The sequence below is a fragment of the Triticum dicoccoides genome, chromosome 6B, assembly GCF_002162155.2.
Source record: "Triticum dicoccoides isolate Atlit2015 ecotype Zavitan chromosome 6B, WEW_v2.0, whole genome shotgun sequence".
Taxonomy (NCBI): Eukaryota; Viridiplantae; Streptophyta; class Magnoliopsida; order Poales; family Poaceae; genus Triticum; species Triticum dicoccoides.
The window spans coordinates 633,506,544-633,571,478 of record NC_041391.1 but is presented as its reverse complement, the minus strand read 5'-3'; the positions used below and the strand labels follow the sequence as shown (position 1 = coordinate 633,571,478).

At 41.6% G+C, this 64,935-nt stretch overlaps 3 protein-coding genes, 1 long non-coding RNA gene and 2 pseudogenes across 4 annotated transcripts in view; 4 read left to right on the top strand and 2 right to left on the bottom strand.

Annotated features, from left to right (window-relative positions):
* LOC119324737 overlaps positions 1-1,170 on the bottom strand; it is a 4,940-nt gene extending 3,770 nt beyond the window's left edge. The window contains exon 1 of the long non-coding RNA XR_005157129.1: positions 868-1,170. This is a non-coding gene — a long non-coding RNA (uncharacterized LOC119324737). The remainder of the gene's footprint in view (positions 1-867) is intronic.
* Positions 1,171-11,498: 10,328 nt separating this feature from the next.
* On the top strand, positions 11,499-12,368 carry LOC119323558. Its single transcript, XM_037597248.1, has one exon. The coding sequence runs from the start codon at positions 11,678-11,680 to the stop codon at positions 11,999-12,001; it is 324 nt and encodes a 107-aa protein (XP_037453145.1). The 5' UTR covers positions 11,499-11,677; the 3' UTR covers positions 12,002-12,368.
* A 1,885-nt stretch (positions 12,369-14,253) lies between these two features.
* LOC119326394 lies at positions 14,254-14,873 on the top strand. The gene has a single exon (XM_037600054.1). The coding sequence runs from the start codon at positions 14,323-14,325 to the stop codon at positions 14,632-14,634; it is 312 nt and encodes a 103-aa protein (XP_037455951.1). The 5' UTR covers positions 14,254-14,322; the 3' UTR covers positions 14,635-14,873.
* A 13,355-nt stretch (positions 14,874-28,228) lies between these two features.
* On the bottom strand, positions 28,229-28,367 carry LOC119327080 (annotated as a pseudogene).
* Positions 28,368-29,320: 953 nt separating this feature from the next.
* LOC119322295 lies at positions 29,321-29,650 on the top strand. Its single transcript, XM_037595784.1, has one exon. It carries the CDS (start codon positions 29,321-29,323, stop codon positions 29,648-29,650), a length of 330 nt encoding a protein of 109 aa, XP_037451681.1.
* A 10,811-nt stretch (positions 29,651-40,461) lies between these two features.
* LOC119324446 lies at positions 40,462-41,204 on the top strand (annotated as a pseudogene).
* Positions 41,205-64,935: the final 23,731 nt, after the last annotated feature.

The window sequence follows — 64,935 nt, the reverse complement described above, 5'->3', positions numbered from 1 at the left end:
CTCCGCTAGCTCCGCCACTGGCAGTAGCTGTAGTGGTGTGCATATTTACTAAAAATCATTTGTTATATACAGACATAAATCATGAGATTTACTAAAATAAACAGAGATAATCAACAAAAATAAGCAGGGATGATCATGGTAAGAATTCAGCATGATATATACATGCATGAAACAGATTAAGCGACCATTATGTTGGAAACTAAATATGTAAACAAGACCAAAAATCCATCAGACCACTACGTTGCTTTGCTGTGCTGATGCTTAGTAGTACTCCCTCCGGTCCTTTTTACTCTGCATATTAGGTTTGTCTGAAGTCAATCTCATCCAACTTTGACCAAGTTTATATAAAAAATTATTGACATTTACATAACAACACCTATATCATTAGATTCATCTCGGAATATATTTTCATATTATATTTATTAGATATTATAGATGCTAATAATTTCTAATATAAACTTGGTCAAACTTAGCTAAGTTTGACTTTCGGCAAATCCAATGTGCAGAGTAAAAAGGACCGGAGGGAGTACCAGAATCTGCTAATTTATCCATCATACCATCACCATCGCTAGTTTACTGAACCAGCACTACAATCTGCTGATTTATCCAGCACTACAATCTGCTGATCCAGTACTACAATCTGCCAATTTATCCTCCTAGATCCATTAGAACATCACCATCACTAATTTATTGCAATCTCGCCAGGTTGGGGTAGGGTCGACGAGGGGCAAGAAGAGACGGTCGGAGGGAGACGGCGTTCTTGGCGAGCTCGCCCGTAGGACAAGGCGAATGGAGGGTGCACGGGAGGTGGCAGCCATGGCGATGACTTACCTCCGTGAAAGGAGGGGAGGGGCGGCGAGGACATACCGTCGGGGCGAAGGCCAGTATGAAGGAGGAGGTACGCCGGCGTCGAGGCGTCGGGCGGCGGCGTCTTGAGGAGGAGTCGGGCGGCAGCACGTTGAGCGGGCGGCGGGCAGGCTCGTCTCCTCCAAATCCCCGAGTCCCCCCTCGAGGGCTCTGAACCACGTGGAAACGAGGGATCTGAGGGGGATTTGAGGGATTGGGCCGTCGAAACCCGGCGTATCAAATGAGCCCTCGTGGTTTCGCGAGGTTTCCGGGCCACGCGAGGAAATTCCGCTCAAATCCCCTCCGATCCACTCCTACCAAATGAGTCCTGATGGTTTATTATAAAACTGAAGAAAAAAAAGCCTAGAAAACAACTTCAATATAATTAAATATATGTAACTACAAAAATCTTGAAATGATTTTTGTAATAGGAACCTCTAGAATCTTTCCTGTCACATGGGACCCACTCATCAATGGGTTGCTTTTTTCCCTCCCATACATCAAATTTTCAACCGGCCACCGGCAGCAATTCTAGAAATTTAAGTGACAACGATCATGTACTTTATAAATGCTATGTTTTATATGTGGAATTGAAAAATCTCATAAAATTATGATCATAGTGATGCAAGGTCTTTGGTAGTTCGTGTTCTTACGTGTCCAAGAGGTCTCCACGTTCATTTTTCATTCGTAGCTGTGAAATCGAAGTTACGATGTCGTCGGCAAGATCATGTGCATACATGATTCAAAGGTACTTGTCCGCCGAATGCTGCGTGTGAAGCTCACCATTCAAATCAAAATTGCCTAGTTGCTGGCGCGCGTTTAATCAACTATTGGCATGGGCCAGAGTGAGACTCATGCCACATTGTGATGATCACTCCGCGAGTGGTCGCTTGCGATGGAGTTGGTGTCAGCCACTAGATCAACAGTGGTATGTGATTCATAGTGACACTTGTCTTATCAGTTACTATGTGTTTGCAAGCGCTCAGTTAAGGTTGTCATGCTTCACGGCAGCCGAATTTGAACAGTTGTAATCTTATGTTTCACTTGGTTTTTCTTCAATTAACCAAGCACTGCTCTCATGCTCAATTTACAGATCGAGGTCATTGGACTTGGGCTTAAAACTAAACTACTTTCATTTACAACCTACAAATGATTTACTTAGGGGCAAAAAAGATCCGGTGCACATCATAAAATGCATACATCAAGAAAACATAACTCTGGACCTTTGTGCGATACATCAGAACCCAAAGCTCAAAACAAGTCCGTCCGTTTTTTATGGGCAAAGGTAAGAATCAAAGAAGGTCGTTTTAGTCCGTCCCTTTCTCTAGTTTGTACCTACAAGCGTAGTTGAGCTGCTTAGTTTCAATTTCCCAGTAAATAAAGCAAATAAAAGTAACTAGCTAGTGCGAAGCTCGTTAACTGACAAACGTCCAGCCGTGGTCTCTGACCTTTTACCCCCCGGCTCGCCTTCCCGTTTTTCCCATGTTTTACGCTTTAATCCGAGTGTCTTCTCTTACCTTTAGTTAACTACTACTAGTAGGAGTATAAGAGATAGGTAATGGCCATTGGCCGGTCCCTATCAAAGTACCAAGGACCACGTAGATGGTGATGTTTTACTCGGAAGAAAACACATCCTTTTTTTTTTGCTCATGAGAGAGTGTAGGTGCCCTCATGTAGTTGCGACGTAGTTTTTTTTATGATGAAAATTCTAGAAATTTAAGTGATAACGCCCATATACTTTGTACATGCTATATTTTATGCGTGGACTTGCAAAATCTCATAAATCGTGATCATGGGGATGGCCACGGTAAGGATCGGAGGTCTTGGTAGTCCGTATTCTAACGTGTTCGGAAGGTCTTTGCATTCATTTTCCATTCATACCTGTGAAGTCGGCGTTGTGATGGTGTCGTCCAAGTGACAGGTGGTCATGTTGCGGGGATAGTGATCGAGCGGATACTGCATTACACTTCCTAGGAAGCTCACCATTCAAATCAGACTAAGAGACGACCTCGCGCGCTTAAAAGCCAAAGCAGACTAAAAGACTCGGCCGCCGGTAAGACGCGACGCCGTCCTTCCCAGGTGCCGGAGCGGCGGCTGAGCTTGCCATCGGAGCCCAGCACAGCAGGCGCTTCACGCCTCTCCTCCTCGTGCTCCTCTGCGGTGGCCTCCTGCTCGCCTTCTTCGAGAGCTGCGAGCTGTGTAGGTTCGTCGCGGCGGTTTGGGCGCCCCGAAGCGACGAGAGCGACCTCGCGCGGCGGATGGGCCTGCTGGGCAGGGGCGCGGCGCCGTCCCGGCGTACCTTCTCCAGCGCGGCGGCGAACGGGTCGAAGTCCCTGTGCCTCGCGCTGCTCGTGAACGGGCTCCACGACGGCACCATGCACAGTTGCGCCTGCAGCGTCGGCGAAGTGGCGGCGGAGGACGCGGCGGACCAGTCAGCTGGATGCTGCAGCCGCGGCGGCAACTTCAGAGGGAGCTGCGCACCACCGCGGAGCAGCTGGCGGGCGCACGCGCGCAGCTCGGCGCCGTTACTGTCAGCCGCGGCAAGCTCGAAGCCGCCGCTGATGTCTTCGTGGAGGCAGTACTCCTCCCAGGCGGGGACGTTGAAGAAGAGGTAGAGCGGGGCGCTGTGCGAGAGCGACATGATCGAAGCGGCGAGGTCCTCCATGAGCTTACTGGCGCCGGATGTGATTGGAGTGGAAATGGTGCCTGAATATATATATATATATAGGCGAACAGGTCCGTAAGGGTGGCCTTCTTTCCTGCGCAAGAAAAGAGTTTTTGACCGGAACTGGCTACGTGGCAGCCCAATGATTGCTCTATCCAGTGAATGCAATCGCACTTGTGAACTACTCAACTTGTTGCCTCGGCAAGCTCTCTTCGTCTAACGTGTGTGTTAGCCCAACGAACTCCCGCGCCAACTCGATCAACACGTAAATAAAAAATCCATACGTGTAAGCTATGGTGACGAACGTGACGGCGAGGACGATGGCAATATACAATATAATTTTATCGACGTACCGCGCGTTGTCAGCAGTCATTGCCGCGATTACCAAACACCCACGCGAGCAGAGGTTGCAGACGAACGAAGCGTAGGGCTGCAGCCCCAGAAATGTGGCGCCAAATTTGGAAAGGATGACGGTATTTTATCCAGGATTTTTGCTTGGCGATGCTTGCTTGCTTATCTCATACACGCACGATGTGGCAATTTGACGGGCGGACACGGACGGTTTTGTTGTTCCGGTTCCATTTAATTTTTGTGTCTGTTTTTTCCAGGGTTGTTTTCTTACTGCTCTATTAGTTCTATGTTCAATTTTACGTTCTTTTCCCTAAATTTTTTTTACGTTCTTTTCTTAAAAAAAACTATATTTCCTTCTTTTCTGTTATTGTTCATTTTTATGTGTTATTCCTTTTTCTCCTTTTTAATATCACTTTTATCATTTCCTTCTATTTTTATCGAAAAAAGTCCATTTTAAACCCTAAACTCGTAGACGTTCGGCGAAACGAACCCCCAAGTCGAAATCCCGGTCGATTGCACCCTGAACTATGCAATCCCGGTCTAAATCAAACCTTGACAAATTTCAACCGGGATTTGTCTAGCTGGTGGGCCAAGGAGCACCGTCCTCCGCACTAGGCCAGCCCATTTATTTTTTTGCTTGCTCAAAAAAAATTCTTTGCGGCAGAACTTCGACGTACGCACAGTAAGAGCGGGACCTCGTACTCAGCGCTTAGGCCCCTGCAAAAAAAAGTACTCAGCGCTTAGGCCGGTTCGAGCTGCTGGCGGCCGCGCGCGACGCGCGACGGGCCGGCCCAGCAAGCTGCTGACAGGAAAAACGCGAAGCAGAAAAAAATACAGTTTCGTTCGGCCGGATTGGGAATCGAACTCCGGCCACCAATTTGCACGCCACGTACGTCAACCAATATGACAAGCTCACATTGCTGTTTATAAAAGGAAACAACACTATTTGACCCTATCTTCAGTACAAACAGTAAACATATAGCTGTATTATAAACCAGCTATAAATTATTTGAATAAAGAAAACATAAATTTAAAAACTGTTCACAAAAACAAAAAATTGAAACAAATCAAAATTTTGAAAAAGAATAGTACCAATTGAATTCGAAAAAATGGAAAAAGTTTGTTAATTTAAAATAATTCATCAAATTTTAAAAAAGTTCATCGAATTTGAAAATTTTCAGCAATTTCGACAAAAAAGTTCATTGATTTTGAAAAAAATCATAGAATTAGAAAAAAGGTTCACGAATTTGAATAAAGTTCATTGTTAAAAATTTTTAAATAAAATTTGAACATTTTCGTGATATACTTTGAACAGTATTTAATACATGTTGAACTTTTTTGTGATATCCACTGAACAATATTTAAATTTCATTGAACTTCTTTGTAATAAAATGGTTTTTTGAAGTAGTTCTATGTTTTAGTTTAGAACAAATATTTGTAAACAGAAAAAAAAAGAATCAACAAGGTAAGAGAAAGCAAAATGAAACAGAAAAACAGAAAATCGAACAAGGAATGTTTTTTGAATCTCCGAAACGAAATTAGAACGCACGAATATTTTTTAAATTGGTGAACAATATTTGAAACAGAGATATTTTTTTAATCCCGAACATTTCTTTAAAAAGTTTTAAGAAATATAGGAAAAAGCATTCTGAACAAATTTTTAACAAAAACTAAAAGTGGGACGGCCCAGCAGGAGCAAGGTGTAGGGCCCTTTGTAAATTTTTATTATTTAACGAAGGAAAACTAAAGCGGGCCGGCCCAGCAGGATGCAGGTGTGTGCCCTCAGCGAAATCCCAGCAATCCCGCCCATCCAAACGACTCGAAAGGTTTGATTTAGACCGGGATTGCATAGTTCAGGGTGCAATCGACCGGGATTTCGATTTGAGGGTTCGTTTCGCCGAACGTCTACGAGTTTAAGGTTTAAAATGGACTTTTTCCATTTTTATCTAATCACAACTCATAAGCTACATAACATTGTTTAAAACTACAACAATTTTCTTTCAAATTTCTAATTCCCATTTATCATACCCTTTCTCTAAACATAAACCTTTTCAAAAAGTACATGAATTTCTCTAAAATGTATGAACATTAATTACAATTTAAATGTAAATTTTCTTATATGCTCCATTCTCTTTTGAAATTGCATATACAATTTTTCTATAATAAAGAAATAATTCACTTAAGTATAGGAAGAATTTTTAAAAGCAATAAAAATACATTTAATTACATAAATATGTGTTTAAACATGTGTGAACCCATTCTTAAAATACAAGAACAATTCAAATATCCATTACTAGTTTTCAAATGTGTTGTCAGTTTCTTTATACACGATGAACATTTTTGAAGACACAGTGAATATTTTCTAGATACATGGTGAACACTTTTTAGTAGACATAGACATTTTTTCTAAACAACGGTAAAAAAAATACATGGCAATAATTTTTAAAATTCTTGATGACCAATTATAATAATTTTACAACATTTTTAAATATCTAATAAACCTTTTTTAAATAGGCGATTTACGTTTTTAATACGTGATGAAACATTTTTTTTGGAGAACTCATTAGCAAAATATAAATGTTTTACCAATTATATTATTTTTAGAATACCTCAATAAATGCACACACGCGCGCGTGCGCACACACACACACACACAAAATAAAAAATAAGAAGGAAAAATAGAACACACGTAAATGAATCCATACAATGGTGGTTGCATTTTGCCCGCTACACTGACGACATCTTGCTGGGTCACCCGGAGAAAAAAAAAGACATCTTGCTGGGTCGGTCCACTGCGAAGGCTCTTTGTAGCTCGCAAGAGCGGCAGACCCTATGTGCTGCTCGTGGCTGGCAAATACAAGTGGCTCTGCACATAGTGCGCTGTGCCTTGTAAAAAAAAATCATTTTTTTGTGTTTTTGTCAGTTTTTTCCTTTCTTTGTTAATTGAAAGATTGTTTTCTTGTGTGGGTTTTGTTTTTGTTTTATATTTTTCATTTTTATTTTTCTCTACTGAGATTTGGTTTTCTTTTGTTTTTTAATGTGTTTTCCTTTTTAAAATATTTTATTGTCTCTAGTTTGTTTTATATTAATATATGGTGAACATATTTCAAACATATGGAATACTTTTTTGTGTATGTTGAAAATTTCAAAGACACATTGATTTTTTATATATATGATGAACATTTTTTAATATATATTGAGGATTTATTAACATGTGATGAACTTTTTAAATTCTACCATGAACATTTTGTAATATGCACTAAACATTTTTTAATATACACAGATTTTTTTTATTTACACTGAAATTTCTTTTAAACACATATTAACAATTTTCTAAATTTTATTTTGTTTTTTAATATATTTAAATATCTAGCTCCGAAAAATAACTTCCCATTCTGTGGGTGAATACCTGACTAAAAAACCACTGTGAAAAAAATATTTAAAAAATGGTGACGGGCAAAGTGGGTCGACCCATTTGCCCTGGCTTTTGGCGGAGTCTCTCCTATTTGACGTCCACAGGCGTCCAATAGGAGCTCTCCCATAAGTACTATTACTATTAGAGGAGATTAATAAACAATAAGGTGTTGAACTATAAGGAGAAAATTAATACCAGTTAAAGTGCAACAAACCCACTGAGAAAGACCAAGGCGACAACCCATCTCAGATTTCTCTCCCATTGGATAACAAGCAGTCGATTATACGTCAGCGCCGAGGCCAAGATAGTGATTAATGTATGGGAGGATCTCTTGTTTATAGAGGTATCACATTCTTCATGTTCTCTCCCTTCCTGGACTCCCCGTTGCGACAATTTTAATCTCTACTTATTAAACCACTAGAAACTGCCTCTTAGCATCGTTTTTTTTAATACGACCTTGACTCCATTTTCTCTTCATTCTCACATGTCGCCATCGAGAGCGCGTTTATGTCTCTCCCAATGCGAGTCCAAAATCAGTCTCACCTACACTCTATTGCTCATGGGTCAAACCCAACTCTGAGTAACCTTGTTGCCAGTTCATTATGACACTATTGATCGCTTGTACTCTTTTTTTCTTTTGCACAAAGATCAAGCAATAGTAGGTGCAATCTTGCGTATCTTTGCTTTTTTTTATTTACCCTATCTATATATATTTCAAAATACTCTAAAAATGATATAACATGCACGGCATACTGGATCTCCGGTTGAGTCAGAGTGAGGTACTGGAGAGCACCAACGATAGACCGATAGAAAGCAGCATCCGAAGCAGGGGAACCATCCATAGCAGAAAGCTTGGCCTTCGTATCAACAGGCGTAGCGGCGGGCTTGCAGTTAAGCATGTCGGCGCGCTCCAGGAGCTCGTGAGTGTACTTCCGCTAATGAAGGAAGAAGCCATCGGGACGGCGCACCACCTCGACACCGAGGAAGTAGTGCAAAGGACCCAAGTCCTTGATTGCAAACTTAGCGCAAAGACGAGCCGTGAGCTGACTGAGGAGACCAGCCATACATGCCGTCAGGATAATGTCGTCGACATAGAGCAGCAAGTAGGCCGTGTCAGAGCCCTGATGGTAGACGAAGAGCGAGGCGTCCGAGCGGGTAGAGCGGAACCCAAGCTGGTGGAGAAACGCCGCGATGCGCTGGTACCAAGTGCGCGGAGCATGCTTGAGTCCGTACAAGGACCACGAAATAAGGCACACATGGTCGGGAAGCGCCGGGTCAACAAACCTAGTGGGCTACTGGCAGAAGACCTGCTCGTCGAGGTGACCATGGAGGAAGGCGTTGGAGACGTGATGCGGAGCATCCCACGTTCATCCCCATGTACACTCCGACTATTCTCCGAGCCCCAAGAGGTCATATGACGAGACCTCGAGCATACGCCATTGGACACAAGGTGAACTCCCTCCTCTCTAAACCTTCTCTTTCCACACGTGAGATATGGATGCTACCTCAAGAGCGGACTTTGGCATACTCAGGTACACCCGAGGAGACCATGGAGAGCCCAAGGACCAAGGCCAAGTGTGCGCGGGAGCGAAGGAAGGAGAAGGGAGAAGAGCCAGGTTCTACAGGCTCCGGACATCTGGCCCCAGCCCGGACATCCGGCCAGGCCCGGACATCCGGCCCATCGACCGGAAATTCGGCCCCCTTCTATCCAGGGAGCTCCAGAATCGGCCAAGCCAGCCCGGACATCCGGCCCCTCGCGAGCCACCGGACATCCGGCCCCTTCTCCTGAAAATCCCGCCCCTCCATCACCGAATGCATCTGGAAGACCCAAGCCAGCCCGAACATCCGGCCTCCCAGCCCGGACATCCGGCCCGTCGCAAAGCCCCGGACATCCGGCCCCAGCCCAAACATCCGGCACCTGCCTGTGCGCAGAGGGCCAAGGGCCCATGTATCCCCCTCTCACTTACCCCTTCATGGGCTAGCATTATATATACTCCCCCACCTCCTAACTACTATCATTGCTATGCTAGTTGCTTCGTTCTATCGCTATGCTGCGTGACCTATCACTTGTTCTTCAAGCCTCCCAATTTGCCATGCCAGCCTCTAACCTTTTTCACCCTTCCTAGCAAACCGTTGCTTGGCTATGTTACCGCTTTTGCTCATCCCCTCTTATAGTGTTGTTAGTTGCAGGTGAAGTTGAAGATTGCTCCATGATGGACATGATTATGTTGGGATATCACAATATCTCTTATTTAATTAATGCATCTATATACTTGGTAAAGGGTGGAAGGCTCGGCCTTATGCCTGGTGTTTTGTTCCACTCTTGCTGCTCTAGTTTCCGTCATACCGGTGTTATGTTTCTTGATTTTGTGTTCCTTACGCGGTTGGGTGATTTATGGGACCCCCTTGACAGTTCGCTTTGAATAAAACTCCTCCAGCAAGGCCCAACCTTGGTTTTACCATTTGCCTACCTAAGCCTTTTTCCTTTGGGTTTCCGAAGCCCGAGGGTCATCTTTATTTACCCCCCCCCCCTCGGGGCCAGTGCTCCTCCGAGTGTTGGTCCAAACTAGAGCACCGTCCAAGAAGTCGGGCCTCCGTCGTAGCATCTCCACGGTTGTCGAAACATGACCATGACGGTTCGAAGCACCCTGGCTGGCGCAACATCCCGGTGGCCATCGAAGCATGTCATCGCAACATCATCGTGGCCGTCGAAGTACCACGAGTGTTCGAAGCATGTCGTTGTGCCAACACTGCGGCTGTAGCACGCCTCATAGCATCGCCACGGCCGTCGGAGCAATGCCGTCGCAACATCCTCTAAGTAGTTGGGATGCTGATGCAGCACCGCCGTTGCCATCATAGCACACCACAAGTGTTGAAGCATGTCAGTCGCACCATCTCGGGGCCGTCACAGCATGCCTCATAGCATATAAGCAGTCGGGTGTCACAAAGACTGTCATTCAGCATCACAACATTGCCACGCAGCCTCACAGTGACGCCCATCAAAGCACACCACGAGTGTTCGAAGCATGTCATTGTGCCAACGTCGCGGCCATTGCACGCCTCATAGCATTGCGGCGGCTGTCGGAGCATGCCGTCGCAACATCCTCGAAGTAGCCGGGATGCCGCCGCAGCACCGCCGCGGCCTCGAAGCACACCACGAGCGTTGAAACATGTCATCGCACCATCGTCGGGGCCGCCGCAACATGCCTCGTAGCATCGTCACAACCATTAAAGCAGTCGAGTGTCGCAAAGACCGCTGTTCAACATCGCAGCAGCGCGGCGTGGCCTCACAGTGACGCCCGTAGCAGGCGTATCATCCTCGCAGCATCGTAGTCTCGGCTTACAATTTGTCACCCTCGTACGCAACCACTCGGCCGCTGGTCGTCTGAAGCAGCTATTGTTGCTACAGCCGCGGCTGTCGTTTCACTTCCTAGTTCAAAGGTTCACGTTGTTGCATGCCACTAAAAGCAGGAGATGCTAGTACGTGAGTACTCCTACTTATTACGTGAGCACGACAAGAATACAAACGCGCGAGCGGCCGTGAGGCGTCAAAAGAAAGGAACGAGCTGGTTTTTCCATCCAAAGGTAAAGGTCATACTAATCGAGTGGCTGGGAAGGCGGCTTATCCCCGTGCGGGATCAGCCGGATGATTCGTAGTACTGGCCACTATAATTAACGCGGGGAGGAACCCAGTCAGCAACGACCCTATATGACAGCGGAAATGATAGCACTTGGAGATTTTAGGATGCGGTGGCGACTTGGCGTTCGTGCTATGGTTTGGCTTTTAGTGAGCCTTTGGTCGACGGTTGAGACATGAGCACATCCAACGCGCTTCCATCCTGTCCGACGTATGTATACCAAATATCTTGCAAGTACGGAGTAATCGCTAACGGAATTCATAAGAATGCAGAGGACAAATCCTGCGCCTAGCTGCCAGTTCGTCCCGTAGCGTGGAAAAGGCAAAGGAGGACGTAAATCCACGTGCAGCAGCCAGCAAGCAGCCAAGCGGCTTGCAGTATGCACACACGAAACCGCAACAGAATCGCCGAAGCATCACCCTCAAAAAAAAAAAATCGCCGAAGCATCGTAGGCCAAGCAGGCAAGCAAAGGTAGCGAGGCGGGCACGCCTCCCCTTCCGCGCCTCCGCTACGCTCCAACCCGCCGAACCAAACGAGCCCCAGCTCCCACCACCCGGAAAAATCCTACTCTATAAATCAATCGACGCACCACGTCCACAGGCATCCATCGAAATCTTTCTCATCGGCTCCTACCAGCACCACGCCAGGCAAGAAGAAAGCCACGACACCTCCTCTACTGTTCCTTATCCGTGTCCCGTAGCTAGCCAGCAATCTGCGCAGCAAGAAAAGAAGGGAGGTACTTGGATCGCTTCTTCTGTGGAGATGGTGGCGCCCATGGTGATCGCGTCCGCGGGGCTCGGGATGCTGGCGGGCGTGGCGATGGCGAACCGGACGACCAGGGACGGGCTGCCGGCGGCGTCCAGATGGGACGCGCGGCCACGTTGCTCCACGTGCAGCGGCACCGGCCGGGAGGAGTGCCTCTGCAGCCGTTGGTCCGACGGCGACGTCGGCTGCAGGACGTGCTCCGGCTCCGGCCGCAAGCGGTGCCGCAGCTGCGGAGGCTCTGGCACCGGCCGGCAGCTCCCGGTTCGACTCATCGCCCAGCAGCAGAAGCTGCCGACCGCGCCCGGGCGACGCGGATACTAGAACTGATATTCGTCGGTTTCCCGGAGTAAATCAGAGGTGCAGTTAGGCAGAACACAACACATGAGCATGAGTGTATAGGCAACAACATGTTCATTCCTGTGGATGTACACGTCTCCTTCAAGACGTAGGAGTACTAGTTATGCATAAAACATTTTTAGAGCTCCTTTGATACAAATGAATTTTATAGAAATTTTAGAGGATTTATATCCTCTGGGATCTTTCCTGCATTGGCAGTTACATGATTGCAATTCTTTGGAATTTTTCCTTTGGATTTGCATTCTATTTTGGAGGCAAATTTCCATCCGCTCAATCCCTTTGTAAGAATTCCATCGTTTTTCCTATGCTATCAAGAACTCCTTCATCCAAATTCATGTAGTTTTCTTAATTCAATATGCATATCTTTTAAGTGTGTCCACATTTATTCAAAAGGGAAATTTTGTTTTTGTCACTCTAGTTTTTGTCAATTTTCCTTATGCCACTCTAAAATTTGACGTTTCACTTTTGCCACTCTTAGATTTTGATAATGTATCACAATTGTCATTCTACGGCGAAAGCAAAATAATTTTATTTCACTTTTGCCACTATTACCTTTTTATAATGTATCATAATTACCATTGTATTTTTTTTTTGCTTTTGCCACAAAATGGCAATTGTGATGTATTGTCAAAAAACTAAGAGTTGCAAAAGTGAAATGTCAAAAGCTTGAGTGGCATAAGGAAAATATGCAAAATTGATTTTTACCCTTTTTAAAATATGAGAACAATTTTTGAAATTTAGAAGTAAAAAAATGAGTGGACATTTCAAAATTATGCAAACTTTAATTAAATAAATAAATACTTTTCTTAGCTATATGATCTTTTTAATTGTGTGAACACCTTTCAAAATCACATGAGCAGTTTAATAAAAACCCGAAGACCTTTTATAATTAAATCAACATTTCAAAATATGTGGACATGCTCTTTTTAACCACAAACCATAAGCATACACAAGAGCAACAAATGTTCTACTTTACAATTCTTCCGCTAATACATGAGTACATTTCACAATATAGATTCCTTACACATTGCGGAACTCATACATCTTTCACATACATTGCACAATTTCGTACAGTCATTTCACATACACCCGTACACTTTCAAGGATCCAAATGATCATATACTATGTGCTATAAACTTTGCTTATTTGAACACCAGATCAGTATGAGTAAGCGAATGACAAAATATGATGCCACCTGAACCATATAACATGTTCTTTTTTGCGGTGAAATCGCATAGCATGTTAAAATCAAGTGCCAGATAGAATACATTCTGAAATATTCAATATGACATAAATCTTTGCTACTTTGGCTTTCTGCATTATACAAGGATGCACAGATCGTCTGCATATATTTGGAAAAATTATGAAAGATTTTTTTACTGTGAAAACAGTAAATGAAAACTTTCATCTTAACATGCAATTCAGTGCAATCAGAAAACGAGTTGTCTAATTCACATCTACTCCTTCCGTTCCTAAATATTTGTCTTTCTAGAGATTTCAACAAGTGACTACACACGGAGCAAAATGAGTGAATCTACACTCTAAAATATGTCTATATACATCCGTATGTGGTAACCATTTGATATCTCTAAAAAGACAAATATTTAGGAACGGAGGGTGTAGATGTTTTTTAAAGGGGTCACATCTAAGTTCCCACAACTATATAATGCAGCAAAAAAAAAACTAGGACAAAAAAAAGGACCACAAACGGAATTCATAATTATGTCACATGTAGATGTGTCCTAAACAGACCCATCAGAAAATATATTTCAAACCTTTTGATTTCATTGCTTCAATGGTACTCCCTCCGTAAAGAAATATAAGAGCGTTAAGGTCACTACTTTAGTTATCTAAATGCTCTTATATTTGTTTACAGAGGAAGTATTATATCTACAAGCTGTAGGAGTAATCGTTAACGGAATTCATAAGAATGCAGAGGACAAACCCTGTGCCTAGCTGCGAATACGTCCCGTAGCGTGGAAACGGCAAAGGAGCACGTAAATCCACGTGCAGCAGCCAGCAAGCAGCCAAGCGCCCAAGCGGCTTGCAGTATGCACACACGAAACCGCAACAGAATCGCCGAAGCATCGTAAGCAGAGTAGGCGACACGCCATCCCTTCCGCGCCTCGGCTACCCTCCAAGCTGCCCACCACCCGAAAAAGTCCTATAAAATCAACCGACGCACACCGTCAACAGGCACCCATCGAAATCTTTTCTTCCACTCCTACGAGCACCAGGCAAGTGCATACGGCAAGAAAGGTTCTTGGATTGGTTCTGCTGCGAAGATGGTGGCGCCCATGGTGATCGCGTCGGCGGGGCTCGGGATGCTGGCGGGCGTGGCGATGGCAAACCGGACGACCGGGGACGGGCTGCCGGCGGCGTCCAGATGGGACGCGCGGCCACGCTGCTCCACGTGCAGCGGCACCGGCCGGGAGGAGTGCCTCTGCAGCCGTTGGTCCGACGGCGACGTCGGCTGCGGGACGTGCTCCGGCTCCGGCCGCAAGCGGTGCCGCAGCTGCGGAGGCTCTGGCACCGGCCGGCAGCTCCCGGCGCGACTCATCGTCCAGCAGCAGAAGCTGCCGACCGCGCACGGGTGACGCGGAGACTACAACGGACGTTCATAGTTCTCCCGGAGGGAATCCGAAGTGCAATTAGGCAGAACATAGCATATGAGTGTCTCCTTCAAGACGTTCATAGTTATGTATAGAACATGTTTAGAGCTCCTTTGATTCAAAAGAATTTTGTAGAAAGTTAGAGGGTTTAAATCCTTAGGAATCTTTTCATGTGTTGCAGTTTGATTCACATGATTGCAATTCTTTGGAGTTTTTCCTTTGAATTCCATTGCATTCTATTTTGGAGGAAAATTTCCATCCACTCAAGCCGTTTCTTAAGAATTTCATCATTTCTCCTATGTTATGAAGCACTCCTTCATCCAAATTTATGTAGGTTTTCAATTCTACATAATTCAAGAGGACATGGCACTAGTCATACATTTTTTTTATTCCGGTGTTGAAAAAATCTTGTGAATCAAAGAGAGCCTTAACTATACCATTGTTCAGTCATAACTCCTGAGGTACACATTTAGTAATTTAAGCGGACGTAGCTACAAACTCAGCCCCCTTCAGGCTTCAACGGTGCACCCATGGATTCGCCTTGCATGACTGCTGCTTTGGCGGCTGTTGGCAGAGGGAATCCCGGTTCCTCAGCTCCCGCTAGTAGTTTGGGTTAGGGATTTTTAGTCCCCGCAAGGGTGACCCTTAGGCAAATGGCAGTGCTTCATCTTCGAGTTGGTCTTTCAGGCTCTAATCGTCCTCGACTTCACCATCAGGATGAAGTCGACAAAGTTCTGACATAGATTTTTGTCGTCTCCTTGGAGCGATGAGGTTAGGGTTTCTCGTCGTACTTGGACAACGTCGAGATCTGATGTCAGATGCTACAGATTGATGGTGAGGACTACGGCTCTGGGGTGCCAGTCCTATGGGGCACATGCACACAGACTCCCAGCTATCGCCTACAAGGTTGCGCCAGCTCTAGTAGGAGAGAGGCAACCGGCTTGCTGACAGCTTGTTCTGTCGAAGGTAGTGGTCATTCGGTGGACTAGGGAGCAGACCTCGATGAAGTTTCTTTTATTTGTTTGGGTGCCTTGAGTTTCTATACTGATTGATTTGTGTCCATTCCGCAAAAAGTTAGAACCATACTAGTCAGCGAGTTTATTTTGTGAGTGGTCGAGGTATTGAAGAACATTATGATATTAAATGTTCTCTACTTGTCCAAATCATCTGCATGTCATGTGCAAGTCTAATTTATACATTAATTTGGCAATTCATGATGATCTCTGATCCACGATACATTTGGTATTGAAGAACATTATGATATTAAATGTTCTCTACTTGTTCAAATCATCTGCATGTCATGTGCAAGTCTAAGTTTTATGTTTCAACTTATTACGTAGCATTCATCGCTCAACTAATGTTTGATGAGATTTTATTCTAAACTACGAATACTATGTAGCTTGGGTAATTGCAGTAATCCTCGGTCAATGTCGGCTTCAACTTTATATGTCATATCTTTCAATCATATCATCAATCCAACTCGGCAATATGCATGCATATCATCAATAATGAATCTCTCTCCTCCCTCCCCAGTTACAACCACGAATGGGGCAAATCTACCACATGCTGCTCCTTCATGTCCATGATTGCAATCATAACAACAACCGCCGTGGAGACACACACCTCATTCTTCAGTGATGTTTCATATGACCAAAGAGCACATGATCCTAAGCTGAAATTTATGGCGTGTGATTAGCTCTATGCAAGATATACGTCCACAGAAGCATCAAAGCATGTGTAAGATGCGTGCTACGCGTGGGAGTGAAGTGATTGATAGTGGATTCTCAAAACACCGAAATAGGAAAAGCACAAGACTAGTGTCATGCCCTATTGCATTCTATTATTGCAAAGCTAAAGGAACTTTGGATTGAAGAGTGTTTGATAGCATAGAGAAAACAATAGAATTCTACTAAAAGATTTGAGTGGATGGAATTATTCATTCAAATGGAGAACAAATGAGTCATGTGGAAAAGTTCCTATGGGTTGTCCTCGTAGGAAAAAGTTCCTACCGGTCCAAATCTTACGAAAATCATATAGAATTCCTTTGAGTCAAAGGAGTGTGTGTGTGTAGTACTTACAACAACCGGCATGTTTTTGCACAAAGGCTATATCTAGCTTATTGTGAAACATATGCCACACTCTCCTCTAGTGTTTCCAAGTTGAGCCTTGACCCAGTAGCGTTCTTTTTTCTTCCATTTTTTCTCTGTAGGTATTAGTTGGTTCTTGTCCTTGCTGACAATCTTATAAAAGAGTACTTTTTCCCTTGAACATGTTCAATTCTTGAGGCTTTCTCACCCATGAGATCCCTCTACTCTACCACTTGTTATAAATTAATAAAATGACCATGTGATCGTAAGAAAAGTAGTCTATATTTTTCTCTAGACAACATTTATTCAATTTTTAAATGTTTCATTTTTTTCTGTGTTTACCTTATTAAGTTTCTTTTTATTATTTCCTTATTGTTTGCTTTGTTTTCTACTTTATTGTAAAAATAGTTTTTTGAAAATTGCATGATTTCTATAAAATGTGTGAAAACTTTGTATTAAAATGTGTGAGCATCTTCAAATATTACACAAACATTATGTAAAAAAATATGTGAATACCTTTTAAATTTACAAGAAGATTTTAAAAAGTTGTGTTTTAAAAGAAAAGTATGAGCACTGTTTAAACATATACACATTTCTTTGAAAATATGCGAATACTTTTCTAAATTATGTGAACATTTTGGAAGAAAATATGTGAACTCTTTATAAAATTATATGCATATCTTTTAAGTGTGTCCATTTAAAAAAAATGTGAGAACATTTTTCGAAATTTACATAAATATATTTTTAATCAGCGAACAGTTTACATATTGTGCAGACTTTATTTAATGCAAGAATACTTTTCTTAGTTATATGATCTTTTTAATTGCATGAACATCTTTCAAAATCACATGAATATTTTAATAAAAATACACGAATGCCTTTTATAATTCAATCAACATTCTAATATATGTGGACATGTTTTTTTAACCCAAAACCATAAGCATATATAAGAGCAGCAAATGTTATATTTTACAATTCTTTCGCTAATACATGATTTACCACAATGAAGAATATAGATACACTATTAAAAGTGATCAGAAGAGCCAATTGAAGTCGGTGTGATATTTGTAGTAGAATGATAGGTAGTCTGTATATAATGAGCTAAGTCGGGGTCCAACTAGATATGATGCCATTCATGCAAGGATAGCGTGCAAAATGCACACCACATATCTTGAGACAAAGATGGACATCACAAACTACATTTCACAATATAGATTTCATGCACATTGCATAATTCGTACATCTTTCACATATATTACAAAATTTCATACACACATATCCCATACATTGTACAATTTCTAGCATCCAACTGAGCATGTAGCATGTGCTATAAACTTTACTTTTTTGAACACGAAATCAATGTGATTAAAAGAAATGACAAAATATGATGCCAACTGAATCGTATAACATGTTCTTTTTTGCGGGAGATCGCACAACATGTTAAAATCAAGTGCCAAACATAATACATTCTGAAATATTCAATACAGCGAAAATGTTTGCTACTATGGCTTTCTGGATTAAACAAGGATGCACAGATTGTCTACATATTGGAGAAAATTATGAAAGATTTTTATGGTGAAAACTTTCATGTTAACATGCAATTGACTGCAATCAGAAAATCCATCTCAAACCTCTTGATTTCATTATATCTCTTGTTGCAATATTATATTGGCTCAATTGTACTATATCTACAAACCTAGGCAAAGCTTCTCCTTCATAAAGCTACAATAACCATAAGATCATGCATCGATAAGTGTACAGATTGTCAACTAAAGCAATGTCCATGTCATCCTCATTTTCTATTAAGTAAAGATATTAGAAAGTATCTTTCTTGGAGATGACTTTCCTCAGAGCCACTTTCAGGTACTAGTTTTTTCTGTGTCACAACATAAATTGTTGCCTTACCTTCTACTATGTAAGTAAAGAAAATATGTATGCATTCTCCTTTAAGATTTGCATGCAGTTGATTTGGAGGTGGTCGTTATGCCAGTTAATGCTAGTGAATGCTCGACATTGGCGTTGGGAGCGCTAGTCAATCAATGTTACACAAAGGCAAATGATCGCAAGCTACTACATGGTTTAGGGACACTCATGGAGTAGCGGGATGTATTAGAATAACATGGAATGTCTAATATACCCCGTAAAAAATGACCAAGTTAACCTTACATAAGGATGGTTGGATTGGCTAGGTACTCATATCTAGGTTTGTGGAGCAATAGAGTGATGTAAAAGAGCTCCAACTCATGAGCGAGGAAAGTATCAGCATCTTTCTTGAGATCATTCACCACCCGCAAGTAAAGTCTTGTGTGATTTTATTCTAAGCTACCAATACTACATAGCATTGCGTAATGGCAGTAATCCTTAGTCAAACTCGGTTCGAGCTTATCTAGCATATCTTTCGATCATATCATCAATCCTAGTTGGCAATACGCTTGCATATAATTCATAATGAATCTCTCCCCCTACCCAGTTACAACCACGAATGGACTAGATCTACCACATGTTGCTCCTCCATGTCCAGGATTGCAACAGTAACGACAACCATCGTGGAGATACAAACCACATTCTTGAGTGTTGTTCCATATGGACATAGAGCGCATGATCTGATGCTGAAATGGGTGTCATGTGATTAGCTCTCTATGCAAGATATATATCTAGAGAAGCATCAAAGCATGTATAAGATGCAAACTGCGCATGGGGTGAAGTGATTGATAGTGGATTCACGAAGCAAGAAAAATGCAGTACTAGAGTGGCTTGTCCTTTTGCATCCTAGTATTACAAAGCTAATGGAATTTGGATTGAAGATTATTTGATAGCATAGAGAAAACAATAGAACTTTACTAAGAGATTTGAGTGCATGGAATTGTTTGTTCAAAATGGAGCACAAATGAGTCATGTGGAAAAGTTCCTAGGGATTGCCATCATAGGAAAGATTCCTAAGGGTCCAAATATTACAAAAATCTTATAGAATTCCTTTGAATCAAAGGAGTGTGTGTGCAGTACTTACTATGAAGGTCACGTTTTCATGCAAAGGCTATATCTAGCTTATTGCGAAACATACGCCACACTCTCCTATAGTATTCCCGACTTAGGTTGTGCCCCAGTAGTGGTATTTTTCTTCCTTTTATCCTCTGGAGGTACTAGTTGTCTTTAGTTCTTGCTCACAATCTCCTAAAAGAGTGCTTTGTCCCTTGAACATGGTCAATTCTTGTGGCTTCTTCAGCCACGAGATCCCTCTATTGTACCCCTTGTTATAGAGCAGTAAAATGACTGTGTGATCCTAAGAAAAACTTGTCTCTAGTTTTCTCTAGACCGCAATTATTTGGTTTTCCATGTTTCATTTTTTCTCTATTTTACCTTATTAAGTTTCTTTTTATCATTCCCTTTTTATTTATTTTTTCATTTTTTTACTTTTTAAAATGTTTCTTTGGAATTTGCATGATTTTTTTTATAAAAAGTGTGATACCTTTGTAACATGTCTTAAAATGTGTGAGCATCTTCAAACATTACGTAAATATTTTGCCAAAAGTAAGTGAATACTTTTTAGATTTACACTAAGTTTTTCAAAATGTATCACTTTTAAGAAGAATGTATGAACACTTTCTAAACATGTGCACATTTCTTCGACAATATGCGACACTTTTCTAAATTATGTGAACATTAAAAATAAGTGAAGTCTTCCATAAAATTATATGCATGTCTTTTATGTGTGTCCGTATTTTATTAAAGTTAGAAGATGCCCCGCATGTTCTTGCGCAAATGAGGTTTTGGTTATATGAAACGTGAATATTTGAAATAATAATTTTTGAATGGATGTAAGAATTAAATGTTAATAGCATATCCATGAATGCATGTTTGCATGTTGAGGTGGATTTTTATTATGAATAGTTGCATGTTGAGGTGGGCCTTTTCCCATGAATGTTGAATGATGAGGTGGGATGCTTGCATGTTGAGAGAAAAATGTTAGTGGGGGCTAATTTTTTCTCTATTTTACCTTATTAAGTTTGTTTTTATCATTCCCTTTTCGTTTTAGTTTTTGCATTTTTTACTTTTTATCTCCTCTAGTGTTCCCGACTTGGCCATGGCCCAGTAGTTGTCTCTGGTTCCTACTCACAATCTTCTAAAGAGTGATGTGTCCCTCCAACATTGTCATTTCTTGTGGCTTCTTCAACCATGGGATCCCTCTACTGTACCCCTTTTCATAGAGCAAAAAAATGACCGTGTGATCCCCAAAAAAGTAGTCTCTGGTTTTTTCTAGATCGCATTTACCCGGTTTTCCATGTTTATTTTTTTCCTGTTTTTACCTTATTAAGTTTTTTCTACTTTATTTCGAAAATATTTTTCTGAAAATTGCACGATTTTTTATAAGATGCGTGAAACCTTTGTAACATGGTTAAAATGGGTGAGCATCTTCGAATATTACACAAATATTATGTGACAAATATGTGAATACTTTTAAAATTTGCATGAAGATTTTAAAAATGCGTGTTAAAAATTGCATGAACACTTTTAAACATGTCGAAATTTCTTCAAAAATACGCAATACTTTTCTAAATTATGTGAACGTTAAGAAATATGTGAAATATTTTATAATATTATATGCATATCTTTTAAGTGTGTCCATATTTATTAAAAAGGGAACCTATTTTTGCCACTCTAGATTTTGTCAATTTTCCTTATGCCACTCTAAAATTTGACGTTTCACTTTTGCCACTCTTAGATTTTGATAATGTATCACAATTGGCATTCTATGGCGAAAGCAAAATAATTTGATTTCACTTTTGCCACTCTTACGTTTTGATAATGTATCATAATTACCACTCTAAAATGTTTTCTTTTGCCACGAAATGGCAAATGTGAATATTTAAATAAAGTTTGCATAATTGTGATGTAGCAAACATGATGCACATATCGTGTGCATATATTGGAGAAAATTATGACAGGATTTTTAATGTGAAAACAATAAATGAAGGCTGTGTTTGATAGTAAAGTATTGAAAAAAACCAAAGTATTGAAAACTACAAAATTTTAGCATGTAGGTGTAAGATACCACAGTTTTGACATACCATAGTATTTTGAAGTATTGAGAATACTTTGAGCTGTTTGGTAGTGTTGTATATTCGATGCACCTAATACCTAACTAGTCATAACGTCCATGCAAAAAGGCCACTCATATGCACAAAGTCCACAACCAAACTGTGAACGACCATGCCCAAAGCTCGTCCTGCAGCTTACAAAGATAAGAAACACCGTGCACTGCGCTAGTCACCAACTCCTTCCTCTTAGTTACGGCGAGATGACTCGGACGTGCCGTCGGCTGGCCGGCACCATAAAGAGAAGTAGGAGCGGCGGTGATGCAATCTTCACCAACTCCTTTGATGCAATCTTCATGCCACAGGCCTCCTTGAGAAGGGAACATATGATTAAGCATACTAGCCGTTTTTTCATGGTCGTCTCTTTGCATGTCCACGACAAACTGAGGAAGAGAAGATCTCCAGCAACGAGAGAGCGGTGGCGGCCTGGGAACGAACGGGGACAAATAAACGTGTTCATTTTTTTGCATGCTCTGTTTAAAAAAAAAGAGGTCCAAGGTTATTTTTATTAGACAGAAAATACTGCATTTTGAGGAATACTGTAGTATTAATACTGCAGTTTTTGTCGAGGCCAAACAGCTCAAAGTAATTAAAACCTAAGAAAAATTATAGTATTCACAAAATACTTTGAAATTGCAGAGCTATCAAACGGGGCCGAAAACTTCCATCTTAACACGCAATTCACTGCAATCAGGAAATATAGTTCGAACCTTTTGATTTCATTGCTTCAATGGTACTATATCTACAATCTTAGGCAAAGCCTCTCCTGTAGAAAACTACAATAGCAAGCAGTGGCGAATCCACCATTGGGGCGAGCTGGGGCGGTCGCCCCGGGTCCCCGCCTGCGGAGCAGTGACCCCCGCCTACCTATCGTCCGATGGCCAGCTTTTTTCATGGCGGCGGCGAGCTGTTTTCATGGAGGTGCCTTGTTGTCCGTGAGGCAAGGGCTGGGTGAGGGAGAGAAAGGCGTTTGGTCTGGGTTGCAGCGTTTGGGCTAGTCTGTAGCATTTGCACAATTGCATTTAAGGCCCAAGTGATCGGGAGCGCATGCTGCCGAAACCAAACGTCGATCCAGCTCAGCAGTACTGAATGGATTGGTCTCCCACTGTCAAAATCAGTGATAAGCAGACTAGACACATTTTTATACTTTCTGGAACGGGCCTGCTAAAAATTAGTCGACTGAGATTTAACGAAGTCTCAGTCCACCATGCAACATTTTTTTGACCGTATGCAACATTTTTCATACTGGTTGTAACATTCGTTTTGTTTGTTGAAGCATGTCATCCCTCCTTTGTTGTAGCTCGTCATCTCACCGGTTGTAACATCCTTCATTGACGGTTGTAGCATTTGTTGTTGTTGCTTGCAATACCATCGCAACATTTTTCCTCGCTGTTTGTAGCATCTAGCCGTGCCGCTTGTAGCAAAAAAACACGCTGACGTCACTAGATTGAGACTTCGTTAAGTCTTAGTCGACTGAGTTCTAGACACACCCTTTCCGGAAATGTAGAGGCCATCTACCTTGACAACCTCATGTTCTTTGTACAACTACATGTTATAGAGGTATACTGCCATCTTATGAAAATATACAATAATTTTTTTTCGGGCAGAAAATATACGATAGTTATCACACTGGAACCAATACATTCATAATTTTGTAGGTCTCGCTTGAGATTGTGGAAATGTATTGTGACATCAAGTGAAGAATCCATATTAATTGTTTCAAAGACCTTTTTATGTTTTTGGTAGTTGAATGACATGAATTTTGATTAAGTAGACTTATATTTTCAATAATGTTCGCCCCGGCTAACTTCAATTCCTGGATCTGCCACTGATAACAAGGGATGATGATCCCTAGCGGTACCCATTAATCAACGCGGGAACGCACCCAGTAGGTAATGACCCCATTATAACTCGATGCATATATGACCCAGTAGGACTAATCGTTAACGGAGTTCATAAGAATGCAGAGGACAAACCCTGTGCTAGCTGCGAATACGTCCCGTAGCGTGGAAACGGCAAAGGAGCACGTAAATCCTCGTGCAGCAGCCATGGCTTGCAGTACGCACGCACGAAACCGAAACAGAATCGCCGAAACATCGTAAGCAGAGTAGGCGACACGCCATCCCTTCCGCGCTTCGGCTACCCTCCAAACTGCCGAAAACGAGCCCAGCACCCACCACCGGAAAAAGTCCTATAAAATCAACCGACGCACCCCGTCCACAGGCATGTAAAATAACTTGAGAAACGTAGAACCCTTTTCTCGGGCCGCAATTTTATTTATACAGATGATGCCGTGGCTTACAAGTAGATCGATCAAGAGTTTGATCGAGAGTTTACAGAGAAGGTCGGTAACGAAGGGAAGAAACAGAAGAAGAGATAGAACAGGTTTCTAGGAGTTTAAACTTCTAGTCCTATCCTATTACAAAGTATTTCAACACTCCCCCTCAATCTGAACCTAAGGAACACCAAGGTTGAGATTGTGCTTGAACTCCTCGAGCCTTCTCATAGTAAGTGGTTTTGTGAAGCCATCAGCCAATTGATCACCAGTAGGAATAAACTTTATGTCAAGTAACTTACGTGTTACTCTTTCTCTGACAAAATGAAAATCAACTTCGATATGCTTTGTGCGTGCATGGAAAACATGATTAGCTGAAAAATAGGTTGCACCAAGATTATCGCACCATAATCTAGCAGCTCGCGGAGTTTTAACTCCAAGTTCATAAAGCAATGTTTGTATCCACATCACTTCGGCTGTAGCGTTTGCTAGAGCTTTATACTCAGCCTCAGTGCTAGACCTTGAGACCGTAGCCTGTTTTCTTGCACTCCATGATATAAGACTTGTTCCCAGGAACACAGCAAATCCACCTGTGGACCTTCTATCATCAGCACACCCTGCCCAATCTGCATCAGAGTAGGCAGACACAAGCATAGAGGGAGACTTGACAATTCTTAGACCAAGTTCTCCTGAAAACCTGAGATACCTCACAATCCTTTTAACTACAGTCCAATAAATAGTAGTAGGTGCATGTAAATACTGGCATACTTTATTCACTGAATAAGAGATGTCAGGACGTGTAAGAGTTAAATATTGCAATGCACCAACAACACTTCTATAGTTTGTTGCATCCTCAGATCCAAGAGCCTCTCCACTATCAATGGTGAGTTTTTCTGAAGTTGAAATAGGTGTACTTACAGGCTTGCAATTTTCCAATCCAACTCTCTTGAGAATGTCATTGACATATTTTTCCTGTGACAAAAGTATACCATCCTTCACCTGTTTAACTTCTATACCAAGAAAGTAATGTAGATCACCCAAATCCTTAAGAGCAAACTCCATCTTTAAATCCTTAAGCAAACAAGTGGTAGCATCTGGACTTGAACTAGCAACAATTATATCATCAACATATACAAGAACAAATATAGTGACATCGCCCTTGTTGTAAAGAAATAATGAGGTATCCGCTTTTGATGGTGTAAACCCAAGTTGTTGTAACTGAGTGCTCAACCTTGAGTACCAGGCTCTTGGGGTCTGTTTTAGACCATATAAAGCTTTATCTAATTTGCAAATATAATGAGGTGTGCTGATATTCTCATAACCTGGTGGTTGCCGCATAAAAACCTCTTCTTCCAGAACACCATGAAGAAACGCGTTCTGAACATCTAGCTGCCTTAAACTCCACCCTCTGGAAACAGCAATAGACAGTACAAGTCGAATAGTAGCTTCCTTAACAACCGAACTGAAGGTATCTTCATAATCAATACCAAACCTTTGTTTAAAACCTTTTGCAACTAACCTGGCTTTGTATCTGTCTATACTTCCATCAGACTTTATTTTAATCTTATACACCCATTTACAATCTATGACATTTCTGCCTTTTCCCGGTGGTACTAAATGCCATGTGTTATTTTTTATGAGTGCCTCATATTCATTATCCATAGCTTCTTTCCAATCTTTACTAGCAAGAGCATCATGCAAATGTCTTGGTTCTCCCATACTAGTAAGAAAAGCACGTTTAATTTTGTCATACCTTATAGTGCCATCTGTATACTCCTTTGTCTTCAGAATACCAGATTTGGATCGAGTATGGCGACGTGGAAGTTCTTGCACAGGAACTGATTCACAAACCTGTGTAGTTGTAGGCGCAGAAGATCCTGATGTAACTGGTTCCGCAGCAGAATCTGTGGCCACAGAAGATCCCGCCATATCTAGCACAACAGCCGGCTCCTGATCCGATGCACCGGAGATCCGCCTCGAACCCGTTGGTCCATCGAGAGAACACCGCGTGGGCGACGTGACACCTACGTTAGGGCCCACACTCACGGCTCGGTCAGCCGCTGATCCATCGCGCGCGGCTGGAGCGCCCGATGATTGGCGCGGGCTCACGCTGATTGGGCTAACGGGCCCCGCACGGCTGGGGCTGTCGGCCACTGCTGCGCCTGATGCATGCAGCGCACTGAGATCCGCCTCGGATCGCGCAACTGCCTCGTCGTCCGCAGCAAAATCGCCATCAGATCCAGCGCCGAGGCTGTCGCTCGGATCAGCCTGGGATCCCGTGCAGGTTTCGTCTGTATTCCCTTGCATAAAATGACGTCCAGAAACTGCACACTTATCATCAAGATTAAAATTTTCTTTGGAACTAGTCAAATGATCAGTACTATTTAACTCGCCCCCGTGATCTGAACTAGGGATATAATCAGGAAGAAGTGCAATTTCTGCACGAAGTAAAGCTCCGGCATTTGGATGAAGTTTTGCAAAAGGGAATATTGTTTCATCAAAAACAACATCTCGAGAAATATATATGCGACCAGTAGAAATCTCAAGACACTTGTACCCTTTATGAAGATTACTATAGCCAAGAAAAAAACATTGAGTGGAACAAAACTCGAGCTTATGACGATTATATGGACGAAGATTGGGGTAACAAGCACAACCAAAGATTCTTAGAGAATTGTAATCGGGCTTATGATGAAACAATTTTTCCAAGGGACTAATATTGCCAATAACTTTGGTAGGGAGACGATTGATAAGATAAGTGGCAGCAATAAAGGCTTCATCTCAATATTTTAGAGGCATTGATGCATGGGCTAGAAGAGATAGGCCTACTTCAACAATATGGCGATGTTTACGCTCAGCAAAACCATTCTGTTGGTGGGCATGAGGACAAGAGACATGATGAGCAATACCAATATTGCGAAAGAAAGAGTTGAGTTTCTCATACTCCCCTCCCCAGTCACTTTGGACTGCAAGGATTTTTCTATCAAATTGACGTTCAACGAGTTTCTGGAATTCTTGGAAGATAGAAAGAACTTCTGATTTAAACTTAAGCAAATATATCCAAGTGAACTTGCTAAAGTCATCAATAAAACTGACATAATATTTTTTTCTACCAAAAGAATCTCTTGCATGACCCCATACATCACTAAAAATAAGTTCCAACGGAGCATGAGACACACTATTTGACTTAGGATAAGGAAGTTGGTGACTCTTTGCACATTGACAAGCATCACACACAGACTCAATGTTTGAACTAGATGACAATGGAAGATTGTCTTTATTTATAACTTGCTTAACTATGACCGAAGAAGGATGTCCTAATCTTTGATGCCATCTCGCCAAGGAGGGCTTGACAACAGAGTAAACTTGATGACGACGTTTTCGACTAAATGCTCCGAATGTGATGGGGTATAAGCCTCCAATGCATCTACCGTGATGAAAGATTTCCCTCGTTGCCCGATCCTTTATGAAAAAATACGTGGGATGAGTTTCAAAGAAGACATTATTATCAGCAGTTAAACGAGACATAGATGCAAGGTTTTTGTCGGCTTGTGGAACATGAAGAACATCCTTTAGAACAAGATCACATTTAAGATTAGGGGAATTAATAGATGCTTCACCAATATGACTAATATCCATACCTCCACCGCTTGCGGTGTGAATCTGATCATTGCCGTAGTACTTCTCCCTCATGGCAAGTATCTCAAGTTCGTTGGTGACGTGATCAGTGGCACCTGAATCAGCATACCAGATGGTACCATCTCCTCCTTGCTCCCGAATCGCAGCTGCAACAAGACGAGCATCGTGAACATAGTCCTCATCATAGCGGTGCCAACAATCCATGACCTCATGGCCTGCCTTTTTGCAGAGTTGACATCGAACACGTCCTTGAGAGGAGGATCCAGAGGGGACGTGGTTGTTGCTGTAGCCGCCCCCTCCAGAACGAGAGGAAGAAGAAGTGTTGTTGTAGCCACCTCCGTTTGGACGCGCTCCTTAGCCATTGCCACGGCCACGCCTGCCGCTGTTGTTCCCGCGGCCGCGCCCACGAGCAGACCCGCGACCTCGCGAGGCGACGTTGGCGGAAGACTGCCGTATGTTGGTTCCGTGAAGAAGATGGAGGCGCGCATCAAAACTTAGCAGCTGTGTGTACAGCTCTTGGACGGTGACAGGCTCCACCCGTGCAGCAAGGGCCGACACGACCGGGTTGTAGTCGAGGTCGAGGCCGGCCAGAACCTGTGAAACAATTTCCCCGTTTTGCATCTCCACGCCAGTGCACGCGATCTCATCTGTCAGCGATTTAATCTTGGCTAGGTAATCTGACATCGTCAAGTTTCCTTTTTTCAGATTGGTGAGCTCAATCCTTGTATTTATGGCTTGAGCTTGATTTTGGGCAGCAAACATGGCATGGATCGCTGCCCATACCTCTGCCGGCGTCTGAAGGGTGACCACCTGCGCAAGGATCTCGCGAGACAAGGAACCCATCAGAAAACCTTGAACTTGCTGCTGTTGTGCATACCAGAGGACGCGGGCGTAGTTCGCAATCTGCTCCTCTTTCCCACCATTGGTGATGGTGAGTGTTTCCGGCGGCGCTTGGCTCTCCGGATCATGGTGGTGGCCCATCTGCGCGCCCTTGATTTGGGGCAACACAATAGCCTTCCACATGAGGTAGTTTTGCCTCGTGAGCTTCTCCTGGGTTGGGGGTCCGATGGACATGGGATAGGACGAGCTGGAGGAGGAAGGGGCGAAGGTGGAGGTTGATGAAACGGATGTGGTAAGGGCACTCATGGTGCTGGATTGGGTGGAGGCGGAGGTCATGGCGATAGTGGCGATGGGGTTCAGAAGTTTACGATGGGGTAGAACTAGATGCGATCCTCTTTCGATCTCTGGGAAGAAGATGCTCTCATTACCATGTAAAATAACTTGGGAAGCATAGAACCCTTTTCTCGGGCCGCAGTTTTATTTATACAGATGATGCTGTGGCTTACAAGTAGATCGATCAAGAGTTTGATCGAGAGTTTACAGAGAAGGTCGGTAACGAGGGGAAGAAACAGAAGAAGAGATAGAACAGGTTTCCAGGAGTCTAAACTTCTAGTCCTATCCTATTACAAAGTATTTCAACAAGGCACCCATCCAAATCTTTTCTTCCACTCCTACCAGCACCATGCCAAGCAAGTGTATACGACAAGAAAGGTTCTTGGATTGGTTCTTCTGTGAAGATGGTGGCGCCCATGGTGATCGCGGCGGCGGGGCTCAGGATGCTGGCGGGAGTGGCGACGGCGAACCGAACGACGGGCGACGGGCTGCCGGTGGCGTCCAAATGGGACGTGCGGGCCCGTTGCTCCACGTGCAGAGGCACCGGCTGGGAGGAATGCCTCTGCAGCCGTTGGTCCGACAGCGACCTCGGCTGCAGGACGTGCTCCGGCTCCGGCTGCAAGCGGTGCCGCAGTTGCGGAGGCTCTGGCACTGGCCGGCAGCTTCCGGCGCGACTCATCGTCCAGCAGCAGAAGCTGCCGACCGCGCACGGGCGCCGCGGAGACTACAACTGATGTTCATAAGTCTCCTGAAGGGAATCAGAGGTGCAATTAGGCACAACATAACTCATTTTTTTAGATGGAAGCAATGCCCCCGGCCTCTGCATCATGATGATGCATGCAACCATTTTATTAAAAATCCATGAAGTATCGTCATAATAGTCTTACAGCTCGCAAACGGAGCGTAGAAAAGTGAAAAAGGAAAATTACATGCTGACAAAGGCAACCGATACGGTAATATGAAGGATAAGCTCCCTAGACTCCTATCATGTTATGCGAGCGCCGCCCGAACCGGTTGAATATAACCTGAGCTATCATCTTTCATTGGTTGCACACAGTAACCAAAGGCTCCTTGAAGTTCATAGAAATGAGTAAGGACCACGTACGGATCCAAGCTGTAGCTCTAAAGATGACCTGCAAAAAAGTTAAAGTGCGTTGTCTGTTAAAAATCATATCATTCCTGCAGTTCCTGTTGGGATTCGTAGTAATTTCAAAAAATTTCCTACGCGCACACAGGATCATGTGATGCATAGCAACGAGAGGAGAGTGTTGTCTACGTACCCAACGCAGACCGACTGCGGAAGCGATGACACGACGTAGAGGAAGTAGTCGTACGTCTTCACGATCCAACCGATCAAGCACCGAAACTACGGCACCTCCGAGTTCGAGCACACGTTCAGCTCGATGACGATCCCCGGACTCCGATCCAGCAAAGTGTCGGGGAAGAGTTTCGTCAGCACGACGGCGTGGTGACGATCTTGATGAACTACAGCAGCAGGGCTTCGCCTAAACTCCGCTACAGTATTATCGAGGAATATGGTGGCAGGGGGCACCGCACACGGCTAAGGAATCGATCACGTGGATCAACTTGTGTCAACTTGTGTGTTTAGAGGTGCCCCTGCCTCCGTATATAAAGGAGGAGAGGAGGGGAGGCTGGCCGGCCAAGGGGGGGAGGCGCAGGAGAGTCCTACTCCCTCTGGGAGTAGGATTCCCCCTCCAATCCTAGTCCAACTAGGATTCCTCGGAGGGGAAAAGAGGAGGAGGGGGCCGGCCACCTATCCTAGTCCTAATAGGACTAGGGGAAGGGGGTGGCGTGCAGCCCATCTAGGGCAGCCCCTTCTCTTTTCCACTAAGGCCCACTATGGCCCAAATAGCTCCCGGGGGGTTCCGGTAACCCTCTCGGTATTCCGGTAAAATCCCGATTTCACCCGGAACACTTCCGATATCCAAATATAGGCTTCCAATATATCAATCTTTACGTCTCGACCATTTTGAGACTCCTCGTCATGTCCGTGATCACATCCGGGACTCCGAACAACCTTCGGTACATCAAAATGCATAAACTCATAATATAACTGTCATCGTAACCTTAAGCGTGCGGACCCTACGGGTTCGAGAACAATGTAGACATGACCGAGACACGTCTCCGGTCAATAACCAATAGCGGGACCTGGATGCCCATATTGGCTCCTACATATTCTACGAAGATCTTTATCGGTCAGACCGCATAACAACATACGTTGTTCCCTTTGTCATCGGTATGTTACTTGCCCGAGATTCGATCGTTGGTATCCAATACCTAGTTCAATCTCGTTACCGGCAAGTCTCTTTACTCGTTCCGTAATACATCATCTCACAACTAACATATTAGTTGTAATGCTTGCAAGGCTTATGTGATGTGTATTACCGAGAGGACCCAGAGATACCTCTCCGACAATCGGAGTGACAAATCCTAATCTCGAAATACGCCAACCCAACATCGACCATTGGAGACACCTGTAGTACTCCTTTATAATCACCCAGTTACGTTGTGACGTTTGGTAGTACCCAAAGTGTTCCTCCGGTAAACGGGAGTTGCATAATCTCATAGTCATAGGAACATGTATAAGTCATGAAGAAAGCAATAGCAACATACTAAACGATCGGGTGCTAAGCTAATGGAATGGGTCATGTCAATCAGATCATTCTACTAATGATGTGACCTCGTTAATCAAATAACAACTCATTGTTCATGGTTAGGAAACATAACCATCTTTGATTAACGAGCTAGTCAAGTAGAGGCATACTAGTGACACTCTGTTTGTCTATGTATTCACACATGTATTATGTTTCCGGTAAATACAATTCTAGCATGAATAATAAAAATTTATCATGATTATAAGGAAATAAATAATAACTTTATTATTGCCTCTAGGGCATATTTCCTTCAGTTCCATATAGCCCATAATAGCGCACATATTCCAATCCGGATACGAGCCGCAGTAATTTGTTCAACCCCAGTTAACCACGTCCCAAACAATGACGTAATATCGACTGGAGGATTAATGTTGAAAGCTATATGAATCATTCTCCAAAGTAACTTGACAAGTGGGCATTCAAGAAATAAGTGTTGTATTGTTTTATCATGATCACAAAAAACAGCACCGCGAACTTCCTACCCATCGCCTTTTGATTAAGTTGTCCTTTGTGAGTATCACTTGCTTGTGGACGAACCACATAAACATTTTAATACACAGAGGAACCTTAACCCTCCAAATGTGCACGATCTTGAGATTGGGCCAGAATTAGTCAAATCCATATAGTGATTTCACCGTAAAAATCTCATTCTTAGTTAACTTCCATTGTGTCGAATCCGGTTGGTCGGAGAGTTAAACTTCTGTCAGTCTCTGAACCAAATGCATCCAAGCAGTCCATCTCTCACCAACTAACACACGTCGGAACTGAATGTTCAAGGGAATAGTTTGAAGGATTGTGCCTACTTTATCCTCCTTACGTTGCACAATATTATAAAGGGTGGGATATTGGACGGCCAGGGGCGTCTCTCCTGACCACGTATCCTCCCAAAATCATATTGACATCCCATTGCCAACCAAGAATTTGACACTACGAAAGAACAACCCCTTCGTTCTCATAAGTCCCTTCCAGAATGGCGAGTCAGTCGGTCTCATGGTAACCTGGGCTAGTGTTTTCGAGTGTAAATATTTATTGCACGGGATTTGTGACCACATACCCTCCGGCTCTGTCTCTAGCATGTATAGCCATTTGCTCATAAGACATTTATTCTTAATTTCTAAGTTCTCAATACCAATACCCCCTTGGTCTTTAGATCAGCAAAGAATATCCCATCGCGCGAGACGATATTTCCTCTTGGCCTCATTAGACTACCATAAGAACCGAGATCTAAAGAAATCAAGTCGCTTCTGAACCCCTTTCGGAATTTCGAAGAACGAAAATAGAAACATCGACATACTAGTCAGTATCGAGTTAATCGGGACTAGCCGACCTCCATATGACATAAGCTTGCCCTTCCAGCAGCTAAGTTTTTTTTTCAATTCGTTCTTCAATACACTCCCATTCTTTATTGGATAACACATGAGTGTGTATGCACAACATAACACATGAGTGTGTATGCAACATGTTCATTACTGTGGATGTACACGTCTACTTCCAGACGTACTAGTTATGCACAAAAAAATGTTTAGAGCTCCTTTGATTCACATGAATTTTGTAGAAAGATAGAGGATTTAAATCCTTATGAATATTTTCATGTGTTGCAGTTTGATTCACATGATTGCAATTCTTTGGAACTTTTCCTTTGAATTCCATTGCATCCTATTTTGGAGGAAAATTTCCATCCACTCAAGCCGTTTCTTAAGAATTTCATCATTTTTCCTATGCTATGAAGCACTCCTTCATCCAAATTTATGTAGGTTTTCAATTCTACATAATTCAAGAGGACATGGCACTAGGCATACATTTTTTTATTCCTATGTTGAAAGAATCTTGTGAATCAAATAGAGCCTTAACTATACGGTCATCCACTCATAACTCGCGAGGTACACATCTACTAGTAATTTAAGTGGACGTACCTACAAATAGAGTCCCCTTCAAGCTTCGCCGATGCACCCTTGAATTTGCCACCCCTGACTGCTACTTCGGTGGCAGTTGGCAGATGGAATGCCGGTGCCTTGGCTCCGGCTTGAGGTTTGGGTTAGGGGTATTTAGTCCCCGCAAGGGCGACATTTAGGCAAATGGCAGTGCTTCATCTTCGAGCTGGTCTTTCAGTCTCTGATCATCCTCAACTTCATCGTCAGGATTAAGTCGACGTAGTTTAGACATAGATTTTTGTCGTCTCCTTGGGGCGACGAGGTTAGGATTTCTCGTCATACTTGGACGACGTCGAGATCTGTTGTCACAGTTGCAGATTGATTCAATGCTTCAACAATGATGACTACGGATCTGGGGTGCCAGTCCTACGGACATGTGCACGGAGACTTCCGGCTATCGTCCACAAGGTTGCGCCGGCTCTAGTAGGGGAGAGGCAACAACGGCTTGCTCTGTCAGCGGTAGTGGTCGTTTAGTGGTCCAGAGAGCAGAGCTCGGTGTACTTTCTATTATGTTTTGGTTGCCTTGTACTTCTGGTGAGCTTCTATAATATATCTTTGTCCTTTTCGCAAAAAATTAGACCCTTACTGGTCCACGAGTTTATTTTGTGAGTGGTCGAGGTATTGAAGAACATTATGATATTAAATGTTCTCCACTTGTCTTAAAGCTAGAAATTTAGTCCAAATCGTGTGCATGTCATGTGTAACTTTAATTTATACATTAATTTGGCAATTGAGGGTGATCATCGATCCGCGAGACATTCTCTATTGAGAAAATTAATGTGTTTTCCGTACTTCAACTTATCACATATAGCTTTCATCGCTCAACTAATGTTTGATGTGATTTTATTCTAAACTACAAATACTACATAGCATTGCATAATGGAAGTAATGCATGGTCAAGCTCGGCTTCGATCCAAGTTGGCAATACACTGGCATATCATTGATAATGAATCTCTCTCCCCCTCCCGAGTTACAACCGTGAATGGGCCAAATCTACCGCTTTCTGTTCCTCCATGTCCATGATTGCAATCACTGCGACAACCGTCATGGAGACACACTCCCCATTCTTGAGTGATGTTTCATATGACCATAGAGCGCATGACCCTAGGCTGAAATTTATGTCGTGTGATTAGCTCTATGCAAGATATACATCCATAGAAAGCATCAAAGCATGCGTAAGATGCGAGCTACGCGTGGGAGTGAAGTGATTGATAGTGGATTCACAAAACACGGAAATAGGAAAAGCATAAGACTAGATTGTCATGTCCTATTGCATCCTAGTATTACAAAGCTAAAGGAATTTGGATTGAGGAGTGTTTGATAGCATAGATAAAACAATAGAATTCTACTAAGAGATTTCAGTGCATGGAATTGTGATGGGTAACGTTGCATGAAAATCAATAAAATGACCATGTGATCCTAAAAAAGTAAGTCTCTAGTTTTCTCTAGACCACATTTATTCGATTTCTCAATGCTTCATTTTTTCCATGTTTACCTTATTAAATTTATTTTTATTATTTCCTTATCGTTTGTTTGTTTGCTACTTTATTTCATTTTTTTGGAAATTGCATGATTTTTATAAAATGTGTGAAACCTTTGTGACACGATTTAAAATGTGTGAGCATCTTCAAATATTACACAAATATTATGTCAAAAATATGTGAATATTTTTTAAATTTACTTGAAGATTTTTAAAACTTGACTTTTTTAAAACAATGTATGAGCACTTTTTAAAATGTACACATTTCTTTGAAAATATGCAAATACTTTTCTAAATTATGTGAACACTTTTGAAAAAACTATGTGAACTCTTTATAAAATTATATGCATATCTTTTAAGTGTGACCATATTTAAAAAAATGTGAGATTTTTTTTAAATTTACTTAAATATTTTTAATGAGTGAACAGTTTAATATTATGCAGACTTTATTTAATACAAGAATACTTTTCTTAGTTATATGATCTTTTTTGCATGAACATCTTTCAAAATCACATGAGCATTTTAATAAAAATGCACGAACACCTTTTATAATTCAATCAACATTTTAAAATATGTGGACATGTTTTTTTAACACCAAACCATAAGCATACATAAGAGCAACAAATGTCTTGGAGCGGAGACATGGAGTAGAGGAGAAGGGGGTGGAGTGTGGGATGGGAAAGGGGTTTCGATAGGAATTTTATGTGGGATCGGACTGTTCGATCTGACGTGACGGACATTTTAGACTACCCTATTTCTTCCCTCGATTAGAGGCGGGACTGGGGATACCTGATTGTCCGGAATATCCAGACAAACCCATTGGATGATAATTCCGGTCCAAACAAATAGGGTGAGAGGCAGAAGTCCGTTAGAGATGTCCTAATAAGTAAATCGAACTCTTGCCGTAATGTTACCCAACGAACGTCAGCTGGGAGGGGGTGGCAAGTGAACATCATTTGATGGCAGTTTTAGTTGTGAGGAAAGATCAAACTATGACAGTTTCACTTCTTCTTCGGTACAACCCCCCTAAACACATCGACGGTGGAGATCTGTTTATACCCCTTCATAATAAAGGGTATGATGGTCTTTCTTAAGTTGATGATAGTCTTTTTTTTGTCCGCCAGCATTTATACGATACCCAACCTACGCCGGACTGGGCCGGGCCCAATGGTGATGGCTGTAGTAATCGCGCCCTCTTCACTGGAAGTAAAAATTGAAAAGAAACCTAAAACAAGTGGAGGTACCTGGATTCGAGTCGCAGACCTCTTGCTGCAAGCGTGAGTGGCTCTCCAATTGACCCCGCTAATGACTGTGTTAACTAATGACCGTGAACTTAAAAGCAAACAGCAGGGAGCGCGCCTGTTCGCGTAAAAAGTCACAAAAGAAATGAACCGGCTAGGAATCTAACCACAGATCTCTTGCAACAACCGCGAGTGGCATACCAATTAAGCTGACTAATGTTTGTGCAAAACGAGGAGCGCACATATTTAAGAACTAACACTAATGCAGAATTCTGAATAAATTTCAAACATTTGTTGGAAATTCTGAATAAATTTTTACAAATCAAATAATGTTTTAAAATCCAACAGTTTTCAAAAATTTCATTTTTTTAGAAGCATGACATATTTCGAAAATTTTGAACAACATTTTTTAAAAGCATGAACATTTCAAAAAAAAGAAGAGATATGTTAGTTTAAAATGTTAAGAATATTCTTTTGAACAACATTTTTAATAATTTTAAGGAGATATGAGGAGCGTGCTAACTTAAGAAGTAACATTCTGAACAATTTTATGAACACAACTTGAACACTTGCTTTCTTTCTGGCTTATTATGTGGCAAATGTAACTTCGTGAAGTTTTAGGCCGTTTTTCATGTTTTTTAAAACCAGGCTTTATTCTGGTTTGTTTTCCTTTTTTATTTTCTTCCTTTGTTTCCCTTTTTATTTTTTTCCTGTTATTTCAAATGTGTGAACCTTTTCAAATAAAAAAAAATCATGAATTAGTTCTCAAAAATTTCAATCCTTTTCAATTTCTTGATCTTATTTTTCAACTTTTTTGGAAAACTTTCAACATGAATATTTTTTCAGCATCGATGAACTTATTTCAAATCTACAGACGCTTGGGCCGACCCAATAGGTGTGTGACCGGAGTGATGAGATCACCCATCAGGGTGGTGTCTGGTAGAAATTGAAATTTCCATTTTTACCATTTGTTTTTTATCTTGGTTAGCCAACCTAAAACTCAAAAATGTCATCCCAATACAACAAATGATATTTCGTTAACCAACTGATTTGGTTTGGTTTTTGGTTTATAATGAAAATGTTTTAGAGCACACGCACAAGCTACGACACAGCTACTAGTGCTTCCCTTGTGCCGTTCTCTAATATCCATGGCCACCTTTATCCTCTAAGGATACCTACACGATGTGGTACTAAACAAATAAAACGTTTGCCGCTGCATGCTCTGCCTGCCCGTAGTACTAGTAGTAGCCCTTGGGCCTTGCAATTAGGTGGACAACGAAACCTCGCAATAGCTTGGCTGGTTTAGCTCTTACATGGTGAACAAAGCATGCATTGGGCCCTTCGTATCTTGCATGGTTGGACACGCGTGCGATTGAGCCTTTGGTGTTGGGTGACACGCATGACTGCATGAGGGAGCATCGTACTGGATGCCTGGATTTCAGTTTTTTCTTTCAGTTATACGGTTTAATACCGAACCTGATTTGAATTCGGTTATTACAAAGAAAAAAAAATCCAATTTTTGGACTCTTGAAATGATCCCATTTTTTCAAGCATGTGGGTAAGGTAGGCATACATGTTAGGTTTGAATTATTTTCGACACCATACGCAAGTTGTGACACGTCCAACCATTTATTTGTCTTTTTCGACCGAGAAGACTCCGAAAAATGCAAAACTTGTCGAAAACCTAAGAAACTTGGCGTGGTGCCTTGAATTGTCATACAAGGGCATGCAAAAATTAGGGCCATTCTAGGATATTGGGAAGCAATGTGTTCTCAGGCGGACCCTTCTGTCCTACTCGGACACCATCCGTTGATTATGGTTTTTTTGGACATCCTAGAAATGAACCCAACTTTTGCAAGCATGTGGGCATGCCCATGTTAGGCATCCATACTAGATTTGAACAATTTCTGACACCATATGAAATTTGCGTCACCTCCGGCCATTTATCAGCCTTTTTTGACCAAGAAAACTCCAGAAAAGCAAAACTTTTCAAAACCTAGGCAAGTTGGACTGGTGCCTTGAATTGGTCATAAAAGGCCATGAAAAAATTAGGGCCAATTAAAGGATATTGAGAAACAACATGCTCTTAGACTGACCTTTCTGGCCTACCTGGACACTCTCCATTGAGCATGGTCTATTTGGACATTCTTGAAATGACCCCAATTTTTTGAAGTAGGTTGGCATGCCCAAAGGTAGGCATTCATGTCAGGTTTGAACAATTTCCGACACCGTATGAAGTTGCGACACATCCAGTCATTTATCAATATTTTTTGAGCGAGAAAACACCAGAAAATGCAAAACTTTTTGAAAAGTCAAGAAACTTGGCATGGTGCCTTGAATTGGTCACACAAGCCATTAAGAAAGCTGGGGCCATTTCAGGATGTTCAAAAAAAATGTGCTCGTGGCCTATCCAGACACCCTCCATTAAACATTATGTTTTTGGGACATTCTTGTAACTATCTCAACTTTTGCTAGCAGGTGGGCATACCCATGGTTTGCATCCATGCTAGGTTTGAAGGGAAAAAGTATTTAAAATCATAATTAAAAATAGTTACTTAAAACTGTCATACTGGTGAATTATTTTCTGTTTTTTGCGAGCGTCAATGCGCCAGCCCAGTCGGCCAGCCTCCTGTGTGTGTTGCCTTCTATCTGACGCTACTCTTGAAACATATGGAATTTCCTAATTGACACTCGTCGCATGAAGTTATCAACCAAACGGATAGAACGAGCGAAGCAAATAACGTTATGGTCTCGCCTATTGAGCATCCTTAGTGACCACTGAACCTTCAATATTTCAAATATTTTTAAAATCAATCTTCAGAATTTAAAAAATACTCATATTTATTAATCAATGTTCAAAAAATTCAGAACATGTTCATAATTTCAAAAAAAATTGTACATGTCTTCAACTTTTGTTTGTTATCTCTCAAAGAAAAAGTCAAGAATTTCAGAAAATCTACGTGTTTTCCAGAAATTGTTCATGTGTTTATTCAAAATTTTCACAACTGTTAGAGAAATGATTGGGATTTCAGATGTATTATAATTTGTTTGGAATTTCAATCAATGTTCCCGTTTTCATTTTTTTCAAACATTTCAAAAAATGATGATCTTATGCTTCTGTAACAAAAATTGTTCGCAATTACAAAAATCTTTGTTGTTTTTCCATTTATTTTCTGGAGTTGCAAAAATTGTTCATGTTCCAAAAATTGTTTGTGTTCCCATAATTTGGGATTAGAAAAATGTTGCGGTTTTAAAAAATATTTGCGTTTCAAAGCTGTTCATGATTTTTAAAAAATGTTTCAGTTTATTATATATTTGTTCAAAAATCTGAAAAGTGTTTGGGATTCACACAAAAATCACGTTTTGTTTTCAAAAAAAAATATTTTGCGTTGGAAGTTTTAAAAATATTCTCCATGATATTATTATTAAGGTTTCGCTCTGCCATGAAGTCAAAAACGCTGTCTAGGCGAGCTGGTTGTAGCACGTTTGAAGAATTCTGGAGGGCTTGAGTTCGAACTCTTGCCGTCGTAGTATTATTTTTGAAGCGCTGAAGCGCTGCTATACGCTACCTTAATGGGCCGGCCCAATCGGTGGACTCCTGTATGTATACGTCCAGCGGGGGGTTGTACGACTTGTGAAATTACTATATTACCGGAGGGGGTTGTACCTAAGCGGGTCTCGTTTCACTTTTTAAACGAAAATTGCCTTCTCGGGAAGAAACTGCCATGTTGCTTAGAGAAAATGCCACCCCTCATCACTTCCTCACAACTAAAACTGCCACAAAATCGTTCGCACATGCCATCCTCCCCGGCGAACATTCGCCAGCTAACAGGGTCCAAATCTTGCAAGTAATGTAGAGAATCGTCTCCAAGTCTTCGGCCAGTTACATGATCCAGATCGTTAACGGAGCTCATAAGAATGCAGAGGACAAATCCTGTGCCTAGTTCCGAATTCGTCTCGTAGCGTGGAAAAGGCAAAGCAACTTGCAAGGGGAGAGTAAACACACGTGCAGCGAAGCAGCTCGCAGCACACACGAAACAGAAATTGAAAGGCCCAAGCATAGCGGAGTAGCCGACGGATGCAGACCAAGCAGGCAAGCAAAGGTAACGAGGCGGGCACGCCTTCCCTTCCTCGCCTCCGCTACCCTCCAAACTGCTGAAGAAACTATCCCAACACCCACCTTCCTAGTTCCTACAACCCCCGAAAAATTCCTATAAATCGACGCACCCCGTCCACAAAAACAACAGACTGCGACAACCTCCTCGCCACACACACCCATCCAAATCTCTTCTTCCACTCCTTACCAGCAACAGGCAAGTGCATACGGCAAGGAAGCAACAGGTACAACAGCTCCGGAGATTCTTGGATTGGTTCTTCTGTGAAGATGGTGGCGCCCATGGTGATCGCGTCGGCGGGGCTCCGGATGCTGGCGGGCGTTGCGATGGCGAACCGGGGAGACGGGCTGCCGGCGGCGTCCAGGTGGGCGCGCGGCCCCGTTGCTCCACGTGCAGCGGCACCGGCCGGGAGGAGTGCCTCTGCAGCCGTTGGTCCGACGGCGACGTCGGCTGCGGGACGTGCTCTGGGTCTGGCCGCAAGCGGTGCCGCGGCTGCGGAGGCTCTGGCACCGGTCGGCCGCTCCCGGCGCGACTCATCGTCCAGGAGCAGAAGCTGCCAACCCCGCCCGGGCGACGCGGAGACTACAACTGATATTCGTCGGCAGGTTTCCCAGAGGAAATCAGTTGTGCAATTAGGCATAACTGAACTAACGCACGAGTGTATATGCAACATGTTCACTCCTTCTCACAAAAGGTTATAGAACTTGCATTTTATTCCATACTTGCATATGGCATATGGCATGCACATATGGTTATAGAACTTGCATTTTATTCCAAATCATGTGCATGCCATATGCAACTCTAATTTATACATTAATTTGGCAATTGAGGACGATTATTGATCCATGTGCCCGTTTTCCGTATTTCAGTTTACCACGTATAGCTTTCATCTACGGAAATGTTAACGCCCACACATGTGAGCGTTTGCACATCGCCCACACGCCTCCGTCACCACTCATTTTGCCACGTATGAATAGATGACATCAGCAGAATTTTTTTTGGTTTTCGGCTTAAAAATGTTGTATCTCCTAAATAAAAAAGCGAACTAAAAATCCATTTTCACCATTAAATCCGTCTCGACGAGATCTTCAAAACTAGACCACATGTTGATATGTTTCGACGATTTTTTTTTTGCCAGAAGTTGCCACGATGTTTACACTACAGTTGCCATAGGGCTTAAACTAAAGTTGCCATGTGGCAATTTTAGTTTGTAGATCATGGCAATTTTAGTATTTTGATGATGGCAACTCCAGTACTATGATCATGAAAATTATTTTTTATATGAACCATGGCAATTTTACGTGCATGTATCATGGCAATTTTAGTTTATGGTTCATGGCAAGTCTAGTTTCTTAATTTTCCGTTTTATAAATGTCAAAATTTACTTTTAAATGTAGAAGAAAATAGCTGAAACATATCATGGCAACTTCAGTGCAAACATCATGGCAATTCATATGCAATAGACATGGCAACTTTTAAGCCAAATTTTTTTTTGTCAAAACATATCAACATGGGATCTAGTTTCGAAGATCTCATCGCGAGGGATTTAATGGTGAAAACGGATTTTCAATCGGATTTTTCGTTTAAGAGATAAAACATTTTAAAAACTGAAAATCCAAAAAGATTCCTGCATGCATGCATGCGATGACGTGACAATCTGTTTACATTAGAGACGTGTGGTGCGTCCCTTCCTGCCACACGTGTGGCAGTTAGCACGACCCTTCATCTAATATTTGGTGCGATGTTATTCTAAACTACCAGTACTAGGTAGCTTTGCATAGTGGCAGTAGTCCTTGGTCAAACTCGGTTTCAATCTTGTATGCCATATTTTACGAGCATATCATCAATCCAAGGTGGCAATATGCATATCATCCTCTACAACACTATGTTCTTTAGTTTTAAAGAGCCCATATTCAATTGAGGTCTTCAATTAAAATCGGGTCATCCGATTTTGACCGGATCAAAAATTTCTCACTGTTGTCTTATTCAATTCTTTTATACTATAAACCATGCTTTCTAATTTTAAAGTCTCACAATTAATTGAGGTGTTGAATTTTGAATTGGGTCACCCAATTTTGATCGGGTCAACAATTTCTAAAAGAGCTCTCCATTTGAAAGTGCAACTATCCCTGGGTGGTTTTGGTAATGATAAACAACATATAGCTCATTGAACTAATGCTATTTCAAGATAAATATTTCAGGAAAGTTCAATGATTGGCATGGCATGAATTAGGAATGTGGACCCCTCAAATGCTAAGGATAAAGGATTGGCTCAAGCTCTAAAGTTCAAGACTCTACATTTTTTATTTCAGTGATCCAATATCACATTGAGTCCATAGGAAAGCCAATACTATTAAAAGGGGATGAGGTGTTGCTTAATGGATTGCTTGCTCAAAGTGCTTAGTGATATGCTCCAAGGCCCTCAACCACTTTTTCATATCCACATATGTCCCAGCTACCTCTTGAGCACTGCGTTGGATTTCTCCGAAGAGGAGAGGATGATGCAGTAAAGTAGCGTAAGTATTTCCCTCAGTTTTTGAGAACCAAGGTATCAATCCAGTAGGAGATCACGCACGAGTCCCTTGTACCTACACAAAACGATAGCTACTCGCAACCAACGCGATTAGGGGTTGTCAATCCCTTCACGGTCACTTACGAGGTTGAGATCCAATAGAGATGATAAATAATATTTTTGGTATTTTTGATATAGAGATGTAAAGTAAAAAGTAAAAGGCAAAGTAAAAACAAAGCAAGTAATAAAGTAATGGAGATTGATATGATGAGAATAGACCCGGGGGCCATAGGTTTCACTAGTGGCTTCTCTCAAGAGCATAAATATTCTATGGTGGGTGAACAAATTACTGTTGAGCAATTGATAAAAAAACGCATAATTATGATGTTATCTAGGTATGATCATGTGTATAGGCATCACGTCCGAGACAAGTAGATCGAAACGATTCTACATCTACTACTATTACTCCATTCATCGACCGCTATCCAGCATGCATCTAGAGTATTAAGTTAAAAATAGAGTAACGCCTTAAGCAAGATGACATGATGTAGAGGGATAAATTCATGCAATATGATAAAAACCCCATCTTGTTATCCTCGATGGCAACAATACAATATGTGCCTTGCTGCCCCTGCTGTCACTGGGTAAGGACACCGCAAGATTGAACCCAAAGCTAAACACTTCTCCCATTGCAGGAACTACCAATCTAGTTGACCAAACCAAACAGATAATTCGAAGAGACTTGCAAAGATAACTCAATCATACATAAAAGAATTCAGAGAAGATTCAAATATTATTCATAGATAAGCTGGATCATAAACCCACAATTCATTGATCTCAACAAACACACCGCAAAAAGAAGATTACATCGAATAGATCTCCACAAGAGAGGGGGAGAACATTGTATTGAGATCCAAAAAGAGAGAATAAGCCATCTAGCTACTAGCTATGGACCCTAATGTCTGAAGTAAACTACCCACACTTCATCGGAGAGGCTATGGTGTTGATGTAGAAGCCCTCCGTGGTAGATGCCCCCTCCGGCGGAGCTCCGGAACAGGCCCCAAGATGGGATCTCGTGGATACAGAAAGTTGCGGCGGTGGAAATAGGTTTTTTTGCTCTGTATTTGATCTAACGGGGGTACGTAGGTATATATATGAGGAAGGAGTACGTCGGTGGAGCAACATGGGGCCCACGAGGCAGGGGGCGCGCCCAGGGGGCGCCCCCCACCCTCGTGACCTCCTCGGTTGTTTCTTGGAGCAGGGTCCAAGTCTCCTGGATCACGTTCGGTGAGAAAATCACGTTCCCGAAGGTTTCATTCCGTTTGGACTCCATTTGATATTATGTTTCTCCGAAATACTGAAATAGGCAAAAAACAGCAATTCTGGGCTGGGCCTCCGGTTAATAGGTTAGTCCCAAAAATAATATAAAAGTGGAAAATAAAGCCCAATATAGTCCAAAATAGTAGATAAAGTAGCATGGAGCAATAAAAAATTATAGATACGTTGGAGACGTATCAAGCATCCCCAAGCTTAATTCCTGCTCGTCCTCAAGTAGGTAAATGATAAAAAAGAATTTTTGATGCGGAGTGATACTTTGGCATAATTTCAATGTAAATCTTCTTAATTGTGGTATGAATATTCAGATCCGAAAGATTCAAGACAAAAGTTCATATTGACATAAAAGTAATAATACTTCAAGCATACTAATCAAAGCAATCATGTCTTCTCAAAATAGCATGGTTAAAGAAAGTTATCCCTACAAAATCATATAGTCTGGCTATGCTCTATCTTCATCACACAAAGTATTTAATCATGCACAACCCCGATGACGAGCCAAGCAATTGTTTCATACTTTAATAATCTCAAACTTTTTCAACTTTCACGCAATACATGAGCGTGAGCCATGGACATAGCACTATAGGTGGAATAGAATAGTGGTTGTGGAGAATACAAAAAAAGGAGAAGATAGTCTCACATCAACTAGGCGTATCAATGGGCTATAGAGATGCCCATCAATAGATATTGATGTGAGTGAGTAGGGATTGCCATGCAACGGATGCACTAGAGCTATAAGTATATGAAAGCTCAACAAAAGAAACTAAGTGGGTGTGCATCCTACTTGCTTGCTCACGAAGACCTAGGGCACTTTTGAGGAAGCCCATCATTTGAATATACAAGCCAAGTTCCATAATGAAAAATTCCCACTAGTATATGAAAGTGACAACATATGAGACTCTCTATCATGAAGATCATGGTGCTACTTTGAAGCACAAGTTTGGTAAAAGGATAGTAGCATTGTCCCTTCTCTCTTTTTCTCTCATTTTTTTTATTTTTTATTATTTTGGTGGGCTTCTTTGGCCTCTTTTTTTTGGGGGGGCCTTCTTTGGCCTCTTTTATTTTTCATAAAGTCCGGAGTCTCATCCCGACTTATGGGGGAATCATAGTCTCCATCATCCTTTCCTCAGTGGGACAATGCTCTAATAATGATGATCATCACACTTTTATTTTTTTCTTACAACTCAACAATTACAACTCGATACTAGAACAAAATATGACTCTATATGAATGCCTCCGGCGGTGTACCGGGATATGCAATGAATCAAGAGTGACATGTATGAAAGAATTATGAATGGTGGCTTTGCCACAAATACAATGTCAACTACATGTTCATGCAAAAAGCAATATGACAAAAGTAATGTGTGTCATATGAACGGAACGGTGGAAAGTTGCATGGCAATATATCTCGGAATGGCTATGGAAATGCCATGATAGGTAGGTATGGTGGATATTTTGAGGAAGGTATATGGTGGGTGTATGATACCAGCAAAAAGTACGCGGTATTAGAGAGGCTAGCAATGGTGGAAGGGTGAGAGTGCGTATAATCCATGGACTCAACATTAATCAAAAGAACTCATGCACTTGTTGCAAAAATTTAGAAGTCATCAAAAACCAAAGCACTAAACGCATACTCCTAGGGGGATAGATTGGTAGGAAAAGACCATCGCTCGTCCCCGACTGCCACTCATAAGGAAGACAATCAATAAATAAAATTGTGCTCCGACTTCATCACAAAGCGGTTCACCATACGTGCATGCTACGGGAATCACAAACTTCAACACAAGCATTCTTTAAATTCATAATCACCCCAACTAGCATTGCTTTGATATTATCACCTCCATATCTCAAAACAATTATCTAGCATCAAACTTATCTTAGTATTCAACGCACTCAAAAGAAAGTTTCACATATCTTGAATACCAAGTATATTATCTTTAAGCAAATTACCATGCTATTAACAACTCTCAAAATAATCTAAATGAAGCATGAGAGATCGATAGTTTCTTTAAAACAATCCACCATCATGCTCTAAAAGATCTAAGTGAAGTACTAGAGCAAAAATTATTACGCTCAAAAGATATAAGTGAAGCACTATGAGCAAAACTATCAAGCTCAAAAGATATAAGTGAAGCACATAGAGTATTCTAGCAAAATTTCAAATCATGTATGCTCTCTCAAAAGGTGTGTACATCAAGGATGATTGTGGTAAACTAACAAGCACAGATGCAAATAATACAAGACGCTCCAAGCAAAACACATAACATGTGGTGAATAAAAATATAGCTCCAAGTAAATTACCGATGGAAGTAGACGAAAGAGGGGATGCCTTCCGGGGCATTCCCAAGCTTTGACTTTTTGGTGTCCTTGGATTATCTTGGGGGTGCCATGGGCATCCCCAAGCTTAGGCTTTTGCCACTCTTTGTTCCATAATCCATCAAAAGAATTCACCCAAAACTTGAAAACTTCACAACACAAAACTCAATAGAAATCTCGTGAGCTCTGTTAGTGAAAGAAAAAAAAGACTACTTTAAGGTACTGTAATGAACTCATTCTTTATTTATATTGGTGTTAAACCTACTGTATTCCAACTTCCTTATGGTTTATAAACTAATTTATTAGCCATGCATTGAAATAAGCAAACAACACACGAAAAACAGAATTTGTCAAAAACATAACAGTCTGTAGCAATCTGTAACTAACGCAAACTTCTGGAACTCTAAAAATTCTACCAAAATAGGACGTACTGGAAAATTTGTTTATTGATCAGAAGAAAAAAGAATCAATGCAAAAGTACGTTTCTGTGATTTATTGAATTGTTTCTCGTGAGCGCAAAGTTTCTGTTTTCAGCAGAATCAAATCAACTATCATCGTAGCTTATCCTATAGGTTGTACTTGGCACAAACACTAATTAAAACATAAAAACACATCTAAACAGAAAGTAGAAACAAAATTTAACACTAAACAGGAACAAAAACAAAAAACAAAAAATAAAATTGGGTTGCCTCCCAACAAGCGCTATCGTTTAACGCCCCTAGCTAGGCATAAAAACAAGGATAGATCTAGGTTTTGCCATCTTTGGTAGGCAATCCATAAGTGGCTCTCATGATAGATTCATATGGTAATTTTATTTTATTTCTAGGGAAGTGTTCCATACCGTTTCTCAAGGGAAATTGGAATCTAATATTCCCTTCCTTCATATCAATAATCGCACCAATCGTTCTAAGGATAGGTCTACCAAGAATAATAGGACATGAAGGATTGCAATCTATATCAAGAACGATAAAATCTACGCGCACATAATTCCTATTTGCAACAATAAGAACATCATTAATTCTTCCCATAGGCTTTTTAATAGTGGAATCCGCAAGATGCAAGTTTAGAGAGCAATCTTCAAAGTTACGGAAATCTAGTAAATCACACAAAATTTTGGGAATAGTGGAGACACTAGCACCCAAATCACACAAAGCATGAAACTCATAATCTTTAATTTTAATTTTGATAGTAGGTTCCCACTCATCATAGAGTTTTCTAGGGATAGAAACTTTCAACTCAAGTTTTTCTTCATAAGATTGCATCAAGGCATCAAGAATGTGTTCGATAAAGGCCTTATTTTGACTATAAGCATGAGGAGAATCTAGCACGGATTGCAACAAGGAAATACAACCAATCAAAGAGCAATTTTCATAATTAAATTCCTTGAGATCCAAAATAGTGGGTTTAGCAACATCTAGGTTTTTATTTTTTTCAATCCCACTTTCATCAATTTCATCATCAAGATCTAGAAACTCTGAATTCTTAGAACGCCTTCTAGGTAAAGGAAGATCATATTCAGTTTCATCAAGATTCATATTGCAAAACAAAGATTTAATAGGGGACACATCAATAACTTTTAGATCTTCATCTTGATTTTCATAGGAATTCGATTTAGCGGCCATCTTATTGACTAAGGTAGCTTGCATATCCGAAATTTTAGCAGTCATCTTTTCAAGACGAGCAATTTGAGCTCTTATACCATCAAATTCTTTAGACATATCATAGAGTTCTTTATTCATATAACTCATAAAACCTTTTTGTTCCTTAAGCTCGTTTCTAAAGAAATTATTATGCTCAAATTGCAAAAACCATAAACTTCCTGACATTACTTTCGATCTCCTCTAGCCTTCTAAGTTGAAGATCACCAAATTTAGGGAGAGCCATTGCGACAAATAAGCAAACTAACACACGAGCAAGCAAAAAGGAAAACGAGAAAAAGGCAAAAGGAAAAGAGAGGGCAAATAAAACGACAAGGGTGAATTGGGGGAGAGGAAAACGAGAGGCAAATAAAGTAATGCAAGAGATAGGGATTGTGATGGGTACTTGGTATAGTTGACTTTTGCGCAAACTCCCCGGCAACGGCGCCAGAAATTCTTCTTGCTACCTCTTGAGCACTGCGTTGGATTTCCCCAAAGAGGAGAGGATGATGCAGTAAAGTAGCATAAGTATTTCCCTCAGTTTTTGAGAACCAAGGTATCAATCTAGTAGGAGATCACGCACGAGTCCCTCGTACCTACACAAAACGATAGCTACTCGCAACCAACGCGATTAGGGGTTGTCAATCCCTTCACGATCACTTACGAGGGTGAGATCTGATAGAGATGATAAATAATATTTTTGGTATTTTTGATATAGAGATGTAAAGTAAAAAGTAAAAGGCAAAGTAAAAACAAAGCAAGTAATAAAGTAATGGAGATTGATATGATGAGAATAGACCCGGGGGCCATAGGTTTCACTAGTGGCTTCTCTCAAGAGCATAAATATTCTACGGTGGGTGAACAAATTACTGTTGAGCAATTGATAGAAAAGCGAATAATTATGATGTTATCTAGGTATGATCATGTGTATAGGCATCACATTCGAGACAAGTAGATCGAAACGATTCTGCATCTACTACTATTACTCCACTCATCGACCGCTATCCAGCATGCATCTAGAGTATTAAGTTAAAAACAGAGTAATGCCTTAAGCAAGATGACATGATGTAGAGGGATAAATTCATGCAATATGATAAAAAAACCCATCTTGTTATCCTCGATGGCAACAATACAATACGTGCCTTGCTGCCCCTGCTGTCACTGGGTAAGGACACCGCAAGATTGAACCCAAAGCTAAACACTTCTCCCATTGCAAGAACTACCAATCTAGTTGGCCAAACCAAACGGATAATTCGAAGAGACTTGCAAAGATAACTCAATCATACATAAAAGAATTCAGAGAAGATTCAAATATTATTCATAGATAAGCTGGATCATAGACCCACAATTTATCGGTCTCAACAAACACACCGCAAAAAGAAGATTACATCGAATAGATCTCCACAAGAGAGGGGGAGAATATTGTATTGAGATCCAAAAAGAGAGAATAAGCCATCTAGCTACTAGCTATGGACCCAAAGGTCTGAAGTAAACTACTCACACTTCATCGGAGAGGCTATGGTGTTGATGTAGAAGCTCTCCGTGGTAGATGCCCCCTCTGGCGGAGCTCCGGAACAGGCCCCAAGATGGGATCTCGTGGATACAGAAAGTTGCGGCAGTGGAATTAGGTTTTTTTGCTCCGTTTTTGATCTGACGGGGGTACGTAGGTATATATAGGAGGAAGGAGTACGTCGGTGGAGCAACAGGGGGCCCACGAGGCAGGGGCGCGCGCCCAGGGGGGCGCCCCCACCCTCATGACCTCCTCGGTTGTTCCTTGGAGCAGGGTCCAAGTCTCCTGGATCATGTTCGGTGAGAAAATCACGTTCCCGAAGGTTTCATTCCGTTTGGACTCTGTTTTATATTCTGTTTCTCCGAAATACTGAAATAGGCAAAAAACAACAATTCTGGGCTGGGCCTCCGGTTAATAGGTTAGTCCCAAAAATAATATAAAAGTGGAAAATAAAGCCCAATATAGTCCAAAACAGTAGATAAAGTAGCATGGAGCAATCAAAAATTATAGATATGTTGGAGACGTATCAGTCCCAAACCAAAACTCAAGTCAGCCCCACCGATTTGATCCATCTGGCGCCACCGAGTTAATTTGACATAGCCACTGCCAGAAACACTAGCCACTTCGGTCTAACTAATAGGGATCTCGGTCTCACCAAGATGGGATTGCAAACTCCATGTTTCCCTTTGTAACGTTTTGGTCTGACCGAGATGTGCGATCGGTCCCACCGAGTTTGCAATGCAAACTCCCTGTTTCCTTTCCGTAATGTTTCGGTCCCACCGAGACGACCGAATCGGTCCCACCGAGTTTGCCTGACCAACTCCCTGGTTTGCTCATTACCAAAGTCGGTCCCATCGAGTTTGTGTAATCGGTCAAACCGAGATTATGTTATGCCCTAACCCTAATCATATCGGTCCCACCGAGTTGACGTATCGGTCCCACCGAAATGCCTAAGGATCACATTATGAACTAAATCGGTCCGACCAAGTTTTCTGTTTCGGTCCCACCGAGTTTGGTGAATTGTGTGTAACAGTTAGATTTTGTGTGGAGGCTCCACCCTCTCCCCACTCATGAGGGAAGCCATCAGAACGTGCCTACACTTCCAGCATTCATTTTCTGAGAGAGAACCACCTACTCATGTGTTGAGACCAAGATATTCCAATCCAACCATATGAATCTTGATCTCTAGCCTTCCCCAGGTTGCTTTCCACTAAAATCATCTTTCCACCAAATCCAATCCTATGAGAGAGAGTTGAGTGTTGGGGAGACTATCATTTGAAGCACAAGAGCAAGGAGTTCATCAACAACACACCATCTATTACCTTTTGGAGAGTGGTGTCTCCTAGATTGGTTAGGTGTCACTTGGGAGCCTCCGTCAAGATTGTGGAATTGAACCAAGGAGTTTGTAAGGGCAAGGAGATCGCCTACTTCGTGAAGATCTACCCTAGTGAGGCAAGTCCTTTGTGGGTGATGGCCATGGTTGAATAGACAAGGTTGCTTCTTCGTGGACCCTTCGTGGGTGGAACCCTCCGTGGACTCGCACAACCGTTACCCTTCGTGGGTTGAAGTCTCCATCAACGTGGATGTATGATAGCACCACCTATCAGAACCATGCTAAAAACATCCGTGTCTCCAATTGCGTTTGCACACTCCAATCCCATCCCTTTACTTTCTTGCAAGTTGCATGTTTTACTTTCCGCTGCTTATATACTCTTTGCATGCTTGCTTGAATTGTATTGAGATTGCTTGACTTGTGCTAAGTTGCTAAAATCTGCCAAGAACTAAAATTGGGACAAGGCTACATTTTTAATTGGTCAAGTAGTCTAATCACCCCCTAGACATACTTTCGATCCTACAATTGGTATCAGAGCTAAGGTCTCCATTTGACTTGATTTCCATAGCTTTTGATGATCATAGCCTTGGTTTCACAACCTAGGAGAGTATGGCATCTAGCGAGGGAAATTACCATTGTAGAGGTCCTTACTTTGATGGTACTAATTTTGCTAGTTGGAAGCATAAGATGAAAATGCATATTCTTAGACATAACCCCGCCGTTTGGGCTATTGTGTGTATTGGCTTGCAAGGTGAATTCTTCGATGGGAGAGAACCGAACCGTGAAGCTACCACAGAAGAGTTGAAGATGCTGCAATACAACGCTCAAGCTTGTGATATCCTCTTCAACGGATTGTGCCTCGAAGAATTCAACAAAATCAGCCACCTGGAGAATGCAAAGGAAATTTGGGATACTTTGATTGATATGCATGAAGGTACCGACTCCGTCAAGGAATCCAAATTGGATGTGCTTCAAAGTCAACTTGACAGGTTCAAAATGAAGGATGGTGAAGGTGTCACTGAAATGTACTCTAGGCTTGCTCTCATCACAAATGAGATTGCCAGCCTAGGAAGTGAAGAGATGATCGATAGATTCATCATCAAGAAGATCCTAAGAGCCTTGGATGGAAAATATGATACCGTGTGCACATTGATCCAAATGATGCCCAACTACAAAGATCTCAAGCCAACGGGAGTCATTGGAAGAATTGTTGCTCATGAGATGTCACTCAAGGATAAGGAAGAGCTTCAAAACAAGTCAAGTGGTGCTTACAAAGCCTCATGTGATGCTCCTACATCATCAACTGAGAAACAAACCTTCAATGAGGAATTGAGCCTAATGGTGAAAAACTTCAACAAGTTCTACAAGAGTAGAAGCAAGGAAAGAAGTTCCAAGTCAAGGTCCTACAATGACAAAAGATCTTCGAGTCGTGAACGTAATTGCTATAATTGTGGAAGACCCAGACACTACTCCAATGAGTGTACGACTCCCTACAAAAGGAGAGAAGATTCACCTAAAAGAAGAAGTAGAAGAGAAGAATCACCACCAAGAGAGAGAATGAGTAGAGATGATCGTTATGAACGAAGAACCTCCCGGAGAAGCAAGGATTCGGAAAGGAAGGAAAAATCATCAAAGAGCTACACAAAGCGAAGACATCAAGCTCATGTTCGTGAATGGGTATCTGGCTCCGACTCCGACCATCACTCCGAAAGAAGTTATCACTCCGACTCTGAATATACTCAAGATGAAGGTGTTGCCGGTCTAGCACTTGTGTCAACCAACTCCTACTACATATTTGACTCACCAAATGAAGGAATTGGAAGATCCTTCATGGCTAACGGCCCAAAGGTATCACACCCCGCGTATGTTGATTTCAATAGTGATGAAGATGATTTGTTAGGTGATGATGATTTACTCTTTGACAACTCTAGTGATGAATACTATGATGAAACGTCAATTAATCATGCTAATCAAGATAAAATGAATGACAATGATAAGGAGAAGATTGAGAGTCTAACTAAAGAACTAAACACTCTTAAGTTAGCTCATGAAACTACCTTGGAAGTTCATTGAGAACTTTTAAAGACTCATGAAAAGTTACGCTTTGAAAAGCTCAACCTTGAGCAAGAGCATGAGTTTTAAAAGGCAATCGATGATGATCTTCGCAAGAAAAGTTCTTCTTACATTGCCAAGCGTTTACTCTTATCCACCTACATGCCACAAGTTAAATCCAGCAACAAAAGTAAGAAAGATTCTTCTTCTAGTAGTAACAATAATCATGCTAAATCCAATGTTGTTGCTTCTAGTAGTTCTCTTGATTCCTCTAATGGTTCTCTTAGCCAAGTTACACTTGAGCAAGAAAATAGCTTATTGAAGGGAATTATAGAGAAAGGTGTTTACAAGAGCCTTGCCGGAAGTAAGAAATTTGAGGAAATTGTACGCAAGCAAGGAAGGCACCAGAAGAATCAAGGTGTTGGTTTTGAACGAAAGTTCAATGCCAATGGATTTGAGTGGGAAGAAGATCAATATCCCAAGACGAAGTTTGTTCCTCAACAAGAGAAGTATGATCCTACTTCTTTTCAAGGGACACAAGCTCAAGATGATCTTCCACCACAAGGCCACAAGCAAAAAGGCAAGGACAAGCTTCAAGAGGAAATTGATGCATTTGAAGAATCTCCTAAGGCCTTGGTCAAGTGGGTTCCCAAGACTACATCAAGTTCTAGTTCATCAAGTACGACTACAATCCCAATGATTCCCATGAATATGATGCGGATCCCAAAGAAGAAGAAATAGAGAGTTCTTGAGGGTGACTCCGCCAACACACTTCACTCATATCATTTTGGCAAGGACAAGTGCAATCAACTTCCACATCTTGCACTAGTTCAAGGAGTCACAAACCCTCTTGTTGGTAAGACAAGGGACAAGGTAACCTAATGCTTTCATGGACATTATCTTGTGTGTGCTTCACTCTATGTCTATGGATATCCTTGTTTGTTCCTTGTGGGACTAACCCATGTTGGTATTGAAAGTGCAACTCACTCCAATGGATAGCTCCGAAAGATATACATAAACATTGAGCATCCACATCTTCAACACCTACATGAAGTCATCATCGATAAAATCCAAGGTTAGTTCATCCCTCTTAGGGGGGATATCACATCTAGGGGTAGCTTTACTCTAAGAATTGAGCTAAAGCAACTCTAATGGTGTGAACACAACAATGCTTTATGTAAAAGTGGTAACCCCACTTGTGCTTAAACGATGAGTATGACCTATGATCAAATGTTCTCATTTGACTCCTAAGTCAATATACTCATATATAGGTGACCTAGTCATCGCAAATTGATTCATAGATGCTAGAATGATTGTGCATGCTTTGCCACATATTTTATTTGCCATTTTATTGAATGAGCATGTTGGTTGCATATTTTACTCATTCGAGGACATCGACTTGTTGTTTTGATTGTTTAGCTCTTTTTCTTTTGCCAAGTGGATGGACAAGAATGCCTAAGAACCTTCTCTAGCTATTTATGCTTTTCTTGTCTCAAACTCTATTCATGCTACATCACAAAGTTTGATCAAGTCAGATTCGAACCACTCTATGTGAGGAGCACTCGGAGTTCCCGGTTCGTCATAGACTTAAACTTCCAAAACCTCTTTGTGCATTTCGGTATGATCGAGTCATACATTTTGGTCAAACCGAGTTCACTAAGTTGATCTAGGTTTTCATCTCGGTGCAACCGATTTGAACACTTCGGTCACACCGAGTTGTAGCAACCGCTTGCGATTCTGCAATCTTGGTGCCACCGAGTTGTTCCACTCGGTCACACCAACAGGGTCGGGATATAAATACTCATGGGTGATATTTTGGAAAATTCTTCAAAACCCCTTAGCCCGCGCGTGTCCTGCTCTGCCTCCTCGGGTCTCCGGATCGCCTCCTCGCCGCCAGCGACCTCCTGCCGCTGGTTTCTGCCGCAGTCGATGGAATCTGCTCCGTCATCGCCGCCGTAGCAAACACCCGCCGAACTAGGGTATGTGTTCGACTCCTTGTGATGTCTATTTAACTCTGATTCCTAGCATGAGGACAATGACATGATTCTTGCCACAAATGAAATCGATCTATCCAGCTAAATCTTCCTTAGACTTAGTTTGATTCGATAATTTTAGGGTTAGCTCTCCGTAGAACTCATCTCAGACCGACCGAATCGTAGAAATCGATCTCACCGATTTGGCTTAGGCCATTGCACATGCGCTTTTCGGTCTGACCGAAAACTGCAAATCGGTGTGACCGAGTTCAATACTCTGTGAAACCCTAGAAATTTCAGTACCACAGAACTGTGACTCGGTCTGACCGAGTTCACTAGTTTAGGTTCCAAGTGTTGCTTCGGTATCATCGAGTTTGTCAATTCGGTAGCTCCGAGATCATTTCTGTAGAGAACTAAAACTAAGTTTTTGATTCATTTGTTTTGCAAAACCTTTGTACTTTGTGATGCTCATCTACTCTACCTCATCTATAATCTATTCACAGGGTTTGCTATTAGTTTGCCTGCCAAGATGTTTGACCAGAGTGCCAGCCAGAACAGATCCGAACAGCAAGAGCATATGAGTGAGGGCACTAGTCCCTCAAGCACCTATGATGAGGGCAGTAGGAGCACACCTAGAAACTTGCCCAAGGCAGCCACTAGAGCAAGGAAGAAGAGAACCTCAGATTCTGAAGATGAAGATTATGTTGCAGCTGAGGATGAGGCCATCTCAAAGAGGAAAGTAGTGAAGAAGGAGTTTGGCACCGCAGCATCTACAAAGCCAGGCATGAACAAGAAGGCACTGGCTAGGAGAATCCCAACATCCTGCTACCTCTTAAGCACTGCGTTGGTTTTCCCTTGAAGAGGAAAGGGTGATGCAGCAAAGTAGCGTAAGTATTTCCCTCAGTTGTTGAGAACCAAGGTATCAATCCAGTAGGAGTCTCCTCAAAAGTCCCACGCACCTACACAAACAAACAAGAACCTCGCAACCAACGCGATAAAGGGGTTGTCAATCCCTTCACGAAAACTTGCGAAAGTGAGATCTGATAGAGATAATATGATAAGATAAATATTTTTGGTATTTTTATAATATAGATTGGAAAGTAAAGATTGCAAATAAAAGATTGATTGGAAAGTTATATGATAAAAGATAGACCCGGGGGCCATAGGTTTCACTAGTGGCTTCTCTCAAGATAGCATAAGTAGTAGGTGGGTGAACAAATTACTGTCGAGCAATTGATAGAAAAGTGCATAGTTATGAGATTATCTAGGCATGATCATGTATATAGGCATCACGTCCGTAACAAGTAGATCAAAACGATTCTGCATCTACTACTATTACTCCACACATCGACCGACTCCTGCCCGCATCTAGAGTATTAAGTTCATGAGAACTGAGTAACACATTAAGAAAGATGACATGATGTAGAGGGATAAAGTCAAGCAATATGATATAAACCCCATATTTTTATCCTCGATGGCAACAATACAATACGTGCCTTGCTGCCCCTGCTGTCACTGGGAAAGGACACCGCAAGATTAAACCCAAAGCTAAGCACTTCTCCCATTGCAAGAAAGATCAATCTAGTAGGCCAAATCAAATTGATATTCGAATAGACTTGCAAAGATAACCAATTACACATAAAAGAATTCAGAGAAGATTCAATTATTTCTCATAGATAAACTTGATCATAAACCCACAATTCATCGGATCTCAACAAACACACCGCAAAAAGGGTTACATCGAATAGATCTCCAAGAAGATCGAGGAGAACTTTGTATTGAGATTCAAAGAGAGAGAAGAAGCCATCTAGCTAATAACTATGGACCCGAAGGTATGTGGTAAACTACTCACAACTCATCGGAGAGGCCTTGGAGATGATGTAGAGGCCCTCCGTGGTCGATTCCCCTTCCGGTGGAGCACTGGCGAAGGCTCCAAGATGGGATCTCGCGGATACAGAAGGTTGCAGCGGTGGAATTAGGTTTTCGTGGTGCTCCTGGATGTTTTTAGGGTACGGGAGTATATATAGGCGAAGGAGGTAGGTCGGTTGAGCCACGAGGGCCCACGAGGGTGGGGGCGCGCCCACCCCCTAGGGCGCTCCGGGCACCCTCGTGGCCGCCTCGTTTGTTGCTTGACGTCCACTCCAAGTCTCCTGGTTTGCATTTGTTCCAAAAAGATCGCTCCCGAAGGTTTCATCCCGTTTGGACTCCGTTTGATATTCCTTTTCTTTGAAACACTGAAATAGGCAAAAGAACAGCAATTCGGGCTGGGCCTCCGGTTAGTAGGTTAGTCCCAAAAATTATATAAAAGTGTAAAGTAAAGCCCATAAACATCCAAAACGGGTAATATAATAGCATGGAACAATCAAAAAGTATAGAAACGTTGGAGACATATCACATCCAAACCAAGAAAAGTTGCCACATGACAAACTATGAAATTCACAATTGAATCTGATGATGAAGAGGCAGCTGGTGATGACAAGAAGAAGAAGAGGGCAAGAACCACTACTGCAAAAGTTCTTGGAAAGTCAACTATGGTGAGAGATCCATCTGATGATGAAGAGGAAGAGGAAGAGGATGCTGCTCCAGCACCTAAGGCACAAAAGCTTATGGGAGATGCAATCAAGTCAGGGGCTGCTTCTAAGCCCAAACCTGCTCCCAAAGCTGATGCTCCAACCACCAAGTCTGCACCCAAGAGAAGCACAAGGAACACCCTGCTAAGGAGAAGAACAAGGCCCCAGTGCCTGAAACTAGAGAAGAAGAAGCTGAAGCCCAAGTGCCGAGAAAGCTCAAACCAAAGATCCCAGACTACAATGACACACATCCAGTGGCGGAGGACATGAGCATCATGAAGGATGCAGGTCTAAGACTTTGGAGAAAAAGTGACCCTTATGCTGTGAGAAGGTGAACTATGGATTACAGGTTCCACACTAAGGAACAATAAGACTTTTATGAGACCATTCTGCTTGACAAGAAGACAATTGTCGGTGACATGAGATGGGTTGACTAGACATACATTAGAGAGAATGAAGATCATTTCCCAGGTGTCTATGATAGCTTCAAGGCTTGTGGAGTTGACAAGTTTGTTGGCCAGAAGCTCACTAAGTGGAATGATGAGCTGATCATGCAATTCTACTCCACTGCTCACTTCTATCCTAATGGTAGGATTGTATGGATGTCTGAAGGTACTAGGCACCAATCAACTGTTGATGAATGGGCCAAGTTGATATATGCCCCAGCAGCTCATGAGGATGACTTGGATGTGTATGCCAAGAAGAAGAAAGACCACAACTCAATGGCAAGTATGTACAAGGAAATTCCTGATGATGCCCTGGGAACACATAAGTTGGGCTCAGTGAAGTTTCTGTTGTCTGGTCTGCCTACAATCAACACCATCCTGAGGCATACTCTTTTGCCCAAGTCTGGAGATCACAGAATGATAAGAGAACATTCCATCAACTTGCTGCACATTTTTTATGTCCCTCAGAAGTTCAAAGTGATGAGTCTAATTGTGGAAATAATCAAGAGGACAGCAGCAGATCAGAAGAGGTCTTGTGGGTATGCTCCACAGATTCAGGTGCTCATCAACTCAAAGATGGGCACAGACACTTATTTGTTGGACAAGGAGCACTTACCTCTCAAGCCAGACTTTGAGGATAACACTGCAGTCATGGATGAGAATGATCCTTCATCGGTGCAAGCACATGAGAAGAGAGCAAAGGCAAGGGCAGAGAAAGCTGCAAATATGCCAAGTGCAGAAGAGGCATCTCAGGTGTTCCTAAAGAGCAAACAAGATCAACTTGGATTTCTGATCCAATCCACCTTGAGGATTGAGAAGGGCTTGTCCACCCAGACTCAAAATCAGGAGAGTTTGGAAAGAATCATTGAGCAAAAATTCTATGATCTTGATGTCAAAGTAACTGAGATTCAGTCAGCAGTAGAGCAACTCCAGGAGGAATCAGAGGAGAAGAAAGGAAGATAACAACAGATGTTTTTCAGCGAGTGCATGTGCCACGAGGTCAGAGGTCTGATGCAGTGCCTGTTCCTGATACTAGAGCAACCACATCTGCACCAGCAGCCACAACTTCAGTGCCACCTCTAGCAGCCTCTCCACTAGCTCCAGCTACATCAACAGAAGCCTTCGTCCTGGGAGTCATCTCTACACCACCTCATGGAGACCAAGCCTGAGAGACGCATATCACTATGCATATTTGAACTTTTTGGTAACTTGTTGCCAAAGGGGGAGAAATGTGCATAGATCATAGTCTGATAGAGAGAGAGAGAGTGTTGCTTTTTGTCTCTCTTGCACTTTATTTGGTTGAACTTTATTGTGTGTTTGCTTGATAAATTATGTCCTTTTGTGAGATACTTGGATGATCATGTGGTTGATCATATGCTACTTTAATGTGTGCTTGAATGATATTATCCCTTATATCCATTTATGATCATTCACTTTGCTTGGTGATGAGTGCATGTTTTCAATTGTTACCATTTTGAGCGCTCCACCAAGATGTATGTGACATGAAAGAGTGATCTATGATCCTAACAGATTGTGCATTTGCAGTCCAAAGCAAATTTTAAATAATGCACAAATTTAGGGGGAGCTCTTGCTTATCACATACTTCTCAAAGCGACATTGTATTTCAATCTTATTATCATTTGTCGAAGCTTTGATCTATATATTGTCATCAATTACCAAAAAGGGGGAGATTGAAAGTCCAACTATCCCTGGGTGGTTTTGGTAATGATTAACAACATATAGCTCATTGAACTAATGCTATTTCAAGATAAATATTTCAGGAGAGTTCAATGATTGGCATGGCATGGATTAGGAATGTGGAGCCCTCAAAATGATAAGGACAAAGGATTGGCTCAAGCTCTAAAGTTCAATAATCTACATTTTCTATTTCAGTGATCCAAGATCACATTGAGTCCATAGGAAAGCCAATACTATTAAAAGGGGATGAGGTGTTGCTTAATGGCTTGCTTTCTCAAAGTGCTTAGTGATATGCTCCAAGGCCCTCAACCACTTTCTCCAATCCACATATGTCCCAAACCAAAAGTCAAACTCGGCCCCACCGATTTGATCCAACCGGCGCCACCGACTTCATTTGACATAGCCACTGCCAGAAACACTAGTCACTTCGGTCTAACCGATAGGGATCTCGGTCTCACCGAGATGGGATTGCAAACTCCCTGTTTCCCTTTGTAACGTTTCGGTCTAACCAAGATGAGCGATCGGTCCCACCGAGTTTGCAATGCAAACTCCCTGTTTCCTTTTCGGAACGTTTCGGTCCCATCGAGACGAGCGAATCGGTCCCACCGAGTTTGCCTGAACAACTCCCTGGTTTGCTCATTACCAAAGTCGGTCCCACCGAGTTTATGTAACCGGTCAAACCGAGATTACGTTATGCCCTAACCCTAATCATATCGGTCCCACCGAGTTGACATGTCGGTCCCACCGAAATGCCTAACGGTCACATTATGAACTAAATCGGTCCAACTGAGTTTTCTCTTTCGGTCCCACCGAGTTTGGTGAATTGTGTGTAACAGTTAGATTTTGTTGGAGGCTATATATACCCCTCCACTCCTTATTCGTGAGGGAAGCCATCAAAACGTGCCTACACTTCCAGCATTCATTTTCTGAGAGAGAACCACCTACTCATGTGTTGAGACCAAGATATTCCAATCCAACCATATGAATCTTGATCTCTAGCCTTCCCCAAGTTGCTTTCCACTCAAATCATCTTTCCACCAAATCCAATCCTATGAGAGAGAATTTAGTGTTGGGGAGACTATAATTTGAAGCACAAGAGCAAGGAGTTCATCAACAACACACCATCTATTACCTTTTGGAGAGTGTGTCTCCTAGATTGGTTAGGTGTCACTTGGGAGCCTCCGTCAAGATTGTGGAGTTGAACCAAGGAGTTTGTAAGGGCAAGGAGATTGCCTACTTCATGAAGATCTACCCTAGTGAGGCAAGTCCTTCGTGGGCAATGGCCATGGTGGGATAGACAAGGTTGCTTCTTCGTGGACCCTTCGTGGGTGGATCCCTCCGTGGACTCGCGCAACCATTACCCTTCGTGGGTTGAAGTCTCCATCAACGTGGATGTACGATAGCACCACCTATCGGAACCACACACTCCAATCCCATCCCTTTACTTTCTTGCAAGTTGCATGCTTTAGTTTCCGCTGCTTATATACTCTTTGCATGCTTGCTTGAATTGTATTGAGATTGCTTGACTTGTGCTAAGTTGCTAAAATCTGCCAAGAACTAAAATTGGGAAAAGGCTAGATTTTTAATTGGTCAAGTAGTCTAATCACCCCCCCCCCTCAAGACATACTTTCGATCCTACACCATTCAATTCTTTAACTTGTTATGTTCCCTAATTTTTTGAAGGTTTTTAATGCAACTAAGATATTCAATTTTGGATTTGATATACGATTTTGATCGAGCAATGATTTTTCAAATCAACCAGCAGCAACCGGCCAATAAAAATACATCAATTCCACGCACCCTCCCACCACCTAGAAAAATAAGCGCCATCATGTGATACTCTAGCACAAATATAGTACATGCAACCACCGATGCAGAAAATTACCAACATAAATATATATTGGTTAGTTGATAACACAGAACCACACCACAAAGTCCCATCAAATCACTGCATAATAAATAAAAAATAAACACACTCCATCATCTCCCCCACCGGCCAAACTAAATATTCCATCAATTCCAAAATATAAGGGTTATTAGTTTTTTGGAAAGTCAAATTTCTTTAACTTTGACCAAGTTGAGAGCAAAAAATATTGACATCCACAATATTAAAGAAAAAAAATAATGAATCTAATCATACCGATTTGATATTACGGATTTTGATATACCTCTCTATAAATTTCACCAAACTTAAAAGGTTTGACTTTTCAAAAAAGTACCTTTATTTTGAAATAGTGAGTGTTTTTAAAGAAAGTCAACAACACCAACGGCGCAGCAAAGCACGCCCAACCCTTCTAGTTGATATGAATCCCCCACCCCGTGTGTTATTACAACCACTAATGGGCTAAAGCTACTGCCTGTTGCTCCTCCATGTGCATAAGCATGATTGTCTTTGTCTCAAAATTAATAATTAAGTGTGACATCACGATTACTATCGTGTATATAGTCACCTCCATTCTTGAGTGATGTTTCATATGGCTATAAAGTGCATGACACTAAGCTGAAATAATGTGTGTCGTGTGATTAGCTCTATGCAAGATATACATCCGCAAAAGCATCAAAACATGTGTAAGATGCGAGTTGTGTGGGGCAGTGAAATGATTGATAGTAGATTCTCAAAACACATAAATACAAAGATGCGAGAATAGAGTGTCATGGCCTATTATATCCTAGGATTAGAAAGCTATAGGAATTTGGATAGAAGAGTGTTTGATAGAACAGAGAAAATAAGAATGCTACTAAGATCTTTTTTTAATGGAAGTAAGAGTTTAAAGTGGATGGAAATTCCCCTTCCAAATGGAGCATAAATGGATCCTAAGGAAAAGTTCCTAAGGATTCCCACCATAGGGAAAAAATCTTAATGGTCCAAATCCTACAAAAAATCCTATAGAATTTCTTTGAATCAAAGGAGTGTGCTTGCATTACTTACCAAGACCACTATGTTTTCACGCAAAGGCTATAAATAGCTTATTGCAAATCATACGTGATGTTGTCCTCTAGTGTTCCCGACTTGGGTTATGGCCCAGTAGCGATCTTTTTTTTCTTCCTTTTTTCTGGAGGTATTAGTTAGCTCTGGTTATTACTCACAATATTGTAGTGCTTTATCGCTCGAAAATAGTCAATTCTTGTGGCTTCTTCAGCATTTGGACCCCTCTATTGTACCCCTAGTTAAAGAGCAATAAAGTGGCCACGTGATCTTTTAAAAAAGTTGTCTCACGTTTTCTATAGACCACATTTACTCGGTTCCCATGTGTTCAGTCTTTTTTCCTGTTTAACCATATTCAATTTCTTTTTTTATCATTTCCTTCTTCATTTTTTGGTTTATTTTCTCCTTTATTTTTATTTTTTCAAACAATTGCATGATTTTTCATAAAAAATTGTGACCTTCGTGAGATTTTTAAAAATGCATGAGCATTTTCAAATATTACATCAACATTAATATGTGAATAATTTTAAAATTTATATGAACTTTTAAAAACATGTCATTTTCAAAAGAATTGCATGAAAACAATTTAAACATGTAAACATTTCTTGGAAATAGGTAAAAAATAATTAATTATGTGAAAAAATATTAAAATATGTGAGTTCTTTTATATATGCATATATTTTAACTGTCTCAAATAAATTTAAATATGAGAGAATAACATTTAAAAATACATAAACACTTTTAAAAAGGGATGAATACTTTTAAAAATCACAGGAGCATTATTTAAATCTGTGAATATTTTTCTTAGTTATATGATCTTTCAAATTGTGTGAACACATTCCCAATTACATGAACATTTTAATAAAAGTACACGAACACTTTTAAAATTAGATTAACATTTTAAAACATGTGGACATACTTGTTTAACCGAAAACCATCAACGTACACAAGACAATGAAGTTTCCTTCTACAATTCTTTCGCTAATACATGATTTACCACAATGAATAATAGATATACACTGCTAAAGGTGATCAGAAGAGCCAACTGAAGTTAAAGTGATATTTGTAGCAGAACGAGTGGTAGTCCATATATCACGAGCCAAGTCAGGGTCCAACTAGATGTGCGACCATTCACACAAGGATAGTGTACGAAATTCCGAACAAATACCTTGAGTCAAACACAAACATCACAAGATACATTTCACAATATAGATTTCATACACATTGCGGAATTCATACATCTTTCACATACATTGCACAATTTCATACACATTTCACATACATTGTACATTTTATTGTACAGTTTCTAGCATTCAAATGATCATATACCATGCTCTATAAATTTTATTTATTTGAACATCAGATCAATATGATTAGGTGGAATGACAAAATATGATACCAACTGAAATGTATCACATTTTATGCATGCATAACTTATAGCATGTTAAAAACTAGTGCCAAATAAAATACATTCTGGAAAATTCAATACGATAGAAATCTTTGCCTCTTTGGATTTCTGCATTATACAAGAACGTACGGTTCGTGTATATTGGAGAAAAATATGAAAGAATTTTTTACTATGAAAACAATAATGAAACTTTCATCTTAACATGCAATTCATTGCAATCAAAAACTCCATTTGGACCTCTTGATTTCATTTTTTTCTATTGTTTCAATGTTACTATATCTACAAGGTTAGGCAATGCCTCTCCTTCGGAAAACTACAATAGTTATAAGCTCACACGACGATAAAGAGTGCAGATTGTCAAATGAAGCTATGACAGTGTCATCTTCAATTTTTATGAAGTAAATCTATTAGAAATTGCACATCTTAATATTTGCATCATTCTTGGAATCATTTTCTTCAGAGCCACCTTTAGGTAATGCATTTGTTGGTCTCACAATATAAATTGTTGCATGCCTTAACTTCTGCTATGTAAGTAAGGCCACTATGCGTGCATTCTCCTTGAATATTTGCATGCACTTGATTTGGACGTGGTCGTGATGTGATCAATTTTGGTGAAGGCGGGTGGTGCCTCATACATTGGCCTCATCATCTCTAGTTAATGGATGTGACACAGGGACAAACAGTTGCAAGCTACTAAATGGTCTAGAGGCACTCATGGAGTAGTGGATGTATTTGAATAACAGGGAATGTCTAATACACCCTAGGAAATGACTGATTTACCCTTACGTGTGAATGGTAGGATTGGCTTGGTACAGATATCTAGGGTTGAGGAGCAATAGAGTGATGTAAAAGAGCTCTGAC

Coding starts and splice junctions, on each gene's coding strand:
- LOC119323558 (XM_037597248.1), top strand. CDS start 11,678: ATGGTGGCGCCCATGGTGATCGCGTCCGCGGGGCTCGGGATGCTGGCG.
- LOC119326394 (XM_037600054.1), top strand. CDS start 14,323: ATGGTGGCGCCCATGGTGATCGCGTCGGCGGGGCTCGGGATGCTGGCG.
- LOC119322295 (XM_037595784.1), top strand. CDS start 29,321: ATGGTGGCGCCCATGGTGATCGCGGCGGCGGGGCTCAGGATGCTGGCG.